The 72089-nt window shown below is 41.0% G+C and overlaps 1 protein-coding gene and 1 long non-coding RNA gene across 2 annotated transcripts; both read left to right on the plus strand.

Annotated features, from left to right (window-relative positions):
- Window positions 1-1175: 1175 nt before the first annotated feature.
- LOC102295303 lies at window positions 1176-30013 on the plus strand. The gene is made up of 3 exons (XR_316688.2): window positions 1176-1208; window positions 18615-18703; window positions 29358-30013. It is a non-coding gene; the product is annotated as an uncharacterized LOC102295303 (long non-coding RNA).
- A 25802-nt stretch (window positions 30014-55815) lies between these two features.
- Window positions 55816-60592, plus strand: LOC102294995. Its single transcript, XM_005936287.2, has 2 exons — window positions 55816-56184; window positions 58134-60592. The coding sequence occupies exon 2, from the start codon at window positions 58138-58140 to the stop codon at window positions 59932-59934; it is 1797 nt and encodes a 598-aa protein (XP_005936349.1). The 5' UTR covers window positions 55816-56184; window positions 58134-58137; the 3' UTR covers window positions 59935-60592.
- Window positions 60593-72089: the final 11497 nt, after the last annotated feature.

The following is a 72089-nucleotide window of genomic DNA, read 5'->3' on the forward strand; positions in this document are numbered from 1 at the left end:
TCTGCTTCAAGGTTCGATATGTTATGCTCTTCTGCATACTGTTACTGTTGCTTTCCCATCAGCTCAAAGCAGCCTGGCCATTCACCTTTGACCTTTGCCATCAACAGGCATTTTTGCACGTAGATACTCTAGTAAGGAGCAGTGCTATCATCCCTCAAATCGTCTCCAACACATGGTTGGTTTCATTTTAGTAGATGCATTTCCTCTTGCTCACAAGAACGTAGTTACGCTACAGCTGTAACCACAGTATATCCTGTTTAGTGAACGAACAAAGAAAACAGAGTAGATCAGAAAAGAAAAAGGGAAAGTTAATTAGGAAATGTCTGTCGCACAGATTAAGATTGTAAAAAAACAGAGTGTTAAAAACATTTTATCAGAGGGCAATAATAAACTTCTGGTTTATTGTAAAGGAAAATTTAGATGCATTCAAACTTGGGTCTTATTCAGCCTTTAGTTTGACATTAATGATATTAATGGCTGAGATCAGAGCATGTGTGATTACTACATGGCCAATATTTTGGCAGTTGTTTTGCATGATGGGCTTGGACTTTTTTCAGAATTGCATTTCATGTCATCTGCATACATTTTGCAAAGAAACCCCAAAAACCAAAACCAAAACAAAATAAAGCACAAATCAAAAAAGCACAGATCAAAAATGCTGAAGAACTGGTTGTTGTGACTATATTCTTAGTATGAAAAGCAGGTTGTGTAAAACTGTATTTTCCTCATCATATAGTGGTTGAATTATTCAGTCCGCCTTATTGTTATGATAATTGAAGCTCTCGCTGTCACTTTTCTGATGCCCTAAATTCAAATTCCTCCGCATCATCTCTACTTGTTGAATAAATATTTAGGCCCACTCTGATTACGGTGCAGAGAAAATACTTTTTCCTTCCCTTTTTCAAGGTGTTTTCACAGCAGCTGACATAGTGTATGTGTTTTCTATTTGTAACCTGCCATGGAGCTAGCTTATTATCAGAGGAGTGACCACAGTGTCACAGTAACTGCCCTTATCCCCACATTCACGTTCACCTTTCCGTCTATTACCATTGCCCTGGTCTTGTTCCATGCCATCTGTGTCCATAGCAACTGGACAGAATAGGTTACTTATTATAGGACAGGGGCTCAGCTGCCAGGTAGTTTACAATGAGATTTGTCATATCCTCTTCCAAACAGGTCAACAGCACATGAGGTACAGGAGGTCGGAGGTAAGAGCTGTCTGTTTCAGAGTGTGAAACCTTTTCCACTGTTCGAATTTAGGAATACATGAATTCCAATAAGAATCTTTTTATTGATTTTATTGATCTCATGATCTCAGTTTAATCAGAGCCTATTATTTCAACTATACTCTATTGTTCCAAAAATAAAGATATATAACTAGAAAGCGAAAATTTCTGAAGAAATTTTAAGTGTGCCTATGCCGCCGCTAATCAGTGTAGTTTGCCATTCAAACGGCTACAGAGAGCAAAACTCAGCAGAGCAGCCATTCTCCACCATGAACTATGGTAAAACCAAACACCGCTCGCGCCTCACAGATGACAGCTTACGGTTTTGTGTAAAGATGAGGTGACTTCGTACAGCCCCGATTTGTAGACGCTGTGCGCAGAGGTTCATAAGCAGACCCGACAATGTTTGCATGAACACGCTGTTGAAGCATTACGTTATGGACCACTTTTCACACATAGTTGCTGTACCCACACAGCCGGCTGTAGCTTTTCATCTCACAGCCCGACACATACAAAAAAAAAAAAAAGCAGAGAGAGCACAGACTTTACACCTGAGAGGCGTGATTGCAGATGCCGCTGAGGTGGGTCCACCTCCCCTGCAGCGGCACTGCAGACCACGCCCTGCCACACACATCAAACACGTAAAATAAATATTTATGCACTTTTCATTCACTTTTTGTTTTTTGTTATTTTTACACAGTGTTCTGAATGATTAACAATGGTCTACAGCCAATCTTGTGTATTATTATACAAACTTGGTTGTAAGATTCAGATAACTATTTAATAAAAGCTAAATATTTTATATGAGAGTAAGAAAGAAAAGTATATCTTTGTCTCATACTCTCATCAGACAATACATGAACCTCTCAATAAACAAAATATATGCTCGGCTTAAATGACAAACCGCTATTTTACACAGTGGAACACTTATTTTTAAACAAAACCAATGCAGTTCGCCACTGACAGTGCTTACCTTTGCACATCACAGTAAACACTGAACCAAGATGGCGCCCACGCGAACGAGAAATCTGAACTACGGTGTCCTGCAGAGGACAAATGGTCAAAATTGCTAAAATTTACAACATATATGCAGCTCAACAGCGACACCTTGTGACTTATTCCAGTCACTACCTTAAATATACATAACGTCTTACCTGACATTCAGTTCACCGGACACTCATACTGAATCACCAGCCCATATAAATGAGCCAACCAAGAGTCATCACGAAAGACTAGGGGTGACACGAGAGCGTGAGCGGGCCTGGGTGTCAGCCAGCCCAGCCTGGGTGTCAGCCAGCCTGACCTGGGTGGCAGCCAAGCCGCGCTCGCCAGCTAGCCGGCTAGCTGCCATGCGGCGGTGAAACGAGAGCGTGAGCCGGCCTGGGTATCAGTCAGCCCGGCCTGGGTGTCAGCCAAGCCGCCCTAGCCAGCTAGCCGACTAGCTGCCATGCGGCGCTAGCAGTAACATCGTGAGAGATATGGGACTTCTTGATAAAAGGCCTGAACGACAGATATTTGAAGTTTACACCCCTACATTATCGCCTGAAAATAGGGGAGGCTGTCATAAAGTTCAACATCAGTAACTTAGTATATCAGCTGTATAGAAACTCCGTCTGTCAGCACAACGAAAATAAACTACACCTAAACTCGGTTTATATCTGACCCAAATAGAGTGCAGTTAATAACGTCTTACCTGAAATTCAGTTCAACAGCCGCCTGCTTCTCCTGCATTGGGTTTCCCTTATCCACGATTGAGCTCTGCGTTAGCCACCACCGGTCGATCGGTGGCCGCCTCGCATGTTTCTTTCCCCGCATACGAGGGGAAGAGACATATACCGGTGGCTAACGCGGAGCTAGCTAGCCACCGGTATATGAACAACTCAGTTATTTTTTCCACATCGACCAGCATCATCGGCCCATATAAACGAAAAATAAGTCCAGCTAATACAAAGACTGTTTGCGGAGCGATCGGGGGTGAAAGGAGTTAGAGACGCCTCACTGAAAGCCAAGCCTGGGTGCTTTTGAGCGAAGCGGCGCTAGCTAGCCGAGCTAGCTAGCCGGCTAGCCGAACTAGCTAGCCGCGCTAGCAGCAACATCGTGAGAAATCTGTTGCTAATATGGGATGTTTTGACAAAACGAGCAGATATTTGATGTTTACACACCTACATTCTCACCTGAAAACCGGTCGATCGGCGGCCGCCTCGCATGTTTCTTTCCCCACATATGAGGGGAAAGAGACACATACCGGTGGCTAGCTAGCTCCGCGTTAGCCACCACCAAACAACTCAGTTAGTTTTTCCTCATCGACCAGCATCATCGGCCCATATAAACGAAAAATAAGTCCAGCTAAGACAAAGACTGTTTGCGGAGCTATCGGGGATGAAAGGAGTTAGAGACGCCTCACTGAAAGCCAAGCCTGGGTGCTTTTGAGTGAAGCGGCGCTAGCCGGCTAGCTAGCCGCGCTAGCTAGCCAACATCGTGAAAAATCTGTTGCCAATATGGGATGTTTTGACAAAACGAGCAGATATTTGATGTTTACACACCTACATTCTCACCTGAAAATATCTTAAAAGTTTACTTTGTGACCTACAAACACAAATAAGAGGAATATATTAAACCAAGTGGCAGCCGCCATTGTTTGACTGGTAGAGGCGTGCTATGAATTGTGGGATATGCAGTTTTCCACCAAGCATACACCCTTGCCGTTACCGTAACTATTCAATGCTTCGTGCAACCTTAAGAATTCCAATGGTTCCTGAAAGCACCGACGCTGTGCGCGCCGTTGATATTGTCGTCATTATGGTAATCCAAATACGGGGACATACCACTAGAGTGAGCCAACACACCACAAATTAAGTGAGTGAGCAAACACACCACAAAGTAAGTTAAGTTTCACTTTCGTTCGTTCCCATTCATTCAATGGGCAAAACTTGCATTAAAATATTCATATTAAAAAAACTATAGAAGTTATCATAATTTACCAAAGCTTCGCTCTCGGGTTGGCGATTTTCTCAATGGGAAACATTGATATGATTTAACATACACAACGGTTGGAAGTGTAAACACCAAAACTCATTTCCTGATCCAGCCCGCGTAAATAAGAAGAAACATCCACCAATTGAACCTACGTACCGAACGTGCGGAGCTAGCGGTGATCGGGCGTCCTTAAAAGGACAGGCTCTGGGGTATCTTAGAAGAGGTAACTAACAATTGAAGGTATGGATACTAAGTCCGGGGAGTGAGTATACTGTGAATGATCTCCCATAGCAAGGATTACTGATACAGGCAAGGCCTACATAACAACTGTTGAATAACTAATGAAGAGCTCTATAATACATAGCATATATATTACGGTAATAATATTATGTATCACATCGGAGTGTAATTCATAGGTATATGTAATTTGTCAGTGTAGTGGTTTCATTAACAAAGACGGGGCAAGTGTTGTGTATGTACAGTGAAATTTCGGGGGAGAGTACCATGTTTAACAACTTCAACTGTACTTAGCTATCGTGATTTAGGATCATTCAAATTGTCCAAGAGGTATATTACATAGAATGAGAGTTCATATATCAGCGATTCCGGCAGCCGCTCATACCAAATCTTTAGTGATAGCTGAGTCTAACTAGTCGGCTAAAAGCGCCCATTACCATAAACAGTTTTGTCACTTCACAAACGGAACAAAGTAATCAAATGCAACTGATCCCAGTCCCTAGCCTGTTTTTTTAACACAAGCAGTGCGTGTTGGAGCATATGCTAGTAGCATTACCTGACGATACTCTCTCATAGTCGGTATCTATACATATGTTATTTTGTACCATTATACGGGCGAATATCATTGTTACTCACTGCATTCTAAATAATTTGCTGCGCTGTATCGTAAAGGCACACCGTTCACCATAAGTTATGGATTTAAGGAATTATTTAATGTTTAGTCTCTGAATTTAGTCATATTTCATCCATTCATCTAGGTGCAAGTATAGTATGTCCCTTTGCTTAGGTTGAGTATTTAAGGATCATAACAAAGTCCGAGCATCGGGAGAGTGGGCTGTCGTCCGTGCTCTGTGGGGAGTTCCAGGAAAGCAGCTGAGCTATGGTACTTGGGCCTTGGTGGCCGCGACTACGGGCCTGGGACCGCCCTTGTCCACTGGTTTGGCCACGTTAGGGGCCCTGGATATGGGCGGTAGCTCGGTCAGCGGGAGCTCCCCACGCGGAGGGGTACCCACCTGCGCGGTGCTTTCCCCCTCCAGGGGCAAGGGTACCTAGACCCGGTGGTAGAGTACGCTTGGGGAGTGTGATTGTGTGTACAGGTCTCTTTATGTCTGTCTCCACGTTGGGTGAGTGTGGAGTAAGTTGCATATGAGAGCATGAGGGTGGGAATGGATGTTTGTATCTGTGTGTGCCTGTATGTCTGTGTCTATATGTCAGGTGGGTATCAGACGCCACCTCTCTGGGGACATCTCAGGCCCTCCAAGGTATTGGAGGCCTATCTCCCCCACCACCACTTCCCCTGCCAGTGGCAGACGCCCTCAGACATCGGTGCGTTGGTGGGTCTTTGTGTCCGGGGATGGGCATCCAGGTACACACCGGCTCACTCCTTGGTGGCTGCTTATCGGGGCCTGGAGCCTGGGGCTCGCTCGGGCCACTCCAGGGGTGGGGTGCCCTCGGCCTCTCGGCCTGGGGCTCGGTCACTCTGGCACTCTTGGGGGTAACGAGTGCCACTCATGGGATATTTTCTCTTTTTCATTCCAGTTTCTGAAATACTCAGACTAGCTAATCTGGCAACAACAACCATGCAAAATTCAAAGTCACTTTAATCACCTATTCTGATGCATGCTTTGAACTTCAGCTGGTCTTCTTGGCCATCGCTACAAACCTAAATCTGTTGAGTTGCTCATTATTAGATGTTTGTGTTAACAAGCAATTGAACAGGTGTTTATAACAAAGTGGCTGGTAAGTGTAAAAAATCAAATTGTTCTTTTAATTTGTATCTGACTTTCAATTCTCTTTCAATCAAAGACAACTGTGTTTTTAATTTCATGAAACCCAACATGGTTTTGTACATATATAATACTTCTCTACTGTTGCTCAACATTCAGTGCTTTTCCCCCCACCCCAATATATATATATATTCATAAAGTATTACTTTATCATTTATTCTATTAACAAAACAGCCATTATTTAGATGATATAAATCATTTGCCAAACACTACTCATATTCTCATGTGTCCAAAATATAGATATAAATATAAATATATAAATATTAACTACAAACGTGTGTTTTGTTCGAAACACGTCAGTTGGGTGTCTCTTTGGAAAATTCACAGACTCACAGAGAGCGAGTGAGAGAAGTGAAGGAAGAAGGGAAGTCTTTTGGTAGCAGCTGCGGGTGCAGATTGAGAGATAGCGTTGCAGATTGTCAAATTCCTCGTCTCTGCCCCTCTGGCCTCTGAAGCACATCCGTATGGAAGCAAGCAGACTGGGACCTCAACAATGGAGGACATTCAGTCAGCTCAGATAAACTCTTCTCCTGTTCCCATTCCGTACCACCATCACTGCTCTTATCTCACTCCCTTGCCTCTCACTCCTCCTTCACTCTCCAACAGTACAATAACTTTTCTTCACTTCCCTGAACCTCCAAATCTCACCACCAGCTTGTTAGTGTCCCCGCAGTTCCTCCTCTTCCCCTGATAAACTACGGGCTGCTCTCCCCTTCACCGCAGCCCACCCTGTCATCACCCCAGTTGTTAACCTGGACCGTGACGATATTAACAGATGTGACATGTTGCAGCAATGCTCATTGTGCGGTGCTCAGCATTTTCATTTCTTACACTGCTGTCTCCAAAAGTTGGTTCTGTTCATCTGGACGTAGCGTTTTGTGGGAGAAACGTTTCGTCACTCATCCAAGTGACTTCTTCAGTCTCCTGGATAATTGAGAATGCATCAAGACGTTACACTGCTGTCATCTTTCTGAGTTAGAATTTTATTTTAGCCACTTTAACTTTGCCTTGTTTCCTTGCACTGAAAGCACAAATATGGAGTATTATATTGGCTATAGTCATTTTACAAATGGGTTTACTCAGTGCTAGAGTTTTCTGAGGCGAAAGTTCTTCTCGTTTAAAGATGCACAACCCCTCTGTAGACATTTTGCTTTCAAAAATTTAAAGATTGAAAATTAGCCCTAAAAGGGGAAAGAATAAATAGTCAGTGTGTGACCAGAAAATACAAATTTTAATCATGTCTGCTTAGAACAACATAATATATCAACTTGTTACTGCAAAATTAAAATTGTATTGCTAAAGGCAAACAAATGAAAAGAGGTATCCCATCCTGCCAAACTCATGGATACAAATATACCACGGCCAGTTTGCACAGAAAGAAACAGAAATAAAATAGTCAAAACTAATTATTTTCAATGTCATCTATCCACCCACCCATCTATCAGTCCACCCATTTCTAAAGCAATTTATCCCCCCGCATGGTAACTGAATCTGCTGTCTCTTATATCAATTGAGAGATAATAGGTTGGAGAGCAGGACAAGCATACTCTTCATTTTAAAATGAACCACGGTTACCAAATAAACTAAACAGTCCAAATATTGTATTCAGTTGTAACAATGTGTCTAACTTTTCATACAAATAGATGAAAAGCTTGGTCATGACTCTCTATGTGAAACTGAAAGTCTGAGGATAAATCGATCTCTTCTCACGACTGACCACAATCGCCCCTCTTTTATTCATTTGAAAACATACTGTATTTCATTTTTAAATATGTATACATATTGAATATTGACTGTCACACAGCAGCAAGCTTTAGGACACTGACGATGTCTTGGCCCTGTTCTGTCAGAGCAATTAATAGCAACCAATGAGGAAGCTTGTAGCTCCATTACCAAAATGCTGGATTACATGTATCAGCGTCAAAACTGCAATGAGCCGAATCCTCCCCATAATGAACGCATTAATCCACCCCTCCACTCTCACGTCCTCTGTCTCTGTGTTAGCAGTGATAAACCTGCAGAAACAGATAGAACAGAACCCCCTGCCTACTCTGAATTTATTCAGAGGATGTTTTGTATAGATCACAACTGATTTTTCCCTCAGGTTTGACTTATTTAACATTTGAATTTGTGCAGCACGGAAACAAAATCCTCCTGATAGTCATGCCTATAGGTTAACAGTCATGTTATCATGAAGGGTGACTTGGTTTTGTAGCTGCAGGTTGTGGAAGTTGAACTGCGACAGAAAGAGGAACAGATTTATGGAGAGTTTTTTCCCCCCAATGGAATATCTATAATAATTTTTTGCCACACTGTATAAATATATATATACACACACACACATACATATATATATATACATATATATACATATATACATATATATATATATATATATGTATATTAGGGGTGCAACGATACACTAATTATATATATATATATATTATATATATATGTATATTTATTATATATATATATATATATATATATATTATATCTATATATATATGATATATATATATATATACTATATATTATATATTATATATATAATATATATTATATATATTATTATGGGCCTGCCAGGCTCTCCACACCTGACTTCTACCCAGTCCAAACCCCTATGGCCTCTCCTGTGTGTAGCTGGCTGAAAGGAGGGCAAGACCATGTAGCTGAGCCTAGCAGGGCACCATGAACTAAAGCTTGGTTCAAGGGTGGCCTGGTGGTAATATGGTCCCCTGGCCTTCCCCTCATTGATTTAGAGGATTTCTAAATTGCTCCTGGGATCATTCCAGTGGACAAACCCCTCTACCATGATGGTAGTGCAGAGGGTCTAAAGAAGCATAACATCCTGCAAACTGTTCAAAGACTGGTGTGGCATCGGTGGTAATGCAGAAATTAAACTATCAGTTGTGGTGACAGAGAGTTCAGGATGAAAGTGAAGTTGTCAAATTCCCAGTCAGTCTCACTCCTACCCTCATGCATGGTCTCAAGCTTTGGGTAGTGACTGACAGAAGAGGCACAAGCAGTGGAATGAGCTTCCTACATAGGATTGTGCTCAGATCAAAGATAGGGTGACAGTGATTTAGAGTAAAGCCACTTCTCCTCTACACTGAAAGAAGGAAGTTGATGTGGTTTGAGGATTCAACTAAGTTGCCTCCCGGGTGTGTCATAGGAGATGTTTTTTGGGCATGTCCTAGAAGGTGGCATCCCCAGGATAGTCTCAGAACACACTGGGAAGATTATATCTCACGGGTGGCTTGGAAATACGTAAGTGTCTCTGAGAGCTGGAGGAGATGACTGGATAGAGAGAGGTCTGGGCTTCTGTACTTGCTGCCCCTGGAACCTGCAGCTGGGTAAAGGACAGAAAACAGACAGACAGTATTTATATTCCATGCACTTGTTAAATGAATTCTGAGAAGGAAAATAACTGAGTGATAGGTGAACTAATAGATGTGAATTTGAATTTAATGTGCATTTCATGTTAACTTATTTTTAATTAATAATTCAGTGTTGAAGTTAAATAGATTTTTGTTATGTAGCAAAATATTTTATTATAATTAAAACTAAAATGGTTTATAATTATCAAGCTGCCACATTTTACAAGCTACACAAGATCAGAGTATAAATATAAGAGAAATTTCCATCATCCTTACATGTGAGAGCAGGTGTAGTTTAAATAGGCATAGACGCACGATGAAATAAAAAGCTGAAAACAACCTCATAAATATGCATTTTATCAAAACATGTTATAATGCACATCGCCTTTCGGGCATATTTCTCCTCTAATCATTTATAGCATTAATATTCCTCTTCTTCAATCAGCAGCTATTAGTGCAGAAGCCTTATGCTTAATTCTGTACTCTCCATTCACAGATGGAGAATAACTCAACAGCACAGACGTTTTTCTGCAGGTAAATAGAGAAATGTTAAGGCAATATCTATATATTATATATATATTATATATAGGAATATATTCCTGGACTATATAGACTGTGGAAGCAATTAAACTACTCCTTTAGGCTCATCTGGCATGCAAAGGCCGTTCTCTACCTGACGTTGATGACCAAACCTGTTTCTTATTAGTTGTGTTCTTTGTCTCAAACAATATCAATAACATTCACCCAAAATAACAGTCATCAGTGAAAAGTGCATTTAAAACACAACTGTAATGTAATTCTTTCACAAGACATTCCTTCTATGACATTTGATGATGGCAGAGACAAAAAGCCCCTATAGATGTCCAGCTGGATTAAGATCATATGACTTAGATCGTTTTCATCCTCATCACATCGTTCCTGTGCTCTGTGGACGGAGACGTCGTCATCTAGGAAGACTCCAATCTATTCAGCATGGAAACTTTATTGAATGTGATCACTCAGAACATCAGATGGCATGGTGAACCCAAACCATGCCAGAAAAACAGCAGACCACCCTATCCCCTCGCTGAAGGGGCCATAGGTTCATGCTTTTCATCCTTTAATTCTTAACTCATTTGTATTTAAAATGTTAGTGACAATATTTACCAAATTCATCATCTAGGTTTAGCATGTTAGCATGCTAATTAGCATTAAAGTACAGCTAGGGCTGTAAAGAACATAAAGTATTGGTAACATTTAGCTTCGCTGTTAGAAGGAGCTCTCAAGATATCTGTTCATCAGTCCCTAGAGTGTTAATAAACTTAATAAACACATACATGACCATCAAGCTAAATTAACAATGCAGGCTATGGCATATGGATCTGGTTGGGGATAGCAAATTGTCGGGAAACCAGAAGTGTCAGGTTGTTCTGTGACTAAGTTGCTGGAAAGCGTATTTCAAATGATTGATGTTATGCTTAATTTTGTAGCTACAATGACCCAATCAAAACTGTGCTGTGATGGTGGTGATGAAAAGAAGAAAGTCAGGAAATTATTCTATTAAATCTAAATTGGTCCTTGACTGTCTGAATCAAAGTGTATTACATGGCAATTCAACTGGCGGTTTTAAGTCACATAAACTAACGGGTCTCAAACATACTGTCAAGTGCTTGTTAAAGTGTTCGATCTCATGCCTGTAAATCATAGGAAAAGCCTGTATGGCCGTGCTGCTTCACCCTGAATACTTCTATAGGGATCATCATGTAATGACAGCACCTCTCTTAACCAGTGCATAGATCTAACACTCCCCCTCCTTTTCCTCCATTTAATCCTTTCATCTTTTCTTCTCCTCTGCTCATCTGACTCTGATCTGCCTTGTTTATCTTTTTCAGGGGCTCGTTGAGCGATGTGGTCCTTTTGTGGAATGGATAGATCTAAAGATAAAAGACAAGTTTAAAATGCCGGTGACTCAGCCGGGGTGTTGTCAAATAAATTGGGACGACACCTCTTTGGTCCCAGCAGATGCTACGTGCTTCGTTATGGCGAGCTCCGGTGAAGGTGTGGTGTTTCTTTCCTTACAAATCTCACAGTGATTTATGTAGCTTCTTCTTTACTCTCAGTCATCTGTCTTTTTTTTTTTTTTTTTTTTCAAATCTCAGCCGTTCTTCCTTTAATCAGCCTTTGGTGTGCTTATTTGGAGTAAGTGATTGCTGGTAATGTGGTCTGGCAGTGAGAGGCCAGGGCCCGGGCCCTCATTGAAATCCATAGATTTTCTCACACTGCTATTGCTAGCTCTCTAGGTGTGAGTGATGATCTCCATATGCCCAGGCTAACCCATATTCTCACCAATAAGGCTGTGTGTATTAGTCATGCCTGTGTACCATTATCACCATGTGTCAAGTGCACACCTGGTGGGTGTGCGACTCCAAATACTTGCATGCTTAGGTATGTGTGACTGAGAAGGTTAGTGTTCCAGTATACATGTGTGTATGTGCCCTGTAAGGCTACAAGACCTGGAGCCTCATACATCACCGCCTCACCTTCTTAGTTATGTTCACTTTTTGCCACAGCTGCTCACCACTGGCTGTTTACACTGACCCTGCTGCACGTCAAGACAGCAATTCTTGCCACACACAACAGCTGTAAATGTCACAAACTGCTCAGACAGAGGCGGCTTACAGGAAAAGCAAACAACACAGGCTTTAAAGATAAACACAGAAACTCAGCTTCTAGTTTAGTAGGTACACCTAGTGTAGGTACTGTAAACAATCCTGCAAAAAATGGTGCCTTCATGAATGGGTCTAATGTGTTAGTTCTTCTATCTTGTGGGGTTCCCCAGGGATCTATTTTGGGTCCCTGTTTTATTTATTAACTACATGCTACCCCTCAGGAAAATCCTGCTGAGACATGGCCTAGATTTTCACTGCTACATAGATGATACAGAACTCTATGAACCATTAAAGCCTGGCACTACCGATGTCTCAAATACTAGATGTTTTTCGTCTGAAGTTTTGGTAAATCCATTTCCTGTCTAAGATTCAATGACTCTAAACAGTCTATGGTTATGCAGTTGTGTTTCGTTCAGCTTAGAGACATATCCAAAATCTGCTCATTCCTGTCTCATTCCCAGAAAAGGTTATCAGTGTTTTTATTTCTTCCAGACTTGACTACTGTAATGCACTTTTCTCTGGCATCAGTCGCTGTAATTTACACAGACTACAGTTATCTCAAAATGCTGCTCCAGGCTTCCATAACACATTGAAAAAAATACCACAGTACACCAGTCCTTCCAGTCTATCATTGGCTGCCTGGTTTTAGAATGGATTTAAGATTTTATTGCTTGTTTTTAAATCTCTACAGGGTCAGGCTCCTGTTTTAATTCTAAGTGCTGTCTAATATGAGCTTTCTGATATGGCTTCATAGTGGTTCCAAAGACTCGTCTGCTCATTAAAGGTGTCCAAGCCTTTACACCTCGCACCCCACGACTTTGCAAAAGGCCAATTAATGCCTTGTCGATGCTTTTATCTATTTTTCTTTTGTTGAATGTGTGGAATTGATTTTGTCGTTTTTTCTCCTTTGTTTTCACTAATTTGAAATTGCTTTTAATTCTGCAGACCTTTTTTATTTTTCAAATTTCCTTTTCAATTTTGAACTTGCTTTGAAAAGTGCTGTAAAAATAGGAAAAATACAAGTGAAGTAAAACATGTAAAAATCAGCTAAAACATTCACGTAAATTCATTCAGGTTTCAGGGTCAAAACTGGCAAAGATGAGGGCTATAAAGGTGAATTCCTCAACCGCTATTGTTCCTTGGTCCTAGTCTCTCTGTACTGTCTATTATCTTTGTAATTGATGCTTTTTGGCCCCACTGCTTCTGAAAAATTAAAAATAAAGAAACATCTTCTTAATTTACTGTAACTAGAAGGCTAACTAGCTATCAAATCAAATCAGTTTTATTTATATAGCACTTTTAAAAACAACAAGAACTGTACAATAGAATAAAATTCTATAAAATTTTAAAAAGACAATAAAAGTAAGAGAAAAATAAGAATAAAAGGATGACAGACTCATACAGAATTAAAAGCCAAGGAGTAAAAATGGGTCTTTAGACGAGTTTTAAAAGTATCCGGTGTTGAAGAGGTCCTGATATGTAAAGGCAGTTTATTCCAAAGTTTCGGAGCAGTCGCAGCAATCTCCTCTGTGTTTTAATCTAGACCTAGGGACAAGCAGCATTTGGTCCACAGACCTCAGATCTCCCCGGATTATACCAATTTAAAAGATCAGAAAGATTAATAGGAGCTATTCCATGCAATGATTTAAAAACAAGTGTCAAAATCTTAAAATCCATTCGAAAACTAACTGGCAACCAGTGTAGTGAGGCAAGTATAGTACAGTCGGCCAATAGATCACAAGGTAACACCAGAGTAGAGGCTGTTGCAAAGCTAATAGTAGCATCTCAAAACACCCAAAATCTGAAGAAGTAGGATGCTCAAGCTACTTCTAAGGTTCATGTACCTCGATCTCACCCTTTACCTAGCATCCTCTTGTGACACAACAACCCTTTGCACATCCTCCTTCACTATATTCATCTCTTTTTATTGCACATGTTCAAACCACCATAAGCTTGCTTACTTTGTATCCAAACCATTCATCCAAACCTCAGCTGTTGTTCTGATACACTCACATCTAATCTAATCTATCCTGGTCACTCCCAGTAAAAATCTTAGCATCTTCAAATCTGCTTCCTCCAGCTCTGCCTCATGTCTTTTTCATAGTGCCATCATCTCCAAACCATACATCATAAAAGGGGCTCACTGAGATCTTGTAAACAATTCTTTTCACCCTTGCTGCTTTCCTTTTGTTGCAAATCACCAAATCAGGCACTCTGCCTGTATGATCTTCTCTTCTACTGTGCACTCTGCTGCTTTGGATTTTCCACCTCCAAACACAACAGTATAGAAATCCTCAAACTACTAAACTGAAAAAGGCTTTTCTGAAGAATCTACTCCATTTCCCAGCGATTCCTGACACTGGTGGTTTGTGGAATAAACAAAATGGGCAGTGTATCAGGAAGTGGTGGGCTAGACTAAACAGTGGTAGGTTAAACAAATCCCTAGCTGGGCAGCTTTCCAGTCCTTCTTTATTGACACTCATGTGGTCATCAATTGCAATTTTTCCTAATAACATTCAGCATTTCTCCTTTTTAAAATATTATATAATCGGTCCCATGATGCTTCACAGATGTTCACATGATGTGCCATGGCTGGGCAGCTTTCCAGTCCTTTATTGAGACTCATGTGGTGATCAATTACAATGCCTTCCTAATTACATTTAGCATTTCTCCTCTTTAAATTGTTATGTAATTGGTCACATGATGTTCCACGGGCGCAGCAAGGTTCATAACTTTGCAACAAAAACCTGCTTTCTCTATTTTGATATCAGGTATCATATAAAAGTCTGCTTTTATATGATATCATTGTTAAGTGATGTGCCTGACCAAGAAACACTCAGATCACACTGACTCATTTAAGACTTGTTTATAACCTAGAGTAGTTGCAGATTTCAACTGTAAGAGAAAGAGCAGTGGCACTCTGTCCCATCTTAACAGAGGTTGTTTGTGCTTTTGTGTGTGTGTGTGTGTGTGTGTGTGTGTGCGCGTGTGGTGTGTGCGTGCGCGTGACTGTTACAGGCCATGCTATTTCTTGCTCTCTGAGAGCTTTATTCTCTTGCTGCTCCAGACATCACAGGCCTCTGACACCCACGGCTGAGGTTGTGTTTTGTCAGATGCTCCCACCAAGTAGCGCCAGAGTGGCAGTCTCCACACCAACACACGAAAATCAGAAACCTCTACTGAGATGAAGCAGCCGCGGAGGTTACGAGAGAAGCAGCACAGAAAAATGGAAGGCAAAGCAACAGAGACAAGGGCAAGGCTTTTTAATTAGCATGAGCTGGAAAAAATAACACAAGAGCTATTGAGACAGATGCTCACAAGAAGGATAAAAATGTATATAAAATAATTTCCTCTCTTCCAACAATTCACAAGGCTTCCAGACCAAAACTGCCTTTGCTGTTTTTTCCATTTCTTTGTGGCAGCATTGGTTTATGCTGTGGTTCAGAGACCTTTTCAGTGAGCTGTACGTTTTATTTAAAGACCTGTGAGTGTTTCTGTTCCACATATAAATGTGCACACACACACACACACACACACACACACACACTGCAGCAAATGCACTCATATGCAGTCTGTCCAAAGCAAAACAAAAGAAACTTACTTGCGTATGTTCAACTTATAAAAACCAAGCCATGTGTTCGGTGGAGGGGCAATCAGTGGATGTTTATGGGATCAATCAGAATGGCAAATACAGCCAATAAGCCAAACACACTCTCTACACACTTGGAGTCAAACAAACATGTTCACATGCACACGCATTCATAGAAAAGTGAAATTTAAGCCAGCTCTCACCACCACACCCTGAGAATGTGCAGCACTACACTCCCTGCCAGAGACCGCATTTAATGAGACTGCAAGGGACCACTAGCTGAAAAGAGTCTACCTTGAGACAACGCACGCACACACACGCGAAAACAAACATTAATTAAGGGCGTACATAATTCCTCCGATGGAAAACTATTCCAGACGGGATGCATATCACTACAGAAACGCTTGCCCACAGAGATGCCGCAAAGTATTCCACTATAGAATCCATTCAGCAGGTGGGTACACATCCTACCAACTAAACTATATAAATAAGAAGCTGCACTCACACATGTGCCTCTAGTTCTTTTTAATGCAATTTCTTTTCCTGCATAAATATACGGGATCTATTTAAACAACAGGCTTCGGTTCCACTTGCACGTCTGTTTATATCTTTGTACTGCAATGCATGCACTTGGTGCATCCCAAAAGGTTGATTCAGTGGGAGAAATGTTTCATCACTCATCCAGGTGACTTCTTCAGTCTCAGCTGACTGCAGGTTTTCCCCAATCTTATAAACAGTACATTTGCACAATGACTGAAACTAGCACCACTGAAGGAACAGCTCCTTGATCATTAAGATGCAAATTCTCATGATCATTAATCAACACCCACTGATCAATGGCCATGAGCACCATTGGCAGAGAGTTGGGAAATGGCTGCAATCACAGCATTTTAAGATGCTGTGAAGATGCTGAAAGATGTACCCTTGGGCTCCCTCCTCGATTCAGAGATGGTTTTTCCCTTTTCACATAAATTGCCTCCTTGACTCCCTGCTCGAACCAGCGTTCCTCCCTGCCCTGGATGTCACTGCCTGTAGGTGCAAATAGTCACTTAGATAGTGACGAAATGTTTCTCCCACTGAAAACGCTACATCCAGATGAATAGAACCAACCCTTTGGGATTTAATTACCTGGATGATTGAGCTTGCATCAAGACATACTTGGCATTTGGCGGTAGCTACAGTATGCGAAAGTGGCAAAAAGGTCGGTTAGTTTGCCCAAACTACCTGCAGTTACTTTCTACAAAAGACAACTTTCCTTTGAAAACAGATCAGAGAAGTGAGTTTTGTGGCTCATCCAGAATGTGACAGTATATCCCTGCCACCAGTGTCACACTCTGAATGAGCCGCATACAGTTCTTTGCTGTTTTTAAGTCTTTAGTGTTGCCTCCTAACTTGACATCAATTCCCCCTCCTCCGCTCTCTTTTTCTTCGTCTTTATCCTGTTTTAAATTCCTGTCCCTGAAGTCATCAGAGGTTTGGGCAGACAGCCAGGACAACGAGCAGTGTTTAAATCTGTCTAGTCTCTTCCTGAAGAAGAGATCTGGATCTGCCCTAAAGTCAGACAGACACCAATAAAAATAAAAATAAAAAAAAAGAGTAGAGAAGTTTCCGGAGTTGACAAATGACGACAACTCAAGAAATGACTCTGAATACAACCAGTATTATTTATGAAGTACATACAGTTTTTGGATCATTAATATTCATATACCTGCAACTATAGAGCCTCTGATTGTAAAGGAGAGGAAGCATTAAAGATGCCCAAGAATACACAAAGCAGTACTGCAAAACTACTGCGATGTGTATGCATTTTAATGAGATCATTATGGATCCACTGACACTTGTTAAAAGGTGCATTTTGGAGCATTCTCACTTAACAAACACTCCGGCTGCGAGTGAATGCTTAAAAAAGGGAGTGTTACTACACTTCCGGCAGAAAAAGACGGGTTACTATGTTTCCAGTCACAGCTTCTCCTTTCCCAAAAGACTTGACAATACAGTGAAAGGTTCCAGGCAGATAAAGAAAACTTAAACTGATCTGTAAATTAGCTTGCAGGTCTTATGGTCAGCTTAGCCACGGGGACTGATTTGTGCCAATAAGTCGAAGGCCCGACAGGCTCTCTGCGGGATACTCGTGTCATTTTCTTACCGCACTGCTCTCTCATTTCCTTCTACTTTTATCATATTTTTTTTCCTCCCCGTGTGTTTTAATACTGTGGCTTTTGGATCTTCACTCTTATTGCGGTTTATATTTGGCTCCCGCTGATATTTATCATGCCCCAAACACCATCTCTCTCGCTCTCTCTCCTCATTTCCTTGATGAATTGGCAGTCCACTGTAACCTGATCCCTGCCTCCTCCCTGCATACCTGAATAATAACATGAAATGTAGACAGGTCAGTGGGGATGTGACCTGCTGTGTTCCCTGGGGCGCGACCTCTGTATGACTTCAAGTTACAATCTAAACATAACTCGTGGTGGCACCTTGGAATAAAAGGAGGTCACTGGATTTGCCGGAGCACATTGTCAGAAAGCGAAGAAAAGCGTCTGTACCGTGTGGTATTTTTAGCCGTAATGTCCCCAAAAATAACCATCTGTTTTCGGCATCATCCTGCAGCTTTCATTTGATCATTTATGCTTCTTAACACAAAGCACAAGAATGACATCACCATGTGCCTGGCTGACCATTTATCTCATTACGTCACTGTTTTGATAATGATGCTTTTAACTGATTTCTTCCCCCAGACTGACAAATGACTCCTTTGTGTCTTTTAGCTCTTCCTGTGCTGTGACTAATTATGACCCAGACTCAGAGTGTCTCCTCAGCTCCGGCCAGGATAAACTCTAACCTCTGTGACATCACGGTTAGTGCTATGTTCTCATCAGCTGTTATAAAGATATTATATGAAGATATACTAAGATCAAGGTTTTTTGGTGTGGCCTATATTTGACCTCATGTTAAAGAAAACTCATTAGTGGCAAAAACAAGCTGCTGAAATGCTGCACAGCCGTGTTTCTGTTATCCTGGTGAATATAAGTCCAATACTCACTCTCCTTTAACTCTGTATTGGACTTATAGGGGGAAATCTAGGTCTTAAGGTGCTAAAAGCTTGACTGAGTTAGTCTAGGTAGAAAATTGGTACATTGATGGGCAAGCAAAACAAAACATAAAAAGCCCCCAAACCCAGCAATTCAGTCCAAACCTTACTGATTACAGAAGCATTAAGCTGAAAACATATAACACACTCATGTAAGTCCACTGGGGGCCACCTTGCACTGTCGTATTGCACTTACAATATCCCCCATTTTGTTGTTTATGTCTGAGGACGTGCTATAAATATACAAACAGGTGAAGAAAAAGATTTCTTCTTAATCTACACTTTTAAGCCTATAATCTTAGCTCTGTTCTCCTCATCGCATAGCAACAAAGCTGCAAAGCTGCACTCCTACTCCGACATTTTTTTCCCATTTAAAGTAAAAGGCTGTTGTCATCAACTCTTCGTGAACCACAGATTTAACTCCTCGCAGTTTTTCCCCCCTCCGCCTGTATCTTTCCATCAGCATTTTTAGCCGAACACTTACTGAAGTAATTGTCCACAACTGTCAGATTCAATTGATTTAATTTACAAGGACTTATTGGAACACACAATAAAAACAATGAAAACCATCATCATTACTGGCTTTTATTCAACATTTATTCTTTTTTACCCCAGCTATTTAATAACCATGACGGTTTTATTGCCCTCCCTGCAATGTAATAGTCCTCTCATTGTTCAGAAGCCATGTGGCCTTGGGCTAGTGGGGAGAGCGGTGGGCAGATTTAAAGATGGATCTGGTTGATGAGCGCTGGTAATATAATCTTCTGACGTGCGTCTGTGAAAATGTCACTATGGCCTGGAGCGGCACTGTGTGTACTCAACCTCACAGGTAGTAACTGACAACTCTGGGCGTAATTCAAAAGCACATTTTTAGATATACATGTTTATTTTTCCAACTTAGGGCTGCGGTGTAAAATTTAACAGCATCATCAAAAAAAAAAAATGCTATGTGATTTATTAGCAAATGTATGAAATCTTTTACGATACTGTATTTTTCTCCGCGTGTCAAATTCTCATAGAGCATTGTGCTTGGAGCAGTTCTCCATCCTTCAAAAACACTCTGCAGACAAAAAACAACAAAAACTAGGGTACATGCCGGCTAAATGTGTTGCTGCCCTTGACAAATGGCGAGACATTTGGGTTAGCCTCAGAGAATATAAGCATGACAACCTTTAATCGATCTGCGCTTTTTCCTGCAAACATGTGCAGTGAAGCGAATGCTCAGAATAGATAAGCTGACTTGTCCTGAATAAAACACATTCGCCACCTTGTTCTGACCGAAACTTTCACCTCTCTTTCCAGAGTTTTGTCAGGGTTTACTTTAACGGGGCGCTTACATCAACTTTTGACTTCAGCCATAATATAACCTTTGTTAGGCACACCTGTTTAATTACACCTGCTCATTAATGCAAAAATCTAATCAGCCAATCAGAAGGCAGGAACTCGGTGCATTTAGACAACCTGGTGAAGTACAAACTGATTTAAGCGACTTTGAACGTGTCATAGTTGTTGGTGCTGGTCTGAGTATTTTAGAAACGTCTGATCTGATTTTCTCTCAGCCTTCATCCATAGAGCAGCAGTTCTCTGACTGAACATGTCTTGCTGATGTCAGGTCAGAGGAGGAGGAGAATGATCAAGACTGCTTTGAGGAAGGCAAATCAGTACCTCAACCACAACCAAGATATGTAGGAGAGTGCCTCTGAACATACAACAAATTTAACTTTGAAGCACAAGACCACACTGGGTGCTGCACCTACAGCTAAGAACAGTAAAATGTCAAAACAATCCCCAAGGGATCCTGCAATTCGCCTAGTAGGATGGGAAACTGGTCCCGGGCCCAGTCTGGTGTGAACAGATGGTTTGGATCCATTCTGCCTTGTATCAATTGTTCAAGCTGCTTTTGATTGGTGGTGATGTTGGTGTAATGGTATAGGGGGTTATTTTCTTGGCCTGCTAATACCAGCCAAGCATCATTTAAATGCCACATCTCCCCTGAGTGCCGCTGATCATGTCCATCAGGGTGCCCATCTTCTGATGGCTGCTTTCATAAGGATCTGTCACAAAGCTCCAAACAAACTGGTTTCTTGAACATGTCAGTGAGTTCAGTCTACTTAGATCTTATCCCAGTAGAGCACCTTTGGGATGTGGTGGAACGGGAGATTCACATCGTGGATGTACAGCTGACAAATATGCAGCAGCTGTGTGATGCTATCATATCAACATGTAATGGACCAAAATCTGAGGCATGTTTCCACCACCTTGTTGAATCAATGCCACAAAGAATTAAGGCAGATTAGAAGTAATGTATGAGTAAAGAAGTATCTGGTGAGTGTTTCCATTTTGCTGTCTCTCAGTTCGATTACTGTGTCGTTTGTCATATGGCAAGCTGAACTTTGAAAATAATGCCCAGTTTTAATCCAACAGACAAAGGAAAGTGCAGAGTTTGAAACTATATAGTCCTGAAACTGGGGTCTCTGGGTATAAAAGAAATACTAGACGCAGTCAAGTGTGCACTCAGTGGCTCACGCAATGTCAAGTGTTGTGATGTACTGCTATTGTCCCATGAGACACAGGACAGTCAGCTCAGTTTGAAGGAACAGGTCAGAGTACATTGTGTGTGGGTGTTAGTAAGTGGATGGTTTGTGTGTCTTTGTGTGTGCTGCTTGAAAAAAGAAATCTAAAACAAAATTGTACAAGAGCAAGACAGTTTTTCTCTTATGCTGCCTTGACTATATATATGTTATTTTGAGGAAATTATAGGGCATACTGACCTCATATGAAAAATGATTTAGGAGAGTGGCTTGATGCAAATGTTTTGAAATAGACATGACAGATTTCAATATCTGAAATACAACATTATGAAAAAAATCAGATTTAGATGACAAGATTTGCATTTTGTTTTAGGGGTAAAAAACTTTAAAAGAAGGCAAAGACGTTTAAAAACAGTAAAAGGATAAGTATGTTTGAGCATTTACATCAATATGTTCAGTTTCATGGGAACTCCAAGTGATCTGTATGAGAATCATGATTTTATTAAAAGCGTGAGAACATCGCTGCTGTTCTTTTCTATACGGGAAAACAGGAGATCTTATGAAAAAAAAAAAAACATCTTGAGCTTAAGAAATTTGTGTGATCACAGCTTTTGAATATGGCGTACTGAATATGTGCTACAACACATTCAGTACTGCCATGAAAAAAAGGTACTTGCTGAAAAGAGTGATAGTGGTTCACTTCAAAATAGATATCAATACGTTTGTTTGCCTAACAATCACCATATGCATTATTAAAGCAATCGCATAGTTTATCAAAGGTATTACGTGTGATGTTCGTTAACCAGGCAGAGTCGAGTAAAATATGTGGGTGGTTATTCCCGCTCTGATCATTATTATTTCAAGGCTGTCCTGATGTCAGACTGAATCACTGAACCCTCTTTGATCTAGGCTCTCTGAAGCAGCCCATATGGCTTAACATTCAGGCCGTGTATTTACCTTTCTAACTGAGTTGAAAAATGTCCTCATTAATAACAGTGGATTGTTTTGTCTCTGAGCTGTCTGCCTGGGCTTGGCTGGCTGCTGGTTGCCGAGAAGAGTGTAGTGCATCCACCCAGAGTAGGCCGCAACAGTACACTGGTAGCACATTTAGCAGCGCCGTTAATCTGAATATCAGACGCAAACATTCAGCTTGCATAAGTAGCAGCATGAAAGCAGCTTATATTTTGAAAGAGAAGGAGTGAGTGGGATTGAAACGGTGATCGTGCATTCGCATGCAACTTCTCGTGTGCGTGCATGAATGCGTCCATATGTGTGCGTTTGGATTTGCCTCAAACATGTGTATCGGTATCCGCGCACAGCTGAGGGAAGGGGAGATTTGTCGGCTTGAATTTCACCGGTTGAACTTTGGAGTCTGATACGTTTGGGTGAGTGAGGTAAATCACATAGAGGGGTGACTGCTGTCGGGAAGGTGACACTTTGAACAGCACCAAGGTTCATGAAGGGAATTCAAAAGGCATGCGGACTGCTCTTTCTCAGTTGTACATAATCAAATCATTTGTATCTTTTTGGTAAATCATCGTCCTCTAATGTATGCTCTGTAATCTCTTCTGAATCAGTGTGAAACCTCCTGTCTAATCTCCTGGACCTATGATTCATTGACTTACTGCTCACTGCAAGGCAGCTTTTTATTATCAGATTTTTTTTCTTCACTGCATGTTGCAATGGGAGGCTTAATGTGTCTTACTTTGATTAAAGTGTATTTATATCAGCGTGGAATTGAGAGAGACTGAATATGAATTTCAATACAGAGAACCGGCATCTGATCTGTGAGCTGCAGCTGCATACCACAGTGGGATGTAGGCTTAATGCAGCGGGAGGTGCTGGCTTATGAGTTTGCCACGTGGATGTGTTGTCCTCAAGCCACACCATTCACTTTTTTGTATTCATTAAGCTAATATGCGGTGGCCTTCAACTCTCACACACATCCAACCTCTGAAGTTAAGTGTCATTGAGTGTCAATAGACACTGGCATTATTGTCTTTTTCAGGCATGAAAAATTCTGAGCATGTTTCATAAACTTCAGTGTCATTAGTCCCGCTGTGTTTAGATATAATTAATTTGAAATCTGATAGCATGTGACAGCTATTCACCATTTGCATTTACTAATCAGCTTCTATAAATCAGACACATTATAAAGAATAGCGATAGATTTTGTTTTTTGCATGCTAAAATCAGCAACATAAAAGATGGATGGCGCCAGGGTGCCATCACCCATCAATTTTCGACTCTACTTTTTGAAGATCCAACATTAGTATTAGTTTTATTAAGCAACAATTTATCTTGGATGCTAATTTATCAGCTAACGCTCATTAGCTAGCCAAGCTAATAAGGGTTAGCTGATAAATTAGCATTAGTTTATTAAGCAAGAATTTATCTTGGATGCTAATTTATCAGCTAACGCTTATTAGCTAGCCAAGCTAATAAGGGTTAGCTGATAAATTAGCATTAGTTTATTAAGCAAGAATTTACCTTGGACACAAAGGTGGAGTGTTAATTTATCAACTAATGCTTGTTAGCTTGGTTAGCTACCTACATTTATAAATTGTATGGGTGCACATACACATATCAGATAATTAGTGCCTAGAACCAGCTAATTTCTCAATAAGACACTTGCCAAGCACAAACAGGTTTGCTTCAGGTCAAACCCAATGTCAGTATACATTTTGTATTTAAAACAACATGTAATAAGGCAGGAGTTTAACAATGATCTCAGCTCCGTTAGAACTTTTGGATCTCTTTGCTTGTGGTCTTGGCCTTTGGTAATGATTTCCGACTGTTATCCATCACTCGGTCACTCATAGATATTTCCACTCAGTGTGATGTTATAAAGTAATTGCCAGTGTGGTTGATCTTCTGACTTGTTTTCTTCAAAACTAGTAGGTGCTATTTGGATTCAAACTGAACGCCTTTTCCAGAATCTGCACTGATTGTTTGACTATAAATGCTATTATACACTAGCTTCAACAGTACTGCTGATGGCTGCATTGTCTGCCAATAGCACTTGCCAGCTGTACCCCTGCCCAGTGCATTACGTGCAGTGAACATTTAGTTCACTGCTGACAGAAAACAATAAATGCAAATCTTTTCAGCACAATCGTGCACAAGGCGGCTATTTAGTTCAAGAAAAATGCTGTTTCTCTATAAAGGAACGCAAAACTGAGTGTGAAATAAAACGATGATCTTGTACATCAAAGTCATGTTTTGCATCCACTCCAAACTTCTGAAAACTGCAGACACTATGGCTCTGTGTCCTTATGTGCTCTTGATTAACTTTAAGCAGCATTTACATTTTAAACAGACACACATCATAACTGGGCATTTGCTGAAATGACTGATAGTGGTTTTCTTGGACAAGCTCATTTCAAGGAGGATGGCAACTTTACTGCAGTCAGCTTGGATTAACAGCAGCTACAATGAATCACAGCAAAAATGTCAAAGCATATCTAAACCACTCTCAAAACTGCTTAAACCACTCCTGCAGCACACTATCCATCAGCAGCTCCTTCCGATGGTACAGCATGGAAGTAATGCATTTAGATGTGCTACACACAAATTATGATCAATGGGAGGAACCAATAGCTGAGAATTAGTTAAATAAAATATCAGTTTAAGAAGTTGCTGTGAAAAGTTTAGATAAGTTTTGATTTTCTGGTTTGTGTAATTTATTATACCTGATATTAATCCCTCCCTTTAAGAAAAAAACTAATGAGTGAAAAGGAAAAGAGGGCCTGTAGATAATGCTGGCATTCATTTGTTGCACACGTTATACAATCTGTTTACTGCCTCTTTGTGAATGTTAATATAAATGAACTGATGGCAGGAACAGCTGTAGTTACTTAGCAATGAGAAGCGAGCTCCTGCAGTCACTTACAGGCCTGTTTTCATTCTTGTTGGACATTCAGTAGATACTGTGTCGGTAGCCATTATAGACAGCTGAATGGAAACGCATTCCACCAGAAGGATTTAGTGCTGCGAAATATCCCAGTGTTGATATGAGTGAATAAAAAGATTAACTGTTCTAAAAAATAGATGGATAATCAGTTAAACTTGATGCAGTGCTGCACGTGGGGCACGCTTTATTTAACCCAGCGGTCTCCAACCTTTTTTGCGCCACGGACCGGTTTATGCCCAACAATATTTTCACAGACCGGCCTTTAAGGTGTCGCGGATAAATACAACAAAATAAAACTAGTACCGGTACCGAAAAAAGAAGATTTATTTATAACACACGTGAAAAGACTCAGGAAAACCAAGTTAACGATCAAAACGATAACAAAATAACGCTGAAAACCGATAAAAACCCTGAAAACCATACATTTCACACCTGAGCCTCAACTCTTGCGGCCCGGTACCAAACGACTCACGGACCGGTTGGGGACCGCTGATTTAACCCATTCCACATTAGCATCCTTCTGTACGATCACCCACAGAGCTGGATGGTTTGCAGGCGACTGCATCAATATGTAAACCAACACTTCATACACTTTCTTTTGTTTTGTACTTTAAGCACTCAGATAGCAGTTTAAGACGCTGCTCATGTTAGTATTTCATCTGTACGACCATGTGTGTTTATTCCCACGGTACAGTGGAAGTGAAAAGGAGGACGTCTGTTGCAGTGAAACTGCCATAAAAAAAGCAGAGCTCCAGACACAACATGTCTATGTCGAGCACCCTTGAATGACCCGGTACACAATGAGCCACAAGTGTGTGTGCGTGGAGCTTGCCCGAGTCTGTACAGTCACTTTATGTGTGGGTGTTCCTGAAATGGGACTTTATTGGTGTCCCTTGGGTACCCATTGGTTTCCTTTGTCTGATCCTTAAGACCCCATGGGACCTCAGAAGCTTTAGAGTTTGACTGTCTCCTATACTTGCACACATACACAGACTCGCCTGTATAGCGCTGCCATCCACCTCTCGCCCGCCTAATAGACACTACATAAAAGGAATCCCAGTGGGGCCTAAGTGGGCCTCACTATTCATTCACTCCGCGTCTGACATCAATAAAATGACCTGCAACCACTCAAACACACCTTTCTGTCACTTCCAATTTCCTGCTTCCTTACCGATGGAACACAGATGACTATATCAAGACCGCTGCTCTCCGTAGCTTACAAAATATGAGTGAAAGTGCCTGAATTTCAGTTATTTCTTTGTCCATTTTACCTGCAAAATACAGCAAAGGATATTGTGATATTAGGACAACAAGTAGTATAAAAGTGAGATCTTAAACCCAAGAGTTATAGGTATAGATAAACCATGGCGTCCCACATCAGATGGTACAAACAGTATTGCCACGGGAAATAATACATTTGCTTGTTAAACGAGTGAAACCAAAACGCAAATAAGGGAATGCACTTTTGTAAGGGGGAAACAAATCCGTTTAAGCTATTAGGTAGGGCTGTTCAATATAACGATATATATCGGATGATGATATAAAAACGTCTATCATTTCATTTTACACTATCGTTTGGTGTCGTAAAACAAACTGTTTACGGCAATATTTTTTCATCGTTTTGATGGTCACTGTAGTGGCACCTGTTTTTATGCGTTGTCGTTAGCAACAACGACGGTAAAACCGTCACATGTCCGCTTATTTATTTTCCACATAAACCTTTCACAATAAAGCTCAAGATCCTGTTGAGACTTTTCAAAATAAACTGAATCACGTAAAAGAGAATGCAGAGTGTTTACGGCCGTCAGGTGCTAAAAAAATAAACGTTAGACTCAAATGTTACAACAGGCTTTTCCCCGCAGCACGCCATGTAATAAATACTCACAACTTTACAACTTATGTCTAAAAATGTATAGTTTCATGCATCGGTTTAAACCAGGGGTGTCAAACTCCAGGCCTCGAGGGCCGGTGTCCTTCGGGTTTTAGATCTCACCCAGGGTCAACACACCTGAATCAAAGGATTAGTTCATTAACAGGCTTCTGGAGAAGTTCAAGACATGTTGAGGAGGTAATTTAGCCATTTAAATCAGCTGTGTTGGATCAAGGACACATCTAAAACCTGCAGGACACCGGCCCTCGAGGCCTGGAGTTCGACACCTGTGGTTTAAACACTCGAGTCCAGGTACATGAGGCCCAGCTGGAAACACTTCATGCAAGTCGAGCTGCCCGAGATTCACAGAATTTTCAGAAAATGTAAAATTTTTGTGATTTATATCGTTATCGGACGATAGATGTCTTATACTGGGATATGAGATTTTGGTCATATCGCACAGCCCTACTATTGGGTAAAGGTGAAGGGCCAAAAGATGCCAAGTGAAATGCCTGAAAAAAGTTCAACTGGTCCTTTTTGATCAGTCTGTGCTTTTTATTTAGCTTTTTATTTTTATTTTTTAAAGGCTGGTTAATTTCAGTTACCTCCTTTTTATGAACTATAAACTTACATGAGAGCATATGTGGGGCTGATTTCGCATTAGTCGCTTGAAACCTGATCACTTGAGAGCCGATATGACGGCATCTGGCATTTTCCACACTGGCCTGACAGAGCGGGTAGATTCGATTTAGCAGCTTTTCCTTCTGGATGATCAAAAGTTACTAGTGAGAACAGATGGGAACAGGAGAAGAAGAGAAAGAAAAAGAGGAGACTCCAATAAATCCATTTAAATAGACTGCGTTTTTGGGGGGATTCATGCAAGTAGGCAGCGAGCGCCTCAGCTGCTACCTGCCCTGATGGGGCTTCTTATTAAGGACTTGGCTCAGTTTGGCAGGTGCACTGAAGAAACAGACAGAGGGCTAAATAATAGTGAAAGGTGTTTGTCTTCTCTCCCACCCACCCCCCTTTTGGAGCATAGCTAAAATTCATAACAGGGATCCCATTATGTTATCAGTGTTGTATAACGTCGACAACGCCATTCCTGTGACAGGTGTGTAATCTCACCAAAAGTGTTTTGACAGTCCATCAAACCACAAACACCAGCTAGAGCCTGATCCTTTCGGCTTCATTTTGAATGTCATTCTGTTTTGATTTTAATCTGGTATATGAAAGCCCCGCCTGCACCGCCGCCACACACCAATGTGCAAACACCCAACATTCAAAAGCACACAAACACTCATATCCCTCCCACCCCGCCGGCACAGAGGCTCCGTCTCCCTCCCACCAAGCATTCTCCTCCTGGAGATTTTATTGCTATCCTCACCTGGCAGGGCGACATCATGATCTATTTTCAGTATTTGTCCATCTCCTAGAGAAGTAATCACCTTAGCTCTGCCGTAGCAAACACTGCTGTCAGATGAATGACGTTGAAGCTGTAACAAGAATCCGCAATGGCCCCGCTCTTCAACAGCTGAAGCAGGAGCCTCCGCTGCTTTAGCTTTGGAGATTGCATTCAGAAATGGTCACATACATCTCATTAAAGAGTGCTCAAACGGAACAACAACCCTGTATTTACAATGTCGAATGCACCGGGCTGCTGCTTCTCTTTGGAAAATATTCTTTAATGAACAAAAATGAGGCAAGACTGCAAAACAAACCCGACCTCTGCTCTCTTCGAGGCCGACATCAATACGGATTTGTCCCTGAATACTGGCTCACATACTCAAACTCACTGTATTTTCTAATAGGAGGTTGATAAATTAAACGTTACATCAAAATCCAAATATAAAACATTTCAATTTAGGAAACATGTTTGTTCATTACTTCTGCATTAGCTGAAAAATTCAGCTAACAAATAAACTGTGTTAGCTTTACTTCAATGTGAAAATTTCCATTGCTCATACACCATATACGTAAACAAACACACTAAATCCACTAACAGGTGAGTGGAATAATGATCATTTTCTCAATTTAACATTCTTCCACAAAACCGTGGGCCTACTTGGACATGTACCACCCAATTAAAAATTGTTTCTCCCCGAGCAGGCCAAATCCCTCCACCGCACTGCAAAAACTACCTGCAAAGAGCCCAAAGCAATTACTTGGATTCCAACCTCCCCAGATTCCAATCTGCAGAATGTGCCGAAACAAGCCTGATCCATGGAGCATCCACCCAGCAACCTACAGGACCCAAAGGATCTGCTGAAAGGAACATTCCAGAGCCACATATCAAAGGACACCTCACCTCGAAGGGCCCTGTGTCAACACCACAAGGCCTCAGAGACGTTTTCAGAACCTGAATCTGATTTTGTTTCGCCAAGCATGTTGCACAAACAAGGAATTCTGTTCCAGCTGTTGGTGTGCACAAAGGTTATGACAACAACGTGCATAAGACAATTTTCCATAGACAAAATAGCATATATTATATATAACAAGCACATACATTTTGCCTGGACAATGGGAACAACAGGGACGTATATGGCAGTGATTTAACTGCTGTGTCTTTTTGGTGTAGATCTGGTGACAGAAGTGAAGCCTGGGAGATATTCAACCCACCTAAAAAGGTTGATTTGTGGTCCACTACTCTCAGGTTTGAAATGGGATGTTCTTCTGTAATAACCTGCCCACCACAAGATGACGCAGGTAATGATTCACATCTGAGATGAGTTATATAATAAAGGCTAAAATGGCAAAACCTCCACAGAAGCCAATAAGAAAAGTTTGGACCTGGTATAATTAGTTGGAATTATTCCAACTAAATATACTTCAGGGCTGGATATATGCAGTATGTGTATGTTTGTGCATGTATGTCTGTTTTACAAGTCTAATTACATGCCTAACCTCACTTAGTATTGGTTCTGTATACAGTGGCCATGTTTAATTACATCTATAAACTTAAATAACTGTGGTTGCAGTTGCGTTATGCAATATTTTCTTTTTTTCAATCCTAGCGTATAAGAAGCTTTTTAAAAGCGACTGTCTTATTTAACATCTCAGTCATTAGAGATAGTTTAGTGTTAACACCTCAGTCCAGTGAAATTAGAAAAGAAATACAACTAAATAATGAAAAAGGTTGTTTTTCTTTTGCAATGTTTGCTCCCACAAGGCTGTTTCTTGTTTTTTCTTGCGCACAAAGACACATATACACACACAAAACATATCCATCACCCACTATGTTATTTTAATGGTGGGCTCTGCAAGGCCCTAAATAGCCTTCTCTTTCACTGGTCCATCACTAAAGGATACAATGTGCACTAGGTCCAGTGAGCACGTTGAATGATGGCATATTTGCTTGCGATTCTCGTTCTATGCCGGAGTTTGAAGTTTCTCTCCTCCCGGGCTGCGTTTGCATCTTCTGTGTTGTGGCCAAGGTAGATTAATCATTAATCAGTCCCCCTCCCCGTCTGCCCCAACCTATCTGTTTTTGGGCTCATCCTCAGCTGAAAACACCCTAATCATCCCTCCATCCTTCCGCTCTTTATTTGGTCGCTTATGCAGCAGTTTTTGCTTCCCGGTGTTATACAAGCAACGTTTTTAATCCTCTTTGGATTGCAGACATTTTGAAATGATGAAAATAATATTAAATGTGTTTTAAATGTAATGGGATTCACGATGCAAACCAGTCTCATAGTTATCTCGCTTTAGAGAGTCAATGTTTGCATAAGTGTTTACTTTTTAAAAATGTGGTTAATGAAACTCTTAAGCTTGGATTTATTGCTACAAAGTCAAATAATCCAATTATCCCAGCCAGCAATGCATGTCTATTTTTTTTTTTAACACTCTTGTATTTTATTTCGACTCTTGTAAACCTCTGCCTTAAAATCTGCCCCACGGTAAGCTGGCATCGACTAAATTTAAGCCCCGGTGAAACTTTGACATTGGTATTGTTTATTTGCCGAGGTTAGGCCACTTGGAGCATATAGGAAGATGGAATCGCAGTGTAATCAGCACTTAGTGATAGTCTGACACTATAATTTTATGGATTCAGCCATTAACTGTGAAGTGGTGTCAGACTGAGAAGAGTTGGTCTTTGGAGACCTTGGAGCAAGCAGCCCCACAGCTGCTTTTTGCATTCTTCTCTCTCCAAGACTGTTGACTTCATTTCCTGCGAGCCTCACCCCAGGACGCATGTGTCTGCTTTCTCATTCCTCTGTTTTTCTCTTTCTGTACTTTTCCTTCCCATGTTCTCTCTGCATGCCTCTTGTTGCCGTGTCCATTTTTCTGACTTGCTTCTATTTTGTTTCCTCTCTCTCACGGTGACCCACCTTCCAAATCTCTTGTGCTGTCAGAACAAAATGCATTAATGATACACTGATGATGTAGTTCCTAAATCAAGCATAGCAAATGGCTTTTTGAATCAAATATGAACCACATGACTTTTGGCAAATCTGCAGCCAGCTCACATACAAGCCCTGTTTCAAATTCTGACTTAACCTACTTCACTGTTGTCGAGCCACTGCTGGTGCCAGAGTTTTATTGGCTTCTCCAAGTAGCTGCCTGGTTACAGTCGTAAGGTATTATTAAATATTAAACTTCTGACCTCAGAGAAGCATATGCATGTGTGTGGCCGCTGCTTTAAATGCCATTTAAATGACTTCTTTTTTTTTTTAAGTGAGCAGTTCATCGGCAGGTCAACCTCGAAGAGAGAGAGAGAGAGCAGATATAGAGTGATTTATAGTATTTGGAGGAAAGTGGGGGACACAGGAAGGAGGAAGAGGGTGAGAGAAGTGGGTGCGAGGGGTGGGTGCATATAACACCCCATCCAAAATGGGATGTTTTGCAAGCCTGCATACTTGTAATCTGTGTCAACTGTGTTGACGGCCAAGGTGCTTTCAGGAACAGGAAACTAGGGACAAAAAAACCAACACACACACATATACACACCAAACCACCTCCACCCATTTTTTTCTATATGTGACATTTATTTTTTAAATAAATCTCCTTTCCAAGCAGCTAATTTCAGAATTGTTAAGAGATATTGCACACCTACAGCTTAAAAAGCTTTAATAGGATTTTATTATTATTTTTTTTTTATTAGATGGCATTAGAATGACAGCTTTGACCAACTAGACAGGTTGTTTGCTCCCTACTGTTCTCCCATCAATCACCCACGCATTTCCTCCTTTCACCCTGGGCTTGACTCCAATCGCAATCACCCCGATTTCCTCTCAGTTTCCTGCTTTCTCTTCCTGTAGAACTAGCCCTCATACTATAGCGACACTCTGATTAAAACCACTCACGTCTTGCAAACACCTATTAATTGTGACAGTTCAGCTCATAAATTAGAACTTTTGTGTATTTTGTTCAGTAAATACTAAAGAGGTGCCATGCAACTTGCACAGCTGAACAGTAAGTAAGCAGAGATTTTATTCAGGCGACACCGGAGTTCTTTAAAGAAGTCATTTGCAATGTGGCAACCGACAGTGGGGACCACCTGACAACAGGGTGCACTATGGGAAGAGGGTAAGCCTGCAGAGGCAGTGTGATGTTTTGGGTGGTGTTCTGCTGGGAAACCTTGGGTTCAGCCACCCATGAGGATGTTACTTTGACACGTACCACCTACCCAAGCATTGCTGCAGACCCTGTACACCCTGGGCTAGAGTCTATCCCAGTTGCGAGAGGCAGGGTACACCCTGGGTAGGTCACCAGACCTACACAGAAGCAGACAGACAATTATTCAAGTTCAGAATATTCAATAAACTTAGACGCATGTCTTTGGACTGTGGGAGAAAGCTGGAGTACCAGGGACCTGCACACAGCCACCATCGAATATGTGGATTTGAACCCAGGATCTTCTTGCTGTGAGGCGACGGCGCACAGAAACTATACTTTTTAAATCTTGTATTTCACAGCAAATGAACAGTTCATACAGGTTTATTTTCCAATTGTCACTTGGGAAGTTATTCGCTATTTAATCAAGTATATTTTCTAAATCGTTGCTTTGGACTATTTAACAGAGAAAAACACAGCTGCTCTGTAAAATGACACAGTAGTTCTAAGCGCTTCTGCATATTTTGCCAAATTCAAATCCTGTTGATTTACTTTCGGTCCAAATCATTTCCCTAAAAACACAATGAATATATCAGTGTATATTTAGTGCATAAATATTTAGATTAATTTTGGTTTTCACCCGTAGTCCAGTTTATCCTTTATTTTTGTTTTCCTCTCTGGATGCATCAGCTCAGTGCTTTTCCTATGGGTCTACTGTTTGATGTGGAGTAAAAGGCTCCAGGAGTTTATGAATGAATATTTTAAAGGGATTCAGTGAGGCGGCAGGGCACAAAATGGCTCCTCTGTCCTCCCTACAAGTCGGTCAGTCATTCTGCCGCAAGCCCAAGTTTGGTATCTCATAAAAGCAAAGCTGCATCACTCTGCTGGGAAGGGGAGTTGAGTACAGGAAACGGCTTGTGTGTATACATACATATATATGTGTGTGTGTGTGTGTGTGTGTTTGAAAGAAAAAATGTTAGAGGAAGCAAGTTTAGAAAAGGAGTGAGACAGAAAAACAGAGGTGCAGGGTGTGGGAAAAGAGGCGAAGGAAAATGTGCGGGCAAGAGTTGCTAAAATGGGAACTTGTGCTGTTGGAGCCTGCAGGCTGTCAGACGGATGTGTTGATCAGTGCAGAGCACGAATCAAACGGCTAGTGGGGAAGATGAAGTCTCCTCTTCATTTGCTAACAACTCACTACATAATTTTTTGTTTGTTTTTATTTGACCTCCTGATTCTTTGAAAGTTGCAGCAGAAATAGAAAGCAGGCATTTTTGTTTTTGAGCGAAGTACAACGCTTAGGAAATTACAGAGGAGACTACTAGTGCTGCACGATACTGCAAATTATGCTATCAATTATCAATAGGGCCAGTATTGCAGATAACAATACAAATAATTTTAAAATATAAAGGCAGTTTATGAAGGGAAACCAGTGTATAATGATTTAAATGTGTCTGTTCTAAAGCACTTTGGGTCACTTTCTGATGTTTAAATGTGCTACAGAGCATAAATGAAATACACGAGACAGTCAACGTAAGAAGGTTCTGACATTATTAAAAATGCACGTATGAGGTGTATTTTTTTATTTAAAAAAAAAACCCTCTGAAAAACCAACTCAATTCAGCGGGCTGTATACTGAAAATGGAGCATATCAAACCTAGGATCGATACAATAACAATGTAATTGCTGGCATTGTATCAATATTTGGATCAATCTACGCACCTCTAGACACTACAGGGGGGTGATTTGACCCCTTTCGAATGAACAAGAATAAAAGCAAAATGGAAAGGATTCAGAGAATAACACTTCGGTGGAAACTCACAAAAACCATCCTAGAAATATCCCAGCTAAGTGTTAAAAGATTACAGTACCACACTCATCTACACCAGAATTCCCTGTTAAGGTGTGATCTGCAGCTTCCTTTCTTAACTTGTTGAACTGCAACTTATACACCAGGGCTGCTATGTGTGATATCCTGCAGTTAGAAGACACTGAAGAAATCTTACATGCACGGTTTGTTGGCTTTGCAACAAATTGCGCGCTGATAGATCTCAGTAAACGTAACGGGATAGCCTCATTCCCTGTACGGGAGATTTACAGTCGTGTGCAAAAGAGGGCAATGCGTTATGGATGGTGCTCTGCAGGAAAGAAGCAAAAGTCTGTCATCGAAGCATTTTTCTTGCAGCAGAGTAGTTCCCTTTTTTATTGACAGTATATTTTGCCATGAAGCAGTTAGATGTCCAATTTCTGATTTCTGATTTTTATTACTGCTTTAATTTTCTATACAAGCAGTAATAAATAACTACTCCGACATAGTTCGGAGTATGCACACATCATGTTGGTGGCTGATTTTCTGATTGGGTGCAAAGCAAGAGTCTACTAGAAAAAAAAAGACATGATGTAAGCCTCCTTTGTCCTTTTAGCAACATGAGTGACTGATGCACTGACTCCAGGAGACCTCAGCTATCTATGTGTTCCTCTTGCAGAAGCAGTGGATATTACCCAATCCTGTGAAAACCTGTTGTCAGTGTGAGCCTGGTATCATTGTGAGCTCAAAAACTGCATCGACATGCAGTGTGTTCTCTGCTCTAGTCTCAGAGTTTTGGCCACCTAGCTGTGTGTGTGTTTTTTTGACTGATTCTAACCACTCAGTCTCTGTTAGTATGAAAAAAGAAGAGACAGGGAGGTTATGGTGGATGGGAGCTGGGATAGTGGCATAGGGGTTTGTCTGTCTTCTAATCTTTCGCATGCATCTTCAGTTAAAATTTCTCTTGTGAAAACAATTATATTAAAATAAAGAGAGCCACAGTTTATAATGTCATCTTCAGCAAGTCAGCTTGAGCCTCGTTAGTATGAGCCGCTTCGACAGAATGTGTATTTTTGATTCTTGTGTAGATCACCAAACACAAGCGCTTATGCACTGCCTTCCTCTGCTGCCTCTGATTATCTTGGGGAAATCCCATCCCTTAGGTCATTTTGTGCCAAATGTTTTGAGACCGAGTCGAGTCTGGGAATGCTAACATCTCGGCATGCGTCCGCTCAGACATCTCAGGAGAGGCCATGGCCGCCGAGCAGGCAGGTGTGATAAACACATATAATACAGGAACGCTACTTCGTCAGATGCAGTTCACTGGCTCTGTGTCATGGTTTTGAAGTGATGCAATGCATTATTCTTTGCACTCGCTGAGACATACACAATATTCATATATCTGTTGACACTTACTCCTACACATTTAGTACAGATGAACACTTTTACACACGTTTGCAAAACTAAAAAATTTCCGAAACATTTTTCTTCATATCTGTATTTCATGAAAAAAATCCAACATTAAAAAAAACTATAAGAATCAAAACTTGTGCACTTTTTTCCCCACAATGACACATTTTAATTGAGCAGAGTATATAAATGTCTTTGTCTGAGTTTTTTGGCAATACCCTGTGGCACCGTTTTGAGGCAAAATCAATAAGCAGCATGACCTTCAACATGGACAGAGTTTGGCAAAAAGGACAAAATCGATACCAGCTAGATGCCTCTGAGCAAATCTGTAATGAAAAAGTGCCATTGCTCAAAATGTGTCACATAATTTGCTACAAAAATTGCAACCTGCCTCTAAAATGGTAAACAATATTCATGTGCTTGTGAAACCAACGCACTACAGAAAACCTATTACCCGTGAGTCCGGTGTAATCAAGGAGAACTGATGGATTTTTGTGGATTCAAGAGGTACAAAATGCTGCCCACCATGTGTGACAAAAGCAGAAAAGTAGATATACCTGCAGAACCATTTAGTATCAATTTGAGCTGCTCAGTGGAGAATGCCTGCAGCTGTGATTTGTGGATGTGTGTATTAATTAATGAAAAGACCATGACAGAGAAAAGCTGTGATTGTGTGAGCTCTCCAAATGTGGAAGATTTCTTCCAGCAATCTGTTGCCTGGCACACGAACAAGAGCGTGCAAGAAAAGAGAATTCTCTGAAAAGCTTTACTGGATGACTATTTTCTTCTACATTGTTATAAATAATCACCTCAGGGATGTAACCAGCAGAATAATGGATTCAAAAATCGAACTGAATTGAATTAAAATGTTAAATCAGAGCTATCAACCGCTGACAGGTCTAAGAGAGCCAGCTCTTAGTCACTAGAGTTCTTTTGAAATGACTGAATATTTATCATTTGTAGCTCTGTTCCTTTTCAATTTGATAAATTATATTTTGTCATTTTTTCATAAAACCTGAGAAAGACAGAAATGTGATAGTTCCACAGACTGTATATAAATGATGTAAATGGGCTCCTTAAAAAACCATTGGTTTGTGAGCACTAGGGTTGAAACTTTGACTTTATTTATAGTCATCTTTGTTATTAAAGCCAAAAAAATGATGATGACAACAAGATAGAGTGCTAAGTTATCAGCTAATGCTAGCTAGCACAGTTAGCAAGTCCAAAGACTTGCATCTATAGGCTGCTTGTAAAGACACAGATATTGGCTAGTAAGTGCCAAAGAACATAGAATACTATAACTTTACTGAGTAAAAGTGGAGCATTGTTTTGTTTGGGCTCTTTAACTGTACACCAAGCTAATTATTTTCAAAGGATATTATGTTAGGTTTGCTTAATGGCCAGTCTCAAGTGACCGTTGAAGGAACTTCAGTGTTAGGCACTGTGCTGGCTTTATTTTACAACTCTCCGGGTTGCCACCCGGATAATCCCTGCCTCTGTGAATTAACCGACTTTTCTTCTGATTTTTATCTAAGAGTACTTGAGGTACATACTGTTTTTCTCTTAATTTATCTAATGAAGCCTTGTAAAGAGTCACTGAATTCTTTCAAATGTCTGTTGATTGCGAAAACAGGAAAGCAGGCCTTAGTTCATTAGCAAATAAAGCTTTGGGTAAAGCTTCCCAGGGGTAATTTCACTCAAGGCACACACTGCATTTCAGTAACATTAACATATTCATACACACATGTTGAATCAAGTAAAGAAGCAGGGAAATGCATATAGTACATATGCATGTTTATGTCCATGCACTTAAATATGCACAAAATGTGGATGAATTCACAGTCTTTGAGAGGATTCCCAAACACATGCGCAAACAGCCAAACACACAGAGGTGTGATCTTCCGGGCAAGGCTGCGAAATGCTGCTATGTGAGAAAACACCTCGCAATGCAAACAGAACTTCACAAGGCAAGCGCTTGTTCCAAGGCTAGAATCCAGGGCAGCGCTCCTAACGTGTCCTTGAGAAGAGGAAAGAGGGCGAGGGAGTAAAAGAGAGCGAGCGGTGAGATGAGACCAGACCGGACGTGATGAGAGGAATCGAAAACTAGATGAGAGCAAGAATCAAGCTCGAGCAAGAAGAAAGGAAAATATTAGAAGAGCACTGCAGGGATGAGTTTTTAGTGAGGTCATATAGAGGGTGGTAGAAAAGATGAAGGTGAAAAACTAAAAGACAGCTTGAGATTGAAAATGGTGAGCAGCAGTGAAATGTAAGGCACAAGAAAAACTAAGATTTCTCCCCTTTGTACTCTTTGTAATCTTATTTCAACTCTTCAAAGATAAAAATAAACCAAAGAGCTCACACCTCACAGTAGTAATGCAGCATTACTTCCAAAGCAAAGCGTTAACATTTGAGTACCAAACTATATTTACCTGTAGAGTATTGGGACAGGTTCGAGTTTACATAAACCACATCCATTGTGTAGTACCTCCGTATCCTGTGCACAGTGTGTAGTTTCTAGCCTTTAAGACTATTGGGTCTGTAGGACTAAAAGCTCAAAAAAAGCGCCCTCTGCGTGCATCAGTAAGAGTAAGGTCGATGACCTCATGGCAACCTCAATTATGTGAACCTTAACAGTTGCTAGGGGGAAATGTGTATTCCCAAACTGGTTGGTGAGTGAGTTGCTGGCTGTTGCCAGGTGAAATCGGTTGCAAAGAGGGTGCTACACCAAAAACCTCCTTGTGCTTTATTTGGTTGCTATCTGTTCGCTGTCGTCAAACACGGAAAAGACGCCGACTGTCCAAGCAGTAGTGGAACACAAACTAGAAATGCAGGCTGTTTGCCTTCAAAGTAAAAGTTGCAACTTTTACTCTGAATGCAAATATTCTTCATTTCCAGCTTATGTTCTGCTTGTAGCCACTTTTTTGTGTTCTATTACTGCTTGGCATGTGGTTTGCAGACATGTTAGCATTGAAACTCTCTGACCGTGGCAACCTGGTAGTAACCAAAGCAATCACCTAAAGAGCTTCCACACATCCAGCCTGTGTGGAAGCTGGAGTACCCAGAGAGAACATGTGGAGAACAGGCAAGGTCCACCATAAACCTCTTTGCAAGCAAATTCGCGATAGCGTGTCCAGCAATCCTCCAGTAACCACTTGCCAATCCGCTTGCAATATTCACATTCAACTAGCAACTGGCGTTTACAAGGTCACCATTTACCATTCTCTACTGCTTTAGTAGCTGATTTCAAAGCAGTCTCATCAGCGTCTCTTTTGTTTTGTTTCATACAAGAGACTGAATAGTGCCGGAAATCTTGCTACACTTTCAGCAAAAATAATATTCAGTCACATTGTCTGGAGTCCAACATCTATCAGAATATTTTCACTTCCTCTTTTCTCTCACATGAACTTCCTTTTCCCCCTCAAGCTTAAAAAGACTGTCTGGAGAAATGTGAGCTAGTTATGCTTTATGATCTGCAGTCTGCTATCTTATTGACATTTTGCCTGCCCTTCAACAAAAAAATTCCTTCAATAATATAACTCAATGTCGCGTGCAGCCTCAAACATAAAAGGCTGGTTGAAGCTGGACATGTGTTTTCAGCTGGTTCTGTCTGTTTAAAAGAGGATAATCCCAGCTTACATCATTGGGAATGAATTAATGGGTAAATTTGCTAATTTGATCTGGAAAAGTCACTCAGATTAAGCCAATCTTTCGACAGCCAGCAAAATACTAAACTTTACATTAATAACAATAATCCTCTAGTTCTGCAAGGTTGTATTTTCCTTAATTTCTTGTTTAGTCTGTTGCTAAATGCCTTTACCCCACAAACTAGTATAATTATCCCAGACAGTTTTTCCAGTCTGGAAACCTTTATTCTGATTGGACAATGAGTGACCCAGCTACCTGTGTTGTGTTCTATTCTACGCCCATATACATTTTGGAGTTCTGTGCTGCACCCAGTTTGCAGCACTGGTTATTTCATCTATCAGTTCTGGAGGCCAGTGGTACAATATAAACAGCATTTATTAAAAATAAATCTAGAAAGTCTACCTCTGTGTTACCATGCAGTCAGATGCTTGCATCACTAGCAACCAGAAGTAGCAAACAAATTGCTCAAAGAGCGCTTATTGTGATGACGCACATTAAATAGACAGGGTTGTTTCGTTTTGACAGGCATCCAGTTTTCGGAGCTTCCTGTGTTCTCTATCTGTATCCTCTATTTCAAAGCATCTGTTAACCATCAGCAAAACACCACTTCAAAAGCAACTGTCTAAAACAAACCTTTAGGTAAAGTGGGATGAATAAATAGTAATCAAAGACCAAAACAGAAAAAAAAAACATAAATACTGACCATCTACACAGTGTTTGGAAAATGTGACTTCTTCCTAGTAAAAAGAACTCTCTTAAACACAAGGAAGTTATTCCTCTTGTTAACAAAAGCCATGTTTGTTATGTGTCCTAAAACACGAAACAGAAGAATACCAAGAAATTGGGTTTGAAGGAGTGTATGAGTGTGCCAATTGTTTTCAGTCAGTGTGCTTTTTTCTCAGAGTATCAGTGGGTGTACTACAGAGCCAGTTCTGAAGCCACCACATTGTCTCTGAGCTCTGCCTTTGCCTTTAAATAACAATGTACACGTATTTATTGGTTAAGTATAATACATCTTAAAGTACTCAGCTTTTGTCTATTTTTCAGATTTAAACCATGCCTGTTTTGAGACGTTGTCCTAAGTATTAGTGTGTGTGTGTGTATGTGCAATGCCCAGGTGTGCGCTTCTACTTAGCATTCGCACATGCAGGGTGGTTACAATCTGGAAGTGGGATCTGACTCTTCAGCATCTGCAAGACACCCCCTTTCATTGACATCCAGTAGGACAGATTATCTCTGGCATTCCACATGTGGAAGCAGTTGAAGCCAGATGAGCTGCTTCTGAGAAATGTACAGTAAAAATATGTAGGACAAAGTGCACACAAATGGAGGGGATACGGCTCCTTTGGCCACTGTATATTAGCTGCATCATTATGGGCTTCAGGATTTGGACATTAATATTCTCTTGTTTTAGAAAATCTCTCCAAATATAAATGTAGAATATTTAGAACTGTAGTTTAATACAATAAACACTAGATTACCTAAACTCTTTATTTACTCGCCTTAGTAAGTCATCAGAGCTGATGTTTACAGCTATGGTCTGCAAGTTTACATATGCTTTGGGTTTTAAAATATTTCTTTACATTTTTTTTCCAGGATGAAAAAAAAAAGAACTGGGTCTGCACAAATGAGATTTTCTCTGATCCACTGAGTCAAAATGATACATTTGCACTGTAACCATTAAGTTAAGACATGGCTGATAATAAAATGATATTGTTGTTGGCACTAGGCAGAAAATGTTATCCATCTTGACCACCATTAATCGTGTTAATTTGTGTCTAAAAAGTAAATAAAAGTCCCAGACTGAAGCAATGTTAGACTTCTTAATTTGCCATTTCTCACTGCGGTATTCAAATGATAGTGAGGATCAAGCATTTTGCTAATTATCACATCAAGTTTGAAATGCTTGTATAGGGACACATCACATTCAGTTATATGTAAAGAATATAGGTTCTACTTCTTTTTAAATAAAAGACATGAGAGGGAGGGCATCACCTCTGTTCTGTCACACCAAACTTCTCACAAGAAAGTGAAAAAATTGTTTTAACAAAAGTCTACAATTGTAGCATCTTATGTTGTGGCGCATTAACCTATGCAAAGGAGGTTGTGTGCTTAGTAGCATTTGCATGCATGCATGTCCTGCTGTCTGTAAACCTGATATCTTGACATTTTGAATAAATTCTCATATCATTTTGTAGGGGTGCATAGTGGGATCATGTTAACAATCCATATAAACTTGGTTTACATCCATTAAGGACTTCAAGGCCAACTTAATGATTTACTTAAACTATATTTCAAGGATAAAAGATCTGATGTATCAACAGGACCTGGAAAAACTAGTCCATGCATTCATTTTTAGTAGGCTTGATTATTGTAACAGCATCTTTACAGGTCTAGCTAAAAAATCAGTCAGCTCATTCAGAACTCTGCTGCTCGAGTCCTCACTAAGACCAAAAAAGTGGACCACATCGGTCCAGCTCTGAGGTCTTTACACTGGCTGCCTGTCCGTCAGAGGATAGACTTTAAAGTTCTGATGCTGGTCTATAAAGCTCTGAATGGTTTAGGACCAAAAATACATCAGTGACCTCCTGACCCAGTATGAACCTTCCAGATCCCTCAGGCCATCTGGATCCATTTTTTTATTAGTTCCCAGAGTCAGAACCAAACAGCTGCATTCAGCTTTTATGCTCCATATATCTGGAACAAACTCCCAGAAAGCCTCAGATCAGCTGAAAAATTCAGTTTATTTAAACCCAGGTTGAAGACTCACCTGTTCTCAGCTGCATTGTGCTTTATTCAAATGCAAATCCGCACTGTTTTACTTTTAAGCTTAAATTTCAAAACTTACATTTTAACTACTGATTTTATCTACTGTTCCTTTCTTTTTTTTCATTTTAAATGCTTTTTATTTGCTTTTATTTTTTTAATGTCTCGGTAAAGCTTGTTGTTGAATTGTGCTATATAAATAAAAAATAAATAAATAAACTTGCCTTGCCTTGCCATATGATTATTACAAGTGTGGCGTGTAATGTCAATTTTACTAAAAAGTGAAATTACTTCTGCAACTAATTATACTCAAAATGATACCAAGTATATCAAAATGGGTTTAAACAGGGCAAATAACAAAAGCATGCATTTTGCACTTTTCTAACTGCACTAGAAACTACTTAAAAAATTAAATATATATACAAAATAATAAAATTAATTGCCCACACAGTGAACTGGCTCAGTGGAGTTTTGCTTCTTGTTGACTATGTGACCTTGAAGGACTCTTGGTAACTAGGCCACAGGACCGCTTTATTGGTTTAAAAAGGAAAATGAATGAAACAACACAGTCTGTACTTAAAAAGTAAGAGGAAAACCTTCTATGATCGTCTCAGTTTCACTACTGTCCGACCTGTTTCATGTATGCAATTATCAACTTTACAAAGCCTTGTGAGCTTTTGTGATCATTCACTCTGAGTTCGCTTGTTCATCAGTCTTGGGAGAAACCATTCCTCGGAGACAAAGTCTATTTAGGGACAGGAAAGAAAATTGCAGTTTTTTATAAAAACAGTCAGAGTGTGAAGTCAAGCGAAGAGACAAAATGTTCTGACAGGAAACTCTGCGGTTATTACACATAATGGACCAGCATATTCACAAAGACACACCTGCGTGAATGCACACACACACACACGCTAACACACCATCATGATGTTAATATTCTAACATCTGTGGATTCATTAACGCCCTCCCTTACATGTAAATTTTTAATCCATGTTCGTCTGCTCTCTGGAGTGTGAGGTATGGCTGAAATCCTTTTTTTTTTTAATGTGAGATGATTCATATGAGCACACAGCATCGTAATCACCAGCTAGTTGCTGTGCATCAATCAATTAAGAGAAGCTGTCAAAGCCCCATAATGGTTTTAATGTGCTGCTTCTTTCACTCACCCACTGAATCGCCTGAGTAATTGCTACATAATTACCCAGAATCATCTTAGGTAGTTCTCTACCTGGTTAAGTCCATGCCTGAATATAAATGTGTAGAAAGTTAGTTTCGGGTGACTTGTTTGAAAGCAAAGCACTTCTCGTGGGAGACATCAGAGGAATACATAATACAACTGAATTGATAAAGTGATGATTAGCAGTGCACCTGCAACAAGATGAGATGAAATCAGAGAAGAGCTTCATAAGGCACATTTGATTTGTGAGGGAGGGAAAAATGGAAACAACATTGCTGGTGGAAACACTGAGATCATTTACTTAGTAAAAGTACTGAATGTGTAAAGAAATTTCATTGCAAGTAAAATATGGTAATAATTATGATTATTGTCCTAATTAATTAATTAATTTAATGATTGATATAAATGAAAAATAGATATATATATATATATATATATATATATATATAAAATGTGAATAATGCCAGAACTCATCCAAATATCTTATCTACCCAACTAAAAGTATTAATCTCAAAATTAATGTGAGATTTGATCAGCTACATTACTTGTAATAAATTATTCAGCTGGCAGAACTACACTATTAAAATATTCAAATAATTTCCTGTTTTAAATTTCTGAAAGAATGTATCATGTTTTAAAAGTCTTGTAAGACTCTGGAACACTATTTAAAATTAATACTACAGATGGCAAATACTCCCAGTGAAATGTAAATTGCAATGGTGGCAAAAGTACATTTATAAAACATACTTGAAATTTAGCCAAGAAAGTGTGCATTATGGTATTTTATTGGATTATGGTTTCATTAACTGTCGTATATTTTACTCCTGTTGTTGACAGATGTTCAGATAAATGTAACCATTAGTATAATCTATAGCTGTACATGGAACAAAAACTCCCCCCTGTAATATAGTGAAGATGATGTACAAAGAGTGCATTAAAAAGAAACACTCTGGAAGAGAATAAAAAAAGAACGTAATTGCAAATAAAAACCTAGTAGACGTAGCTTTAGCTGCTCTTCACCACTGACAGGCCTTGACAGCAAAAAGCCGTAAATGGCATTCATTCTAAATAACTACAGTTAAAAGGAATGACTGTAACAACAGATTGTATGACTCATTTAAAGCACTACAAACTATTAGCCAGGTTGCTGAAATAAGAAGAGGCTTGCTATGTAATTACTGATATTAAACACAAAAACGTGCGGGAGATGGGGGGTAAGAGAAAAAGAAACAAAGCTGGTATTTCTGACATCTTTCAGCATCTTTTAACTTATTTTAGATGAAGGCGCTGGGTGCAATCAGCTCATGAAAGCCAGGAAAGCTCCAAAGTTAGCAGCAAATGAAGCACGAGATTGTGGTCAAAAATCTTCTGCTGGTGTTGTCACTTTTGCATATCAGAATTAACAATGCAAGGTATATTCCCATTTTTCCCATATTACTCCCATATTTTGAGTCCCCTCCCCGAGGCCTTCTGTTTTTAACAATGTTTCCTGGGAAACTCCCAGAATTTACAAGACCCTCAAATTTTATTTAGAGAAACGGCACTACACAAACGAGTGCATTTTCTGCTTTGTCCAAGTTATCAGATTTATGCACTAAAAACAGTTTCAGCTCATTTGTCAGAGCAGCCTCAGGCTACTCGCAGCTTGATTTAAGAGGTGTGGGCAGCTAATCATATGGTTTTCGACTGAATTAGCTGTCTTCTCAGGCATGTGACCGTTTTAGCTATCTTACTGCAAAGACACAGAAACAGCGAGACTTTAAAAACACATACTGGCATGTTATATGAGACTCTTTTGGTATTTGTAAATGGGAATTGATGACTTCAGTACAGCTGGACAAAAGATTGTAATAGGTTAAACAAAGTAAAAGTGAGGGCATATTCAGAGTCACAGAGAGAGAACGAGCATAATGGAGACTGACTGATGTAGTAAGGAGGAGATGCAGAGGGCTGGTGTGAGAATTATGATCTGCTGTGGTGATCCCTAAGTGAAGCAGTCAAAAGAAGAAGAAGAGATCAGTAAGTCGGAACTGAAATGCTGCAAAAACACAAATGTTGCTTTAGCTGTGGCACAGGAAAAATATTTTAGTACACCGGTTTTGTGGTACGCTTCATATTTTAGCATTCCTTCTGGTAGGCTAACAGCCAAAAAAGCTAAAGGATCCTGACCAAGCATCAGTATTTTACGAGAAAATATTATTTAAGTTGATAAATCACGACGACTTTTTTGAACTGACAAACCAACAGAGGAAAATTTTCCTGGGAATGAGATCCTCTTTGAGCATCACTATAATCTTCATCTAAATAGACTTAAGCCTGTTGAAATACGTCAATGAAGCATTTCACACACACACACACAAAACAAACTGATTGAAGAAACAGAGCAGCTTAGGTTGATGAAAACAATCAAAAACAGTGCCTAATTTACCGTACATCAAGAAACAACACCACATTTGGAAGTGCTCGAAATATGAATCACAGCTTTTGCAATCTAATAAAAAGGCTTTGCATGAAGCAATATAGTGACATTCAATTTAGTCCTATTTGCCTTTCAAATGAGCCTATTGATGATTTGAAAGTCTCAGCGGTCGCAATCCCGCTGTGTCAGTGGGAAACGACAATGCCGTGGTTTCTACTGCAGAGTAAAACACAACGAGCAGGGCTGAATCTTTATTCCTCTCGCACAGTCATCACCTCTTCCACCTACTATACTTTCATCTTTCCTTTTCAACCTGCTTTCAATAGATATGACTTGCCAGGACAATAGCGATAAACAAATATCATTGCTCATTGTCTTATTTGGAGAGTTCAACTGCCAGTGAGCCCCTGTTGGTGCTGCTGATTAATGCTGTGTAGTGTTTGGTGCTGACAGCGGTGCCCACATTCAGGGCCCCTTGGTCTCTAGGCTAATTAAAGTCATTCTTCAGTAATATTCCTAAATCAACTGTTTCCTCTTGCCTATTTAAGACCTAATTGGAAGCATGTGCACTCAACCCAATGGGTTCCTTTTAACCCTTGACACTTCAAGAATGTGTCTGATGTGGTTACTGATTTTCTTTTGCTGCTTTCTCTTTCTTTATTCTTCCCAGATGAAAAGGTGTGACGATGAAACTTTCACATACTTTTTTCCCCCCTAACGTCTGAGAATCAGACTGTAGATGTGGCGATGCTTTCGGGACCTCGGTGCTATCAGCATGTGTTTAATGTCTTAGAGAGCGATAACACTGACAACAAACAACTGTCTGGCTCCACATCAGATCCCGTGCTTCTGCACTGTGGCAGGAAGAGCAAATACTTACGAACACAGGATTTATCCAAAATCTGCAGATCTGCTCCAATTCTACATCATTTCATTATCATAATCCAGCCATGTACACACTGTCTGTCAAATTTAACACTCCTTGTTTACAATGTTACCTTCCATATTACATCCATTATTATTATTAGCACTCTTTGGAAGGTTAATTTATCCAAAAATGAAATAATGGCATGCGTGTGTGCACACGTTAATTATGCCCTCACCCATGCTGGCGTTATGGCTCTAAAAAGTAAGCATTCTGGCTTTACTGGAAGAATAATGTGGGAAAATTATTCTGTTCAATTATTTCACATTTCTTGGCAGTTCAACTCACTTTGTTATTTCAATATTGTTCTTCATTTCATACAGAATGATTCCCGCCTGAATTTACAATAGAACAAAGCAGGCTGCTGCTTCAAACCCATTACCAACAGAGACAATGCGGACTTCTCTTGTAGACTCTACTCTCTTTTTTCTTCCTTCTCTTTTTAGAGTCCAGGGCATGACGAAGACATCGCCTCTCTGCCTGCTGCAGCAAACAATCTGCTGTTTATCTGCACAGACGGTTCAACTGTGAATTTGCTTTAATCATTCATGTTGCTCCATTTCAGCGAGATCTCCAGGTTGTTATGAGATTTCGTAGCCGGTTGGGTGCACACATAAAACTCCATTTGGATACGAGATCATTTCCAAAAGAAACGGCTATGATGTTTTCCACCATGTAGATTGAATGAAGTGATGAGTAATTGAGGTGCCCAAGCTTGTCATTCTCATGCAGAAAACAAAAATACAGATGGAGGATCCATTACACTTTACTTTTCAGTCCTGAACTGCCTAGCTTAACAAACCTGCTTTCTTATGGAATGCTAGGTGTGCTACCTCTCAGCCTCGGTTTGTCAATGCCTCAAACTCATGTTTACAGCTGCTCTGTGAACAGAGAGCTATGGTACCCGTGCCAATTGTTGTTTGAAGAAAGACTGACATTATTGCTTTTGTTCACTGGAATATATTCCAAAATGTGGCTGACCCAAAATAACCCAGAGAGAGAGAGAAAACATAGACAGCAGCACAAAGCAGAATCAGCTTAATGGCTATTGCAAACGGGAGGAATTATTATAGCTATAAATGGTTGGCTAATGCTTTAAATTGTGAACCATTATTTTAAACAGGCATTAATGGTTGGAAAATGTAATAAAAGTCAAATAAAGCATTTTTGTTGAACTTCGAGCTGTAGGTCACCAACTTCATTTTGAATATTGATACACAGTACATGGAGCTAAGGATGAGATCCTATTTGGGCCCATCTAGCCTAAATATTTGTTAAAGGATCCGGTGTTCTGACAAACCATCCTACTTTGGCAAAATGTCCTACTGTAGTAGTTTATGCACATTTCTACTGTTACAGAGTAATTCCAGCACAAATTTAAGTAGGTATAACATTTTGGCACTTAACTTTGCCCATCAGAGTATGCTTGTAGCTAATATTCATAAAGCCAGGATGGTTTGCTACTTCATTTTACCCATTAAAGTATGCCTGTAGGTCACATTCAGAAAGGTAGCATGGTTTGGCACTTAATTTTACCCGTCAGAGTATGTTTTTTAGCTTTTATTAACAAAGGTAGGATGATTTGCCACTTAATTTTAGCTGCTAAAGTATGCCTGTAGGTCACATTCACAAAGGTAGCATGGTTTGGCACTTAATTTCGAGTTGTGCGCATGCATAGAAACAAAGGGTAGGATGGTTTGTCAGGTAGGATGGATTCCCAGAACACCTGGCTAAATGCTAAGACTCATACCGTCTTATGTAGTCTGGAAGATGAGTGGATGGTGGGGTGGGTGCAGTTTTCTCTGTGGTGGGGTTGGGTGGACTGTCCCGGGCTCTGTGGGGCCGGGGGGCGCTGCTGCACTGGGCCCCGGTCTGGATGGGCCTGGGCCCCCTTTCCCTGGCGGGTCGCGGAGTATGGGGGTGCCTACTGGGGTCAGCGGGGGAGCTGGCCCCAGGGAGGGGTCACTTGCCCCTCCCTTCCTTCCCTCCCCATCTCCAGCTGCCTCCCTCTTCCCGCTCCACCACAACCACCCACACATGCAGGGCCTTGGAGTAGGGGTATGTCACCAGGGTGCAGAGGAGGCTATCCCCCCCTCTGTCCCCTTCTGGCTGCCTCTGCCTCAATTTTATCCCACAACTTAGACATTCACATTACTCACACTCTCATTACACATACATATAGGATCTTGGGGGTGGGCACATACACGGAGTCCAAATTACCATCAGGGTGTATACCTCACCCCTGGCGTCGTTGCCCACCTCTCAATTTTAAATACACTTAGTCATTGAGGGCTAGCAGGAGGGACTATGCGCTTACCTGCTGCTCCTTGGCAGGTAGCTCCATGCCCTCCTGGGTTTTAATTGCACCTTAGATCACATATGCATCAACACTACAATGAGCGGGTGGAGGGAGGTTTGGAGTCTTCTCCCACCCCCATTCTCTGCGGCCTGCTGGAGCGGGAGGGCTAGTAGGAGGAGTTGGCCGTCCGGCTGCGGTCTGGGGTGTGGGGCCTCCCTGCTGCTGCGGAGTCGGGGTGGTCTGCCTCTCCCCACCGCAGGGAAAAGGGTAACACCACCTGGGTCTGGGTGCAATTCCCCCCTCCAGGGGCAAGGGTACCTAGACCCGGTTTGTAGAGTACGCTTGGGGAGTGTGATTGTGTGTACAGCGTCTCTTTATGTCTATCTCCACGTTGGTTGAGTGTGGAGTGAGTGCACATGAGAGCATGAGGGTGGGAATGGATGTTTGTGTCTGTGTGTGCCTGTATGTCTGTGTCTATATGTCAGGTTGGGTATCAGACGCCACCTCTCTGGGGACACCTCAGGCCCTCCAAGGTTTGGAGGCCTATCTCCACCCACCACCACTTCCCCTGCCGGTGGCGGACTCCCTCAGGTGTCGGTGTGCTGGTGGTTCTTTGTGTCTGGGGGTGGGCGTCCGGGTACACACCGGCTCACTCCTTGGCGGCCGCTTGTCGGGGCCTGGGCCTGGGGCTCGCTCGGGCCCCCTTTGGAGGTGGGGTGCCCCCGGCCTCTCGGCCTGGGGCTCGGTCACTCAGGCACAGCTGGGGGCCGGCGGAGCTCACGGGCGCGTCACTGCAACTCCCCCTGGCTTCTGCTCCGCGGCTGCTGGGCGAGCCCTCATCTGGGACTCTCCTCAGCTCTTACTGGGACAGTGGCGCGGCTGCCCCTCTGTTGGTCTTCCGTGGTCTCTTGTGTTCTGGGGGCCTCTGGATGTCTGGAGTTTTGATCTCCTCCATACCCGCTTCACACCCTGGAGGACGGGGCTGTGGCCCCCCCACACTCCCTAGCAGATCATTACATGGAGAAACCTTTGGAATGCAAGCATGCTGATCCACACAGGTATGCACACAGGTGTACACATGGGTATTCACAGACGCGGACTAAAGCTTTCTTGGCTGCTGCCTCAAAGCACACTGTGCGCTGTCTATCTTGCGTGCTGCACAATATCGTTTATTATTCAGTAACTATTGATATCTATGACTAGCTAGTTTATTGTGATGGTGCTTTGTTTTCTCTATTATTATGTTGCTCTTTGTTTTTTTTCTCCATACAGGTGACCCAGGAGTTGTTGTTTTTTTTTTTTTTTTCTTTTTCCCCCCTTCTCACCGTCTCTTCTCCCCTTTGGTTTTCTTTCTTTCTCTCCCCCTCTTTCTCTCATTCATTCCCCCTGTCCTATTTCTTAAAAAAAAGAAAAAAAAAATGACAAAGGATGAACTGAAGCTCTGCCATCACGTAATGTCGCATACTGCTGTTTCTGATGTCATTTAAAAAAAAAAAAAAAAATGCTAAAACTCAAAGATGCAAATTTTCAGAGCATAGGTCTCCAAAAGTCATAACGATATACACAGATCAAAGACGTGACAAAGGCACTGCAATCTACTGCCTGAGATAAATAAAAACATTATGTGCTTCTCCAAATTGGCATCTAATTCAGGAGAAGTGCATTGAGTTATTATGTGTTAAAGTCATTTTCAGGTCCCTGAATTTCTGCCAGTGGGTATCAAGCTGAGGTCACTATTGAGACTGAAAACAGAGATGGCAAACTTCCTGTAGAGGTGCTTGCCCACAGTGGCCTCTGCTGATGGGTAAAGGTACTGCGAGCAGAGGCAGGTTGAGAGTTTTAAGTGTGAAGCAGCGCAGCCTTGGCATTTATTTGAAAATGGGTTGATGATCACTAATTGGTTTAATCCTTTATTAAACTATGCGCTCATGATTACCTTAAGATAATGAATCACGCTCAGCCAACTGTTGTGGCGGAATATAATTGACATGGATGGATCCCAACTGCTTACTGGGAGAAGCTGTGGGATGCATCTGTCCTGCCTTTGCACAGCTGCTGGAGAGTGATGACAGCAGTGTTTGGCTTTTTTAATTGAAGCGGAATGCAGTGGCGTTTGCACTACTGAATCAGAAGACAGTTGTGAATGCGGCTCATCAAATTATATCTAAACTGTTGTCAAATATGGGAATCAAGCATATATTCTCACAGGATCTTATCACGGTGGAAAATATGAAATGCTAATATCTGGCATGACACAAGAAAAGCAGAAAGAGTACATCCAGATGTTCCAGCAATCTATTTAGCAGTGTGTTTGAAGCCAAATTTTTATGACAACATGGAAATACTTTTATGAGAATAAATGTCAACCACAGACAGAGGGAACAAATGAAATTGCTGTTAAAAGCAAAACTCCCACGGCAACAAATGCTATTGTCTGAAAACACGGCCTACACATACAGTAAAAGATGCTTTCCCATAAAGTGCTCTGAAAGACCTCACTAAGCTATTTTCAGCCTGTTTAGTAGTAGCCAAGCACTGATATAAATCAAGTAATTGCTAACAGAGTCCCATGATGTTATTTTAGCTTCGAGCTCAAAGAACGCAAAGATTGGCCATTAAAGAGAAATGAAATGATATGATTTAATTGGCTTTTCGCTGACCTAATGCTTTCTTAAGTCAAGAGCGTGTGGCGCTGTTTCATGTTTAAAGACATGCATTTTACAGCAGTAATTGAGAGGCTTTTATGTCACAAAATGTTTTGAGTCCAAAGCTCGCACTGATGGATTAAGCCAGACTCTGAGCATTACAAAGAGGGGGGCATTTCACAGAGAAGACATGAAAGCATTTCTCGGATCTTCGGCGATAACTTTAATCTCGAAGCCAAATTTCCCCCAACAACCTACAGATAAATGGAGCTTATGTGTCAATGTCGCAGTTTTGGCAGATTTGATTGTATTCCAACAAAAAAGAAAATAGGCTACTTGTGTGTGAGAGCGACACTTAAATCAAAATGGCAACAAGAACCAGCTTTCACTGTGCTGTCTTTCCATCATCTTTAGCGTTTAATGTGAGTGGAAATCAAGATTTTGCTCAAGGAAAACGTAATCTGGAACCAAAGAGACAAAAAGCGAGAAAAGAAACATTTATTATAGTTCAACATTTGCTTTGAATTAAATCCTGTTACTGTGAGATCTCTTTCTGCGCCTCTTTTCTTTCCCAAGTGGATTTTTTTTCTCCTATATCAAGAAATTTAAATACAAGAAGAGTAAATGATAATTCCTATGAGACCAGAGGATGTTTGGGAAAAGCCAAATCCACCAGCTAACCAGAAAACCAACATCACCCTCCATCACTGCCATGCCATGACATCATCCTGCTTCCTCTGTGCTGGTGTCCCTGTGGTCTGGACTCCTAAATCTCTGGCTTAAACACTGAAATTCTCAAACGGGCTTGGCGAATTAATCCAACGACGAGAGACAAGAAAATAATAGTGCTCAGCTTTAGTGAGGTCCTCTTGCCTTTTCTGTCTCTGTGCTATGTGTCAGCATGAATATTCCTCCTCTGAAGAGTGCTGCGATACAACCTGACATTACCAACTTGGAGTGCCCCCAAATTAGATAGAGTTAGTTTGCTTTGGCAGCACTCGCCGCTCCACAAAAACCTGGATACTGCATAAACTCCAGAAATGTCTCTAATGACAGACATATGGTACAGAAATGTACCCCTGAGCTAGAGGTAATCACTGTCATTTAATGTTACAGCAAATGAGTCGACCATTAACACCCAGACCAGTACAGGCCTACACCAGCAGTAAAAGATCAGTTTGGTTAATTTGATTATGGTGCTTAAAATTGTCTAAAATATACCTAGTTTTATTGCCATCATCCATGACAAACAGTTAAATTAGTGCAACTCACGACATACTTCATACTTATACCTCTAACATTCAGTTGGGGCTGTAATGTTTTGCACAAAAATACAGATTTTTGTTAAACCTTTTTGTCTCTGTACACAAACACAGTGGATTTTAAAATAAACAGTCAATATGTGATTGAAGTGCAGACTTTAGGCTTTAATTCAGGGGGTTTAACAAAGAAGGACCGATTAGATTTTGCCTGAAAACATCTAAAAAGCATGCAGCTTCTCTACAGCTGAAACCAAGATTTGCTGGTACAAGAACGACTGAAGGAGAAAGTAGGAAGAAGGTACGGCTCATTATCCAAAGGATGTCAAACATGGCTGAGACAGTATGATGTTATGGGCATGTACGGCTGCCAGTGGAACCAGGTCCTTAATGTTTTTTGATGATGTGATGGCTGATATAAGCAGCAGGGTGAAATCTGCATGTGAAGCACTGATTCACAGTGCAAATGGATAATAACCCAAAGCACGCTGCAAAAACAACCCAACAGTTTCTCAAGACACAACATTAAAAAAAAGGTACTCTTCAATGGCCAAATCAGTCACCTGATCTAAACCCAACAGAGCATGCTTTTCAAAGAACGAAGAAAAGACAATGCAGAGAGGGCCACAAACAAGCAGCAACTGAAGGTGGCTGCAGTAAAGGTCTGGCAGGGCAACAGACAGCTATTAACTGCAGAGGACTTTCAGCCAAGCAAGCCTTATATTTAAAAATATGATTGTGAAATTCATTTTTAGCCTCTAAAATTTGGGGACTGTGCAAAAATGAGTGCAATTTCTAAGCATTTACTGAAATCCTTTTTTTCTTTTTAAAAAATTGATTGTTAGAGACAGGAAAGGCACAAACATGAAACTGACTTTCTACTAAGACTGATCGATTTAAATATTTGGCAGTGTAGATCATGTATTGAGTGAATGGGTGTGGGTCTGAAGGCATTGTTGCTAAAGATGTGATTTGAGATGGACTTTATTGGTAGGCTCTTTTTTATGTTTTTGACCTTTAATAGGGCTAATATTAATGGGTTAATTGAGAAAAGAGTTTGAGATTAACCAAGTATGAATACAACAATTCAGTTACAGTGCTAGTGGATCTATTACTGCTTGTCATCAATATAAACACTGATAGTTGCAGAATAGCATTCAATTTACCAGCTACTTATCAATAAAACTAGCTACAGTATGAACTCGCTAGCTAAAAACAAGCAACAATTTAGACCAGGGGTGTCAAACATAAGGCCTCTGGGCCAGAATCGGCCTAGCGAAGATTCCAATCCAGCCCATTGGTTGGTTTTGGAAAATGTGAAAGAAAAGATACATTTGAGACATTAACTGTACTTTTACAAGTTTTACAGCTTTTCCTACTGATAAAGTCCCCCATGGCCTTTTACAATACACAAAAGTATTTATATAATTCTTAATATAATAAATATATATATATATAATAAAATAATAGAATGATAGATTTCTTTAATTTTACACATTTTCTTTTTACAGTTTAACCCCAAAAAGTCATGCTGACACATATCTTTCATTTACCGCACATCTTTTCTTTATCATATAGAAATCCTGTGACAGACTGTTAAAATTGCTCTTGCTTGTCTTCTGCTAAGATATTTTATTGTTTAAATGTGTAATTACACTGAAAGAATTTGGAGTTTCACTGATTTGGCCCACCTAAGATGTAAAGTGGGTGTTTTATAAAGTAAAATGCATTAGCAAATATTTAGTTGTTGTTGTGCAAAACAAATAAATACCTATGCTCTTTAACTAAATTTTAAAAATATTTGATGATGTCAACCTGTAGCTGCTAATATGAATTTCTCTTTAACCCCATCCATCATCAAAGAAGCAATACAGAAGCAATCCACAGCCATCAGTTCAAACATAACATACGTGCGTTTGGAAGCAATGGGTAAGCATAGCTGTTCATAAATTTTTACATCATGTTTATAATCAAAAAAAATGTTGTTTTGTTTTGTTTTTTACATCAAGTTGTAAAAAAATTGTCACAGCTGATGTCTACAAAATATAGTGTTTAATTAATACAAGAATTACTTTGTCTGAGTAGACACTTTTAAGAAGTTAAACCTGCTACCATGCCAAAGTAAAGAAAACCTGGGCATAATTTATCTTATCAGTTACACCTGTTCTTCCCAACATGTCATGATGTGGGAAACCTTGTTAAGGATAAAGACATTCAAATGACAAGTCAGCGTTTCCTTTCATATCAGAAACATAATGAGAGTGGCAGGCGTTTCCCACTTAATCCATTTAAGACCTTTATCGTCTTATTAACCTTGAATCAAAAAGGTGTGGCAGAAGCAAAGATAGTAGAGAAAGAGGTTATATTCAATGCACGCAAAGACCAGAGCTGGTCAAATGAGAATAAAACGGTTAATTATAACGCTTAACCTCGCTGTGAGAGTAAATGTATTTGTAAGATAACACTGCACAAAAACTACAGGAGCAACTGTGCATTTTTCTTTTCTGCAAACTAGCAGGTCTGTTGATATTTTTATTCATGTTGTTTCATGTTATGCTGAACAATTTTATTGCTGTATTTTGCATTTAACAGTATTGAGTTCAAACAATTTGTTTCTCGTCAACTTTCCCTGTGAGTCAAATCCAACTTTTTGAGCCATTTGAGCTCCCTTACTTGCTGCATTGGGGATTCAGGAAGCAGCTTCACTATCATAACAAAAGCGTTAAGAAACGCGTTTGTTGACAAATTATGTTACATTTCCTGGTCTTTTATCGTCAGTCAGTCTGTAACGTGAAGTACTTTCAGTATGCAGACGGTCTGTTATCTTGTCAAAGTTTACCGTCTGAACAATGTGCTCTTATTTCGTTTATTTAGACCACTTTGCTAACATCACTTGCAGGCTACAGAGTTAGCCGAAACGGCTAACTTAAATCCTCCAGGAACTTAAGTTGGAGGAACATTTTCCATCAAGTCTGGGCATCCGATGAAACTGAAGCACCTTCCAGTAAAAGTGGAGTAGTGTGTGTTCATAGAGGTGGGTAAAATAAGCTACTGTTTCTTTGATATTCTGGTTTGTTTTTTAACATTAACTTGTGTTATATTTTGATTTCATTCCAGGGAAGTGAAAGTGCTTACTGTAGAAATAAAAAATGTACTATTGCAAGAACTGGACAGTAAGAGGAAAGATTGTTAACCTGCAGGTTGAGATGTGCAAGAGTCCCATAACTGAGAAGTTTTTTCCATGTGTAATATTTTATTTTATTTAGTTAGGAATCAGAAGATGCCTTAGTGTTTGAAAAAGCTAAAAATAAATCTAAAACCTTTGGGACTCCATCCTTTGGAATTCTCAAAACCCAAACAGAAAGCAACCAACGTAATGACAAGTTTGAACACCAAAGCTATCATTCTACACTTCACTGCACTTCACTTTGTAAAGTACACTTTAAGTATCACGTTGGACCCATTTTTTCCTTTAGAACTGCTTTAATTCGTTGTGGAACAGATTCAAGGTGCTGGAAACATTCCTCAGATACTTTGGTACTTACTTTGATGTGATAGCATCGCAGTTGCTGCAGAAGTGTCGGCTGGAAATCTATGTTGCAAATTTCCTGTTTCACCACATCCCAAAGTCACTAGATTGAGATCAGTGAACTCATTGTTTTGTCCATGAAACTAGTTTGAGGTAATTTGTTCTTTTTGACTTGGCACGTTATCTTGCTGGAAGCAGTTATCAGAAGATGAGTACACTGTGATCGTAAAGAGATTGAATTGGTTAGCTACAATACTGGGGTAGGCTGTGCTGTTTAAATCATGGTCTGCTGGTACTAAGTGGTGCAAATTGTGCCAAGACAATATCCCCTACACCATCACCAGCAGCCTGAACTTTTGAGAGAAGGTAAGCTGGATTCATGCTTTCATGTTGTTTACACAGAATTCTGACTCTACCATCTGAATGTCACGGCAAAAATAAAGACTCGTCAGACCAGGAAACTTTTTTTTTCAGTCTTCTATTGTTCGATGTTGGTGATCTCTTGTGAACTGTACCATCAGTTTCCTGTTTTCAACTGAAAGGAGTGGCGCTCTTTATGCCTTTCTTGTTTGAGGTGTTGTCTGTTCACATATGCTCTTCTGCATACCATGGTTGTAACGAGTGTACACCTGAGTTACTGTTGCCTTCCCATCAGCTCAAAGTAGAAGTCACTTTGAGTCACAATCACAGTAGTCTTTTCACCCACAGAACTGCCACTCACTTGATATTTTCTGTTTTTTGGTCCATTTTCTGTAAACCATAGAGCTGTGTGGGAAATCCCCAGTCCATCATTAGTTTTGGAAATAGTCAGGCCAGCTCATGTGGTACTATGCGGCATTCAAAGTCGATTAAATGACCCGTCTTCCTCAGTTTGAGCATCAGAATGCTGGCAGCAGGTCTCATGTTTATGTAATTGAGTTGCTGCCTTGTGTCTGGCTCATTAGATATCTCTGGTAACAAGCAGTGGAAGAGGTGTACCTAATGAAGTGGCCAATTAAAAGTATTTTCAGCCTAATAATCCAACAGAAAATACTTAGACTCACTGACGTTTGACTTTGACCTTTGGCTTTTATGACTAGCAAATATATTGTAAAATATATGTTTCCGTGTTTGCTTTAATTTAATTTATTTCCTAATGGGTCTGTTTAATCATGCATTATAAACAGAGGTAAATGTTTTGCTCAAATTTAACAGGAACAACGTCTGTGACTAAAATTAGAGCTGTTTAATCACGGAGATTATTATATTCTGTGAGGATGGTGCTTAATTTATCTTCATGTCCGAGGAGTCTGGACCTATCAATCTGCGCTGTATTATATTAAAAGGTTTTTCTTATCCACACTGAGGTATGTGCTTAAGGAGGAAATTATTTCGGGGCACAGTCATTGTGATTAGGCGTGCCTGTACAGCAGCAAGATTTGTGATTAATGATTTTCTTTATTGTGCTAATACAGAACGATGCCACGCTTGCAGTCCGGTGTGTGGAAGCATTTTACCCCAGCCATCAAAGATGGAAGAGAGACCTTCATGTGCAACTACTGCTCAAAGACATACACAAAGAACGCGACTAAGATGCAGATGCATTTAGACAAATGCAAGGAGTACTCTGTGGTTTCGCAGCAGTCGCCCGGCCCAGATGGGAGCTCCTCTGCCTCCATCCCTGTTCCCTCCTTATCGTTCTTGCCATCTGCCACTCCTGGGGGACAGTTTCTCATTGATTCTGTGGATCAGCGCATCCAGGCGTATGCCGACGAGTGCCTGGCGAGAGCTGTGTACGCCACATCTTCACCCCTCACTCTCACAGACAATATTTACTGGAAACGATTTTTCAGTGTTCTTCGGCCGGCTTATTGTCCGCCCCCTAGAGAGGCTCTTTCCTCACATCTGTTGGACTGTGAGTTTGACAGAGTACAAAGCCAGGTTCATGAGAGCATGGGGAAAGCAGACTGCGTCGCCATCATCAGCAGTGGCTGGTCTAACGTGAAAGAAACTGGGACTATTATCTATGCTGTTGCTACTCCCGCACCGCTGTTTTACAAATGCACAATGACAAAGGAGCAGACACGCACAAGCACATTTATTGCTGACGAACTTAAAGGCGTCATAAATGAAGTCGGTTCACAAAAGGTTTTCGCTGTTGTTACTGACGATGCCCCGGAAATGATGGCAGCGTGGGCTCAAGTGGAGGAAGCTTTCCCGCACATATCAGCTATTGGCTGCACAGCGTCCGGTGTCGAGCGTCTCTTTGACGACATAGTGGCTCAGCCGTCTATGAAGTCACTGTGTAGGAGAGCTGAGCAGGTGGTGAGGTGTGTTCAAGAGCGGCAAATGTTAAGTGACACTTTTAGGTGCTGGCAGACTACAAAAATAAGAGACCACACTTCTAAAGGGACAGCACTGGAACGGCCCTCTGGCACAAACTGGACTAGTGTGGTTAACATGTTCAGCAGCCTCCTCGAGGGTCAGAACTCTCTACGAGAGATGGCAGTCTCTCCCACACTGGATATTGAAGTGACTGTCAGGGCTACTTTGCAGGATGCCGAGTTTTGGAAAGGGCTGAGCAGCAGTCGGAGCTTACTGTACTTGATTGGGAATTATATTGATTTCTTGAAAAGAGAAGATGCCGCGCTCTCTGGTGTTGTCGACATGTTCAGTCAGCTAAGATACGTCATCGGGACTTCTCTGTCAGCATCTGTGCTGCACAGCGGCGAGCAGAAAGCTGTCATGGCATCATTAGACAGGTGTCAGGAGTTCTGCGTGAAACCTATCCACGCAGCAGCGTACATGCTCGATCCAAAGCATGTCGGACAGCAGACGCTCACCGGGGAGCAGATAAACAGCGCTTACTATGCGATATCCAACCTGTCGCACCATTTGAATCTCGACGAGGGTAAAGTGCTCGGCAGCTTTGCCAGGTTCTCGGCCAAGCAGGGACTGTGGAAGGGGGCTGGAATATGGAGCTCGTGTCAGCACGTGTCCGCATCCACATGGTGGAAAGGCCTGTGCTCTTCTGAGCCGCTCTCTGCCGTAGCCTTCGCTATACTCCAGATCCCACCGACAACAGGTGCGTGCGAGCGCCTGTGGCAGCACCTCCGTAGTATGAAGATGAAAGGCTTTGTCTCAGCGGAGAGGGTACAGAAACTTGTCGCAGTGCAGGCAAATCTCAATCTTTTAGAGCCAAGCGACTTCGACTATGCTCCACTGGAGAGTGACGAAGAGAAAAAGGCTTCATTTCAATCAGAGCCTCACCAGTAAGAAAAATGCCTTACAGTGTAATAAAATACAACTATTAGACTAGATGTACATTTCCTTTCAGTGTAAAGGATTCAAACTACTCCGCAAAACTAAGTAAACTGCACCATGCTCATGTTTCTTTATTCAATCCAAGGCTTTTAGAGAAAACACCTTCATAAGGAGACACTGAATCAGATGCCTTCATGTGTTTTAATCATCTACAGTGAATTCAAGTTTTTTTTGTATTACATAATCACAGTATGTATCAACCTTTTAATCACAACTTAAAATATTAACACAACAACAAGGTCATATATTTCTTACAGCAACTAAACGATGTAAATAAAACCACTGTATTTATTGAAGATAACACTTTTGTCTCTTTTGCGTTTATACCTGCAACTTCACCTTCACACACATTAAAAAGTGTTTCTGCACAAATGTTCTTCAGAAATACACCACAATAATTTTAACAAGTTAGATCTAATCTTTATAATGAAGTTGCCAGGTTACCAGCAATTATTTTAACATCTTTTTTTTTCCCAGTGGAATGAGCGTAGAAGTAATACGCTGTAGAGATGTTGGTAGTTATTAGGGGTGCAACAATACTCGTATCGATATTGAACCGTTCGATACAGTGCTTTCGGTTCGGTACGCATATGTATCGAACAATACAAAATTTTTAATTTATTTCATCAACTTTCCTTCTGACGATGCTGTCTGTGTTGAGCACTCAGTGAATCTGCGTTCGACTACTCCGCCTAGGCTGCACTGTCGAGCGCAGAGCCACTGAGTGCTCAACACAGACAGCATCGTCAGAAGGAAGAGCGCAGGGCAAGCTAGCGAGACAGAAGTTAAGCTCTCCTTGCAACATGGCAAATTGAACCTCATTCAGATCTGGCATTTGGAATTAATTTGGTTTTCATGTGACGTATGACCCTGAAGGTAAGCGCGTCATGGACTAAAGTAAAACAGTATGTTGGATGTGCCACGCAATGCTCAATTACATGGGTGGGAACTAGTGTGTTAGCGCAGTTAGCTCGTTAACGTGTTGGCCGTCTAGCCCCATGCACGGGCGATCAGGGGTAGCTCGTTAACGGAGATTTGCCGTGTTGTGGCGTTAACGTCATTTCAACGAGATTAACCTGAAAGCACTAGTGGGAACACAACGAATATGACTGCACATTTACATCATCCTAGTGCAAAAACAACAAGCATGCATGCTACAAACTTTAGCCGAGTCATTTAGACAGCCGTTAGCACATGATTCTCCTTATGGGGACCTGATATGTTTAATATGCTGCTGAGAATATAGCCCAGAAGAAGCGTATAGTATAGCTTTTATTTTGGAAAGAGCCATTTCTCTGTAATAAACTCTCTTTTCCAAAGATGCATGATTCCTCAATCAGATACAGGGCTCGCAATATCGCTAGCCCGACGTCCGGGGCTAGCGATTTTTCCAGTCGGGCTACCAAAATCTATCTCTGCCCTGCCCGTCGGGCTATTGTAGGAAGGAAAAATATATGTCAATGCTTTTGCATTCTTTCGGAAATGTAGCTGGGTAATTATGTCATTGGCATCGGTGAGCCACTGTCAATATGTGACATATTGAAATCGCGTTTGAATTTGCGCTTGTTTTTTTGCTTTCACTTTGCAACTGATGTATAGAGAGCGACAGCACTGATCTGTGAGTGATGATAATTTGTGCACCAATTCCTCTGACATCGTCTTATTAATCGTTAGCTTACTATGCAAACATGACAAGTGAAATCTCCCGCAGCAAGCTTAAACATGTGAGAGGTTGATCGCGCAGAGAATCGCTGAGCTTATGTGAGTGCGTGTGTAAAAGCATTTCAGTTCTGCTGAGCCAAATAAGACAGGTCAGGGTGAAGAAGTGACAGCCAAAGAAAAGCTTACCACAAAACGGAAAAGTTATGACAAATCAGACTATAAGGCAAAAAGAAAGTGCAGCTTTATGGTTTCATGGACAAAATAATTTCTGTGGCTGCAATATGATGAGCTATATAACCAGGGCTGCACATAAGTGGTCCGCAGGTGCGCATTCGCTGTCAAAATAAAAAACACACACAAGGGTTAGGGTTAAATTTAAAAACTGTACTTTTAAGTTAAAATATATATTTATAATTTTAATAAATGACAAATTAAAAAGGCATGAACATTTTTTTGTATCGAAAAAATATCGAACCGTGACACCAAAGTATCGAACCGAACTGAACCGTGAATTTTTTGTATCGTTGCACCCCTAGTAGTTATGTTTTCTTACTTTGAGGTTTCCACTCTTTGCCCTAAGCCAAGTGGCCGTTGGTCTTACATTTAATAGAGTGCTAAATTCGTGAGTTTAAAAGGTTTAGCACCTTAAACCGAACGTTATACAATGAAATAAAATTAAGTTTTGCATTGGTTTTTAAATTAAACGCATCATAAAATAAGCTCTGATGTAGCTATGCTATGAGGCACTTACTGTTTCCTCACTCCATTACTCCCACACCCTACACGGGTCTTTCCCTCATCTCTGTCACCACCTCTGCTGTCTTGTGCCAGCGGTTTTGCACCGGGGGGGCCTTGGGACTCCGAGGGCTGATCTGGGCCTTATAAACACTAGCATTATTAATGTTTATAGAAATGAGCCGGCTCGTCTCTAGAGGTGTCTCTGCTTCAGTGGCAGCAGATCTGAGGCAATGCTCTCCACTGGCACACTCAGTAATTCCACCGCTGCCTCTTCCTTGAACTTCATACATTTCTTCTTGCTGCCTGTTGTCTGTTCTTCACGGTGGATCTTGTAGGCTGTAATAATTAGAGAGACTGTTTATATCAGGTTACAGAAGAACAGGGCCGTGTTCAAGATGTGTGCTGTTTATGCCAGATGGTGCGTTGGTTGGTTTTTAAAGTTGCCCTTTTAGTGATTTAGTCATTCAAGCTGAGTGCACGCAATTACTAATATGGTAATTTTTTTTCTTTTTGGTCATGGTTTTATCTGTGTTTCATCATTTGTTACAGGCCAACATGATCAGTGTCAAAGGCTTTTTGTGTTGTCGGCTCACGAAGCGCTACTGTTACATTCTAACTTTCTGCCTGGAGGTAAAATTCAAATATGACACATAATTCAAAACAGGAAAATGTTGTAACTCTGTACACAGAATATTGTTTTACTATAGTACTGTACAAAAGACTTTAGCCATCCCTAATTTCGTTAGATTTTACAAGGAAAATAGATCAAGCTTTCTTGTACATTTTTTTTTTTTTGAATTATTAAATTTTGTTCAGGAGTCGTTCTCCAGGCATCTTGAAGGACATTCAAAGCTTTTCTTTAAATGTCTGCGTTTTGTTCTGTTCTCTGTCGAGATGATCCCACACTGCTTCAATACTGTTGAGGTCTGACCTCTGAGGAGGCCCATGAATACCAAATACTGTTCTATTGTGTGTTTTTCTGTCCAGGTATGCTCTTAGTCCATTGGCACTGTATTTGGGATCATTGTCATACTAAAAAAAGAAGCTGTTCTCAATCAGATGATTTCCAGATGAATCAAAATCTCACGCTGCTTTTCTGCGTTCATAATTCCATCAATTTTAACAAGATCTCCAACACCACTGCCTAAAATTCAGCCACAAACCATGACAGAGCTTCCACTGTGTTTTACAGATGGCTGCAGACACACTGCTGGAGCTTTCCCCCTAATCTTGTCACTACACTGACAACAGTTTTGAACTGTTTGAAATCTGGATTGATAGCTTTATAAGGCCTGTTCTTCTTCTTCTTCTTCTTCCACTTCTCCAGTTTCTCCAAATTATTTTAAAGACGTATAGCATGTCATGACAAGGAGTGTGTAAGGTTTTTGGCTAATGGCTTTTTGGGAATTACCTTGTTGGTATAAAAATTTTTATTTGGTGCCTTCAAACTGAGTTACCTTTGACATTTTTCATCTTTTAAATAAAGAAACTGGAACAAATTGTGTTTTTGACGCAGAGTCCAAGTTAAAAGGACGTAAACGATTTAAATTCACTCGTGTGAGCAAAAGGCAGCTAATGCCCAAGAATATCTAGCTCTTTGTAAGCAAAATATAAAGAAATAAGGGTTGGGCCTGACCCCTTGTTCCTTATTATATTTTGAAATGAAAAGAGATGATTAATCTGATGAAAGAAACATGAATAAAACGAATGTATAATGGGATCCAAATGCCCACTTAATTACCTTTAATAGCCACTTTAGGTCACCTCTTTCTCTCTAATATATAACCTATACACCTTTCATATATATCACTTTACCTGTTTTCAGCTTCGTGCGACATCTACAATGCCCTATAATTAAATGACTCCGTTGCTGCCTCTCTGACATAGAAACATCATTTATCCCTCTTCAGTGTTTTTGGTGTGTAGCGCCATGAATCTGCCATCTGGCTAGATCATAACACAATAGTCCTGCGACAAGGCTTTAACCACTGTAGATAAACATGCGTTTAAACACACACTGATGTAGTTATATCACTATGCAAACAAGAGGAAATTGTTGAATTTCAGCTCAGCTTAACTGGCACGGTCCACTAGTGAAGAAACACAAGCTCTCAGCAGCAGTTGGAGAAGGTGGCCTGGAAACAACAATGAAAAGCATTCTGCTTTTCTTGGGAATTTGTGATTGGGGAGGGGGCATACCGATTAAGCTGTCTGAATTCCCCCATTAAACCCTCCACAGTACATTAGCCACCAAATCTCTGGACAATATGACAACAGATTAACATGTCTCTCTTAATTTAACTGTGGACATGATGAACTGCACCGCGCAATTTGTTTGCAGTTCTGGGTTGTAAAGCACTGTGCGGGGTAACTTATGAAGTGTGGTCTGATAATTAAAGCCAGACGAGATTGTGTGTAATTTTGTAATCTAATCTGTTTGATAAAGTATGACTGCTTTAACAGCTGGTGCCAATCCAAGTATAACTCTCTCATCAAGGACTGATACTATTATCTTAGCCTGGAACAATGGCTGGCTTTAATAGGGACTGTGTGTGAGACAAAGAGAGCAAGCGAGGAACCAGTGGTGTGCTTACATTGCAAACAAAAGCAAGTTTGTCCAGAAGGAGAAGGTTATAGTTTTGTAGGAGTATCACTAGCTCAAGGAACCAAATTTAAAACCCTGAGGGGAAAGGTACAGTATGGGATTTCTTCAAGGAGTCTTTCAGTTGTAACTCCCCGTCTCTGCTGCTGTAGCCTGTTCACTATCTTAGTATCTCTGTAGTCATACATAAAAAGTCAGTATCTCGAAATACAAAATGAAAAGGCACAATGAAAACTGCATGTGGAGTCCTCAGAGTAAAAGGCAGACCTTTTTCTGGAAAGAGATTGCCTATAAGATTTTAAAGTAAACACCGCACTGGAAGCAGGGAGAAACATGTGCCCAGGCTCAGTGTGTTTGTGTAAGTCCACTGCTTTCGGATGCCACATCCATGCATGCAGACAAAATAAGGTTTGCTGGTTTTCTTAACACAGACTCAAGATTATAGAGAAGATACCAGAAGATGGGTGATTACACAAGAAGAACTGGACAGGGATGTAGAAGGGCACTGACCAGGCAGCGGGATCTGTATCTGCTCCTTTGTGCAACGAGGAACACAATGTTACTGACCCACTGCAAAACCAGTTGTGCTAGTTGATGTTTCAGCCTCCATAATGTTTGCCCCACCCTGTTAAGTAGCCAGTAGTGGACTCTAGTGTATGCCAGTGGAGTTGCACAGTGCCTACCTGTGAGCACACGCCCCACTTAAGTAGATCCAGCCAATTTATATATACAGACTTTTGAATTATGCACTAATATCAAGCATTTGTGGACACAGTGAAGAACGATGTTTGCTGAGATGGTTCTGAATCAAGGGTGGGTAATTAATTTCCCCAAGGAGCCCAAAGAAAACAGATGTTCAGTTTTGGTTTTCAGCCATGTACCTGTACCATGTACCAGCACATAGATACAGATTCTCTGCAATTTAATGCAGAGAAACATTATTCTTAAATCATTAAACTTTTTGAGATGCCTTCTCCACTTTTCTACCTAAAGACTCTCTAAGATGTTCTTTTTTATGTGCAATCATTTCATTGGTACTGTGTTTTGAATAAATTTGTGTTTAACTGAATTGCAAGACATTGTTTTTATTGTGCATTTGCATTTCATACAACATCCCAAACTTTTTTGGACAGTCTCGACGTTTGTTTCAGTGGAAATCTTAAACACAGTCAGGCTACATTTCTTCCTCCCTTTCATCCTTGTCACTGAGTCTAAAGTGGCCGAGCAACTGCGTCAGAAGGCTAAACCTTTATTTAGAGATGACCATTGTGTCAGACTGTTAGGGTATGCAACCATTGCTAACGTCCAACCTACTGTAATAACAAGCCAGCAACAGTTTGCGGTTAGAGGCACCCATCATTTTCTCATTCCTCACCCTGGCCAACACCAACCCACTCATCAACCCACTCCCCTTTAACCTCTCCATCTGAAAAACAAAAACAACAGATGGGCTCTGCCAAGGAGACTCCTACCCATTACCACAGTAAGGAGCCAGAGGGGTGGTGGGAGTGCTAAGCTGCTTGCTTTGCAGATATGTAAAGTAACCTGGTGGCACGGAGAGACTAGGCTGTTCTCCCTCGCATGCCTTGTTCTTGCTGCTCTCAGCACCTCATAATGCTTTTATAATTACATTTCAACACAGCTGAATTATGATTGGGTGATCCTAGCATTTTTTTTCCTGGCTATCACCCACTTCACTTGACGGTAGGTCATGCTGGTCTCTGAAATTAGAGGCCTGCATAAGCTGCAAATTACATATAGAAACACATTTTAAAAACCTAATGATAACCTGCACACTTGTGTAACATCTGAAGATGGAGCTACAAATAATTATCAGCTCAATCTCCAGCTCTAAGCTTTAAAAAGCTTCCTAATGGTTTATAGCTCATTGTTTACCTGCTGTTATGCAACTTTACCATTTAGCTTCACGCTGCATGCTGTTTTTGGTCACAGCAGAAAGCTTTTTTTCAGCAAAAAAGCCAAAGCACCCACAGTACACTACCTGCTCAGCAAAAGCTAGGTACAGCATCAACTGCTATTCAAAATCCTTGTTATTGTGGCCATATTTGAAGTGTCTGTGGTAAAACCAGCAACCATCATGAAAATGTGTTGCATAGTGACGGAGACAGGTCACTGAGGAAAACACTGGACTCCAGTGCAGCATCTCAGGCAGTTCAGGAAAAAGGTTTTTATTTGAGAGACTGACTGTGGGATGGATTTGGGCTTGAAATCTTTGCAGACCTTTTGAATACACCGTGGGATGGGCACTTTAGGTAAACGGATAAACTATATCACTGAATCAAAAGTGAAATTGTTAGTCTGCAGAAAATGATGCTTACATCTAAGTTCACTAAGGAAGATCTATAGTCTATTCTTTACAGCACTTCTGCTTCCTCATGCTGTCAAGCTCAGCTCTGACATCATTACTGTAGTCCAATGATTTCCTTACATCATATCTGCGAGCCAATCAGCCTCTGTTCTGTGTGCTTTAAGTGCTCCTCTGCCATTCTGACTTTCAGATTGGCGTTCATGCCATCCACCTTCTTCCTATCACCGCCTCACCCTGGTCATATCCACCAACACCAGCTGATTGTTGATTTCCCAGAACAGATCTTGTGAAAACTGTATACTTTGCTTATTTTGGTATGAAATTGGGAGACCAGGACAAGCTATGGGCATGTCATTCAGTTATCCCAGTATGTTTTGAAAACCTCTCTGAGCAAAGACTAGAGGAAAGAGAAAGACCTTAGGTTTTGGTGATCCAGTGGTGTAGAGGGAACCACAGAATCACTTTGATGACAGATACTTCTGTTTAGTGAATATTTCTGGATACAGTTGTCAAACTAAATCAGTTAGCCAGTCAGTTAGCCTAACCTTCCATCAGCAATGATGGACATTTGGATGAAAGACACACTACCCATTTTTACTGGCTTATTCGATAAGAGAGAAGAGTTGCACTACATTCTAGAGATGGGAACTGTGGAGATGGAGATCCAGCTTCTTTTAGCTTATCTGTCCCCCAGTTATTCACTCAGCCAGACTTAAATGACTTGGCACAAGATGTTGATTTGTCAAAGGAAGCAACTGAATTGATTGGGTCTAGGCTCAGTGGGAAAAACCTGCTGGCTCCAGGAACCATGTTTTCTTTTTACAGGCGTAATGTAAAGGATGTTATTCCTTTCTTTCAAATGGATGGTGACTTTGTCTATTGAGCTGATGCTGAAGGTCTTTTGGGTGCAGTGGGTTTTCAGTACGAGGCAGACGAGTGGAGTCTGTTCACTGACAGCTCAAAGCAAGCATATAATATGCCCTGTAATGGTAGTCACTTTGCATCTGTGCCAGTTCTGTCCAGCTAAAAGAAACCTAAGGTAATTGTGTTTGAGAATAATATACAATATAATATACTATAATATACAATGAACACACATCGATCATTTGTGAAAAAAAATGTACATTTCTACTGTTTTCTAGAAAACAGTAGAAATGTTATTTTGTTCAATTCTTCCCAGTTCTTCTCTCCATATTAAAATGCTAACATATCACGTTGTAATTGGAAATTTAATGTTGCAGTTCAGTTACAACCTTTATCTAAGTATACAATTAAATTGTTACATCTTAATGTAGAATTAGAGGAAGATCACAAGTTTAAGCCTTGTAAAATGGCCACTAAAAATGGAAATACAGCACATCCTGGGCCTTCTGACCTCAGGAAATCACATGATAGGGTGGGGCTAGGTTTCACAGCCGATTCACCTGAAACCTTGGCTGATTGTGACTTAAAACCCGTTTTCACACCTTGGCTTATGTGATTAGGTAGAGGATCAATGGGGGTCCATGACCCTCTTGGGGACACTCCCATAAGGCATAAAATCTGGGACTCTTCACCATTTGACCTCAGAACTGAAGAAGCTTCTTGGATGAGAGGTGAAACATCTTCGAGCAACTTAAAGAAGTTCAGACGCTTTTCTTTCCAAACTCCTTAGACTACAGTACACGATTAAACTGTAACTTCCACCACAAGGGATAAGCTTATTATTAGGTAACCCAGAGCTATGAAGTGATCCCTGAATATTTATTTTTATTACACATGATAGTGATTAGGTCGGCTGTAGGTATATTATATATTGTTTTGATTCAAACACTTGAATCAAGCAACATCTGGATTCTTAAAAGTTCTTATTGTCTGTAATTGGTTTGTTGCTATGTACTGGTGTGTGATTTATGTTTACATGGTGTTGTGCCTCATGGCTGGCATTGCACACAGACTTGTTTTATTCCAGCAAACATTGGCTTTAGCTAAAAGCCAGGGGACTCATCTGCGATGAGAAATGGCACAAAATAACCCAAATAGTAATGACACTATTGGGGATGATGCCATTTGCACTGCGTACGAGGTCTATCTATTTCATCTTTGGAAAGGCATTTTGTTTGGATGCAATAGCTAACTGCTCTTATCAGACAAGGTTGTTAAAACTGGTGGAAGAAGAGCACAAACAAAGCCTGTTAAAGTCAAAGTCAGCTGCATATAGAAAAACACAGCCCCTTCCCACCATTAGGAGACATTGCCATTCCTTTTCTCGGAAGGAATATCAGGCACTCCAAGTGTAATGTCAAATTAAGTATTTCAGAGTTGAACAATACAATGTACAATGGAATTATGATGTTAATATAGAAAATAACCCAGGTGTCATAAGGAGGAATGGTTCAATACTGACTGCAACTTGGACATTGTCACAAAGTCAAGTTCCAAACCCACAATGTTACCGATACTGCAGACCAATTTACTGAGTCTGTTGGTGTCCACTACTCTCAGGTTCCTTCCAAGCACACCACAGCATAGATAGCACTGATAGCACTGACCACAACTGACTGATATAACATCCTGAGCATCGTCCTGTAGATGTTAAAGGTCAAGGTCAAGGTCAAGGTAACTTTATTTATACCCAAAGGCAAGGTAAATTTGCTTTACAGAAAAATGACAGCATTTGGCATCCCTTTAAAAGGACCTCAGTCATCTCAGAAAATAGCAATGGTGATAGTAGAGATGACCCTTCTTGTAGAAGGCTTCTGTGATTTAAATGAAGTCCAGTTCATTGCCATTGTAAACACTGAGGTATTGTAATTGTCTACTGTCCCCACAAAGACACCCGTAGATGGAAACAGAGGCTTCCAGTCTTCTATTCCTCCTCATGTCCACAACCAGTTCCTTAGTTTTTGCCATGTTAAGTTGAGGATGGTTTTGCTTGCACCATGTAACAAAGTTGTAGCCCTGTACTCTTCCCTGTCATCCTCTCTGATACATCCCATGACTGCAGACTCATCAGAAAACTTCTCAAGGCGTCAGCTCTCTGTCCAGTAGCTACACTCAGTGGTGTATAGGGTGAAGATGAATGGTGAAAAGATTTACCTCTGTGGGGTCCTCTGTTGTTGACTACGCTGTCCAATGCAGGTGAACATACTGTGGTCCACCACTGGGCACGTAGTCAAGTTGGGTGGAATCACCCAGAGAAGGCCTGACGGTGTTGAAGGCACTGAAGAAGTAAAAATAACACGATTCTCAACGTGCTGGATGGCTTGTCCAGGTGGGTGTAGATATGGTTGAGCAGGTAAAGGATGGTGTTCTCAACTCCAAGTTGGGACTAGTAGGCAAACTGGAGTGGGCAGCCTATTTGCCGGAGCTGGTGCAGGATGAGTGACGACTCCCCATGGTCTTCATGGTCTTCATAATGTGTCATGTAAGTTCCATGGGTTTGTTGTCCTTACGGCCAATGGGATGTCCCATTTTTAACACAGGGATGAGGTTCTCAGTCATCCGGGTCATTGCAGTTTAAGGAGCTTGGAAGGAAAAGTATCTGGACTTCCTTTAGTTTCTTGAAGATATTTCACCTCTTATCCGAGACGCTTATTCAGTTCTAAGGTCAAATGGTGGGAAGCCCCAGAGTTTTTTTTAGGTATGAGGCATGTCACTTGCCCCTCCCTTCTTTCCCTCCCCATCTCCAGCTGCCTCCCTCTTCCCGCTCCACCACAACCACCCACACATGCAGGGCCTTGGAGTAGGGGTATGTCACCAGGGTGCAGAGGAGGCTACCCCCCCTCTGTCCCCTTCTGGCTGCCTCTGCCTCAATTTTATCCCACAACTTAGACATTCACATTACTCACACTCTCATTACACATACATATAGGATCTTGGGGGTGGGCACGATACACGGAAGTCCAAATTACCATCAGGGTGTACACCTCACCCCTGGCGTCGTTGCCCACCTCTCAATTTTAAATACACGTAGACATTGAGGGCTAGCAGGAGGGACTATGCGCTTACCTGCTGCTCTCTGGCAGGTAGCTCCATGCCCTCCTGGGTTTTAATTGCACCTTAGAACACACATGCATCAACACTACAATGAGCGGGTGGAGGGAGGTTTGGAGTCTTCTCTCACCCCCATTCTCTGCGGCCTGCTGGAGCGGGGGGGCTAGGAGGAGGAGTTGGCCGTCCGACTGCGGTCTGGAGTGTGGGGCCTCCCTGCTGCTGCGGAGTCGGGGCGGTCTGCCTCTCCCCACCGCAGGGAAAAGGGTAACACCACCTGGGTCTGGGTGCAGTTCCCCCCTCCAGGGGCAAGGGTACCTAGACCCGGTTCGTAGAGTACGCTTGGGGAGTGTGATCGTGTGTACAGCGTCTCTTTATGTCTGTCTCCACGTTGGTTGAGTGTGGAGTAAGTGCATATGAGAGCATGAGGGTGGGAATGGATGTTTGTGTCTGTGTGTGCCTGTATGTCTGTGTCTATATGTCAGGTTGGGTATCAGACGCCACCTCTCTGGGGACATCTCAGGCCCTCCAAGGTTTGGAGGCCTATCTCCCCCACCACCACTTCCCCTGCCAGTGGCGGACTCCCTCAGACATCGGTGCGTTGGTGGTTCTTTGTGTCTGGGGGTGGGCGTCCAGGTACACACCGGCTCACTCCTTGGCGGCCGCTTATCGGGGCCTGGAGCCTGGGGCTCGCTCGGGCCACTTCGGAGGTGGGGTGCCCCCGGCCTCTCGGCCTGGGGCTCGGTCACTCAGGCACAGCTGGCTGCCGGCGGAGCTCACGGGCGCGTCACTGCAACTCCCCCT

This window comes from Haplochromis burtoni, unplaced genomic scaffold (genome assembly GCF_018398535.1).
Source record: "Haplochromis burtoni strain Fernald_Lab_line unplaced genomic scaffold, NCSU_Asbu1 Contig_200, whole genome shotgun sequence".
Classification (NCBI taxonomy): Eukaryota; Metazoa; Chordata; class Actinopteri; order Cichliformes; family Cichlidae; genus Haplochromis; species Haplochromis burtoni.

Excerpts from the sequence above, each read along its gene's own strand:
- LOC102294995 (XM_005936287.2), top strand. The coding sequence starts at position 58,138 with ATGCCACGCTTGCAGTCCGGTGTGTGGAAGCATTTTACCCCAGCCATC.